A 70,191-nucleotide genomic window follows, 5' to 3' on the forward strand; every position below is an offset into this window, starting at 1 on the left:
TGCAAACGTGCTGAAGGCCTCGCTCTGCAGTCCAGAGCCAGCCGGGGGAACCAAGAGGGTAGGTAAGAGATGTGGAACCGGGCACCTGGTCCCCCTCTCCCTCCCCTTTCTGCTCCCTCTTATTTTTTTTAATATATCTCTTTTTTTTTTTTTCTTTTTTCCCACTTTTTTTTTTGCCTAACTCCCTGCATAGTAAATCTCATGGGGTTTGGGTTCTGGCGTGCAAAGCCAAGAAAGGGAGTGAAGCCTTCCCTTGGGACACGTTCCAGTGCAGACCCTCGTGCGGAGGGAGGGGCCGCCAGGGCTGGAGGAGAGGAGTGATTGTCTGGGGCCAATGGCCCCGGCCCTGTCGCCGGCTCAGCCTCCCCCAGCTGCTTCCACATGGGGACCAGAGATAGGGAAGGCTTCGGACGTGTCTGACGGACTCAGCGGACGGGTCAACAGTCTGTGGCCTCAGGGAGGGAAGTGAGGACTTCAGGGGGAAAACGGGGGTGAAAAGAAATCCAAGAAGCAGAACAACTCTTCAAACTGATGAGCACCGAGACAGGGCGGGAAGCGGGATGTGCCGTCTCTGTCTCATAATCCATCTTCAATATGAAGACACGTTGCTGCCTCGCCGCTCCATGACGTGGGACGAAAAGCTGGGCTCCCTCTCGGCGCGAGTGCCTCCGATTCGGGGAAGGGTGGCCCGTCCCGTCCCAGGCGACCGTCCGAGGCAGAGGAGCGCCGCGTGAAGGGGGAAACGGGAAGCCGGGCTGCACCGCAAACTGAACCTGGGTGGCAGGTTCCATCGGTCCGTTCCAATGCAGAGTCCCCTGCGGTCAAACCTGCACTGGGAGCGTCTGGTTCATCTGCAGCCTCATGTCCTGAATGCTGCTCAGGATCTTCTTCTGGTGCCCTGCTAGTGTCACCCCTATCCTCAGCAGGTCTCTGCAAGGAGAAGGTGAAGACTCAGCCCCCTGCCAGCAGCAACTGCGCCTCTGTCCCATCTAGCTGCTGCCAAGGAACCCGTCGTCTTGATGGCCCTTGGCAAGCTCTGGGTCCCTCTAACACCTCAGGGGACCGGACGCTGAATCCCAAACCTAAGCTCACTTGGGAAAACCCCACGCACAGCTCAGCCCTCCACACACTCATGCAGGTGGAACTGGCTGATGGAGAGGTGAGGGATGACGTGCCGCAGCCCCAGCCCCCTCCCTCCTCTGCAAGCAGGGACTTACTCTGCAGTCATCTGTGCCACCAGGTCAAAGGAGGCAAAGCCGGCGTTGACAAAGTTCTCCTTGTACCGTCCCATTTTGATGGCGTCCAGCCAGTCTCCCACAGTGGTGAAGGTGGTGTAATCCGGGACGGTGCGGTCTAGGAGCGGCTGGGAGATGCTAAAAAAGGGCAAGAGAGCCACAGGTCACAGGGAGCAGTGGACAGAAAGGTGTGAATTGAGGGAGATAGCTTGTCGCTGCCCTCCCACATCCCTAGTTGCCAGCACCCCAGTGTTCCCACAGCTTGGGGTAAGTCCTGGCTGGAGGTGGGGGTGCCACTGACCCAGACTGGACGCTGGCGATGACTTTCAGGCTGGCGGCGTTGCGGATGAGCTTGTCCAGCGTGTTGACGATCTGTGCAAACTTGGGCCGCAGGTTGCGGTCCCGCACCCAGCAGTCCAGCATCAGCTGGTGCAGCGCCGTGGGGCAGTCCATGGGGGGTGGCAGGCGATAGTCCTGCTCCACTGCATTGATCACCTGTGGAGACATGCCAAGGCAGGCTGTGAGACACCCAGGCCCTCACGGGTGGCCCACAGCTCCCCGCTCCCCAGGCAGCACTTACATCCTGGTTGGACATGTCCCAGTAGGGTCGCTCCCCATAGGACATCACTTCCCACATAACGATACCGTAGCTCCACACATCGCTGGCCGAAGTGAATTTGCGGTAGGCAATGGCCTCAGGAGCTGTCCACCTGATTGGGATCTTGCCTCCCTGCGGGGACACACAGCGCTGTTATCTAACACAGACCTGGGGTGTCTTCCCCCCACCCCCAGATCCATGGATCCCTGCAAGTGTCCCATACCAGGGAGCTGGTGTAGGTGGGGTCGGCTGGATCATCCTCCAGAAAGCGGGAGAGCCCAAAGTCAGACACTTTGCAGACCAGGTTGCTGTTGACCAGGATGTTGCGGGCAGCCAGATCCCGGTGCACGTAGTTCATCTCTGAAAGGTACTTCATGCCGGCAGCGATGCCTCGCAGCATTCCCACCAGCTGGATGACTGTGAACTGCCCATCGTTCAGCTGCCAGAGGAGAGATCAGGGGGTTTGCAACACCCCAAATGGATTGTGGAAGGACCACCTTCACCCTCCCTAGAGACACCCCTCTTCCCCCACCCTGCCACGTCCATGCACAGCTTGGCCCATGGGACGTCAGCATGACTGTGCAGAGGAATGGAGAAGGGAGGCTTGGAGCTGCTGTAGCCCATATGCTGCAGCCCCCAGCCCAGGGCAGGAGGGGATGGATGCTTACCCGGAGGAAGGAGTCGAGCGCGCAGTTTTCCATGAACTCCGTGATGATCATGACAGGGCGGCTCTTTGTCACCACACCCTCCAGGTGGATGATGTTGGGGTGGTCGAACTGGCCCATGATGCTGGCCTCGCTCAGGAAGTCCCGCCGCTGCCGCTCCGTGTAACCCACCTTCAGTGTCTTGATGGCCACAAAGATCTCGCGGCGGCCGGGCAGCTTCAGGCGCCCGCGGCACACCTCGCCAAACTCTCCTGTGGAAGGGGAGAAAGGGCCGGTACGCTGAGTCAACGTGGCACAGTGGGAGGCAGTGCTGGCAGCAGCTGCTGTGCCCAGCCCTGGGACTTACCTGCCCCAATGACCTCCTCGATTTTCACACAGGAGATGTCAATCTCTTTGGCGAATTCCCGGACGGCTTCGTTGGGGTCCTCATAGGTGAAGGGGTCAATGTAGACCTTCATCCCAGGGGTGACTGCAAGGGCAGAGGAACCGTCACCAGGAGGGACACAACACAGTTGACAGATGCCAAGCCAGCCTGGCCGGCTGTCAGCCTCCTACTCCCAGTTGCTGGCCAGGGAAGGCCGGTCTTTTGCTTGTGCACAGGGCAGGAATTGGGAGAGGGAGGCAGAGCCCATTACTGGGATCTCGCACTCACCGTATTGCTGCAGCTTCTCCGTGTACTCAGGGTCTGTGCTGTTGCGTTGCTTCCTGCCCAAAGGAGACGAGAGGAGGTGTTCAGTAACCATCCCTTTCCTGATGGGGCAAAGACATTCACTGCCAGCTTCCAAATCCCAGCACAGTCAGCCTATGCCAGAGAGTTTCCCCTCTGGCAGCTGGCAGGCAGAGCCATCCCTCCGCCCACAGTGCGATGGGAGAAGATGGCCTAGTTGTGCTGAGAGAGGAAGGATGGCTGGAGCCTGGGCAGAGCCCCAGCTGGGGCTGGGGAAGCAGAGATGCACACTGCTCCCTCAGGACCTGCACTGAGGTCACATACAGCAGGTCCAGCCCTTTGCTCTCAGACCGGAGCTGCCAGAGCTCTGCCCACAGGCTAGGAAAAGCTACGGACACAAGCAACCCCCAAATCCAGTTCTGAAACACGACCCCCCCTCTCCTTGTAAAGCCAGTACCTGAAGCAGACAATGGCGATGATCACCACAACGATGACGAACAGCAGCCCCGCAGTGGCTGAACCCACAATCAGAGGCAGCTCCTGGAAAGTCTTGCCGGTGGAGCCTGATGGAGGGAGAGGCAGGAATCAAGAGTCAAGCTGATGAAGGAACAGGCCTAAGAGGGCTGGGGCCAGAGGCAGCCCAGTCCTGGTACTTACCATCCTCTGAGGTTGTCTGAAACTCTGTGGGGAGGCTGTAGCGGCCGTATCCAGCCACTGTGCGCGCCCGGACCTGCACCATGTACCGAGCATTGGCCTTCAGCCCGTCCAGCCGCACCGAGTTCTTCTGGCTGGTGACTGTGTTGGCGATGCCATCACTCTGGCCTTGCTGTAGGGGAGACACGTGGGTGTCACCTCTGTGAAGCGATCCCCTCTTTGCTGCCCCTTCATCCCCCTGGCAATCTCCGCAGGGACCCGCTTTGCCAGAAGGGTTGGAGAAGGGCAAAAGCCGCTCTGCCTCCTGCTTTACCTTCTCCGAGTACTTGATCTCGTAGTCAAGAATGATGCCATTGGGTCTCTCTGGGGGAGTCCATGACAGCGTCATGCTGTTTCCAGTGCTGCTGTGCAGGTGCATCGTGGGCACGGCAGATGGGGCTGGGAAGGAAGGCAAGGAGGAATGAGCTGTGTGTGCCAGGATACCCCTCCACCATCCCGCATCAGCTTGGGGGGCTCTGCCTGGGACCTGCTCAGATAATCCTGGTGTGAAGGGATGGAAAAGCTTTGAGACTGCCCTCCCACAAGTCTCTGTAGGGAGATGTGATCTCAGCTAGGGTGATAAGAGACCAAGGGGACCCTTGGAAATAGCATCAAGGTAACACTGCTCCAGGCTGAGCTGCAAACTGGTCTGGGGAAGGGCCCTGCCAGCCCCAACTGGGGCTCCTTCCCCTCCTCCATTTGCCAGGAGCTCCACATTCCACCCCACCAATGAGACCCGTGAAATCAGATCAGAGCGCAGCGGCTGGAGATTACCAGCACGCTGGAGCTGGGCCAGAGCAGGAGGAAGGAGGAAATGGCAGAGCACTCGGCTGGCTGTGAAGGTTTGGGCTGATGCTGAGCCTTCCTAGGCCCACAGGGAAGAAATCTCATTTCCTCCTTCCTCCTCCCTTCGCAGCAGGCACAACATCTCTGGGGTAGGTCTAGGAGATCCACAGCTCTCCGGAGCATCTGCCAACCCTGCCCTTCTCCGCTTGCACGTGTTCTGATCTCATCTCCTCTGGGGAGATGCGTTAAACGGAGAGAAGAATTTACCCAGGGGATTAGATGCAGGCGCAGAGAGCCAGTAACGCGGCAGCACAAAAGGACTGCAGCCTCCAAAGCTGTCAGCGAGAGATCCCCCGCTCCGCTCTGAGGCAGAGAGCCAGCCCCTCGCTCTCCAGCAGCTCCACTGACCTGCCTGGTTGGTGGTGATGTTGACAGAGGCGAAGTGGGGAGCGTAGGGGCTCTTGTTGGAGATGCCGTTCACAGCCTGGATCTCGAAGGTGTACTGGGTGTGGGCCATCAGGTTGCTGATGTAGATGCGACGCTCGGTGAGGCCGAGCTGGCGCGGCACGAACTCCACGTTGTCATCGCAGCGGGTGCAGAGGCGCCGCTCCACGCTGCACTTCTTGCAGATGACGTTGTACAGCAGGTCGTCACGCCCGCCCGTGTCCTGCGGCTCGCTCCACTCCAGCACCAGCGACGTCTCGTTCACGTTGGAGATGACGCTGCGAGGGGCGGAGGGGACACCTGCGGGGGGAACGTGGGGGTCAGGGATAGCAGGGATAGGTCACCACTGGCATGGGCAGCGCACACTCCCCCCCACCTCCCATACTACCCTCACTGCCTCCACACCTCCCTGCCTTGCCCAGGGCAGGACTCACTGGTGCAGGCGCTGTCTGCGGGGTCTGTGTCTGCCCGGAAAAAGCCATTTCGACACGTGCAGACCGTTGCTGCTCCGGAGGTGGTCCGGCTGTTGGGAGGGCAGGGAGAGCAGGGACCTTCCCCCTGCTTAGACTTGAAGGTTCCTGGGCCACATGCTGGAGGAAAGGAAAACAGACCAGAGTTACAAAGAGCACCTGGAAAACGTCCACTGTCCTGTCCCACCCCACCCGCTGCCCTGCCAAATCTCCAACAAGGGGCTTGAGGACCTATGAGTCTTTCCACCACCATCAGCTGTGCCCAGGGACTCAGTGCCCCTGCCTAGGCAGGGTGGGTGAGAGCAGGCTGCTGGTGAGATACTGTGGTCTGGCAGCAGATATGGGGCACTCAGAGATGGGAAGAGCTGGTGACCGCCAGCAGCACAGGGATCAGGGCAGGACCAGCCAGGAGAGCACATCTCCGGTTTTGTTTCTTCACTGCACTTCCCAATGGCTTTTCCATGTTTCCTTCCTCAGCTGGTTTCCAGGCCCAGCACCCTCCATGGGGTCAGTGATCATTTCACTGGGGGAATAAGGCCGAGAAGTAAAGGAACCCTCAGCCCTGCCCACAGCAGCCCCTGTGAGAGGCCCCTGCAGCCCAAAATGTAGCCACTGGGCCCCAAACTTTCCACTTCGGGGTCTTCAGCCACTTCTCAGCCCCCAGGCTGTGGCACCTCCTGAGGCTGGCTCAAGTGGAGTGCAAGCAAGATTAAAACATTCCTGCAGGTCCTTGACTAAAGAGCTGCTTCAGCATCGCTGTGCCACCTCCCACTCGCGCTTCCGATCAGGGTCCTTCAAGGAGCCACAAGTCCTGGGATCTGGCCTGGCACTGAGGCACGTTTAGTCATAACGAGGGGCATGTGATGGGATTATCAGCACCCGAGCCAAGGAGGAGCAGAGCAGCCAAGGAGCAGAGCAGCCTCAGAAACCCAACCTAGCCCTCTAACCAGCCTGATTTATCACAGTGCTGCCCCAAGGAAGCAGGTCCCGCACGCTGTGCTTGCAGCCAGACGAAGCAGCATGTCACCTGCTGGCACCAGCTCTGCTCTGGTATCACCCTGTGGCCGGGGTGGCATCAGCATGGACCGGGACGAAGGAGGAGGGCACATCCTCCTCACTCCACTGGGCTTAGGGCAGCTCCCAAGGGTGCGTAACCCTCCCGGCAGCCCCATCCCACGGCTGCCGCACATCACCCGTAAACAGGAGGCGGTTTCCTGGTGCTTCACCCGGATGGTCCAAGTGGAAGTTTCCTGCTATGAGGCATCTCTTGACACCCTCTGTGGAAGTCTTCCGGCTGGTTGTAGCTCCACGTGTGGGGTGTGGAGCACTGTTGAGTCACAGGCTGTCGGACTGGCCCTGCAGGGACCACCCCCCAGCTCTGGGGTGCTGTCCTGTCCACCCCCATTTGCCCAGGCACGGAGCAGCAGCAGCCCCAGGGGAGCTGGGTTATGGTGGTGTTGGGCAGGGGAACATGTGAGCAGCCCTGTCATGGAGTGAGGGACACCACGGCCAAAAAGGGGACCTACAGACCACACACTCTCCAGCCCCCCTACCCCATGGGTGGCCTGCACTGCTTCCTGTTCCCAGGGCACGAGCCCTCCAGCAAGGAGACTCTTTGGTCAAAACAGGACAGGCCACATGGCTCGACTCGCTCCAGCTCCTTGACCTGAGTTCACCCAGCCTCTGGGCCTTCCCTTTGGAAATGAGAGCTTAGCCCATCCCGGCTGCACAGGCTGAAGGGCAGAGGAGTGAGCAGACCTGCTCCTCTGCAAGCAACAGAAGACACCCATACACCTTTCCCCCTGCAACAAGCAGGTCCAGTGCTCCCGTTCCCCACCCCAGCCCGGGCCACCCTCACCACCAAGAAATGCAAAGACGTGGAAAAGCAGATGTCCAGAGGCAGCAGAGCAGCCTCAGCACAGGCAGACCCACCCCAAGCTGGAGTCCCGGGCGGTTCAAACTGGGTGGATGCAGATTCACACATAAGGAACCAGATTGCTGAGGAATGAGAGATGACTGAAAACCTCTTGGACAGGAACGCTCTGGGCTCAGAGTGCTGCCAAACATGCTTTGGTTATGGACAGGAGCCCAGATTCATCAGGGACAAACCCCCCTGAAATAACAGGCGTGCAGGGGGGAGAGTGAAGCTAGAGCAACTAGAGCGTTGAGAAGCCGACAGCCCAAGCATGGCTTGGGGACACCAAGCTGCTCCGGAAAGGATGCAGGAGGGATGATGGTGCTTGGCTTCCCGCATGCTCAGCACCACTCGGTGCAGGTTAAGGCACAGAGGGGATACAGGAGGAAGGGACAGGCAGAGCTGTCCTTGGGTAGCTACCAGCCGCCCCACAGGAGCACTCAGCACAGGCACAAGGGATGAAGGTCACTCTTCTTCACCCTCCCTGCTACCCTGGCAGTAGAGGGATAAGCCATGTCCCACCCCTGGTAAGCAGGGGAGGGGCAGGAGAGAGATTGAGGCCCAGATGCACTCCAGTGTTTAAGTTTCCAACTCTCCTTAATAAATCAGAGCATAAAGACCTCGGTGGCACTGTGACAGCTCTCAGCCGCCACATTTGAAGGCTGTAACCGAGCTGAAAGCTGATCCCAGGTCCCTGGTGGATAAGCCGCTGTGTCACCTCTTCTCTGCAAGAAACTGCCTGTACAACAACCACTGTCTTGGCCGGCACGCTGGGGAACCAACCCAGGAGCTCTGGAGCGGGAACGTGACTCCATCCAGCCGGAGCCAGGGAGCTGGGCTCCCCTCTCCCCACCCAGAGGTTTGCATAAGCACTTTTCCTGCTGAAGTGTCCGCAAATAAAATAACAAGCCTGAACCTCCGCACACAAGATCACATCTCCTGGTGCCGGGCTGCGGTCACCTCTGGGGACAACATGACAGCCACTGACAGCCACAGGATAACAGGTCAGGGAACCGAAGCGGAGCTCCCCAGCCTGAATAGGAGCTGCTGGTTTGATGGGAGGGAGATGAAGCCTGGTGTGACAGCAGGGCTTGGCTGCGGAGGGGATTTATTTGGGATGCGGGAGGGAGCAGGGCAGTAATACAGCCCTGGGGCTGCCGCAGAACTGCCCCTACACCTTCTGTGGGGCATGGCACACCTGGCACGGCACCCACCCACACCAGCCATCCGTCTCCTTCCAGCAGCCCCTCTGGGATTTTCATCAGCTGCCCACCTCTGGGACCCGATCCTACCTTGCAGAACCACTGCACAGGGCTGGGGGAAGGGGAGGGCACTCTTCCCAAATACAATCCCCACCCTGGTGAATAAGGTCCAAGGGAGGGAGCCCAGAAAAACACCGAATAAAACCCTCCTGGCAGCAGCCTAGAGCCGTGACTCATCCCGCAGGCAGCCTCCATTACTGCATGGGATGCGGGCAAGCAGCAACGAACCCCGCGAACATCCCCAAAACTTCAGGGTCCCCTCCCTTGGGAAAGAGAGGGAGGGAAAGCCTACGACACATTGGGAAATACCATCCCCAAACTACACCGTTTCACATCTTGACCGCTTTCTCATCCATGTGATGCTATTCCAGTCTGGGCAGCATCATTCCAGCTATTTCTCTCCCCATAGGATTGAAGCAGAATGCCTCGCTTGAGCCCAGATAAATTAAACCGATCACATCCCTTTGTCCAGCAACCCTGTAATTTCTTTAAAGGCAGCAATCGAGTTTGCCTGGGACAATCTGTGCTTTATGAACCTGCACGGCTCGCTCCCTTCCCGCTTTCGTAAGCGGCTGCAGATGGATTAGAGCTGTGGAAGCAACAGCCCGGCTACAGCTGAGGCAGTAACTCTCTTTTTAAGTCTCTCTTAAAAGGGTATTTTTTCTCCTTTTTAAATAATCACCCTTCGGGTGGGAATATTTCACGCGAGCACAGTCCAGAGTTGAATGGAGTAAATTTGACGGGGAGAGAAGGGAAAGAACCCTCGGGGGTTTGAACAGCAGCATCGAAAGAACAGGTGGGAAACCACTTCTCTCTTAAAAAAAGGGATTAAAAAAATTTTTTTTATATTTTTTTCCCAATAAGCAAAGCTGCTTCTGGAGCCACAGCGGGTCACAGGCAGGACGGCAAGGGCGGATATCCACGAGCGTGGTACAAGTAACCCATTGTGAAGGTGCCTGTGCTGGAAAGCGGCAGCGCTCTCCCCTGCCCGTGCTGCTGAGCTGCCTTTGATCTGGCAGCCCGGGCAATTAATAGCAGGCAGTTTCACTTCCCGGGTTTCATGCAGCAAGCCCGTGTTGCAATGCAAAGCTGCAAACAGTTGGCAAGCAGGATGCTTGCTTGGCATTTTTAGGGGTTTGTTTTAATTCAGGGTGATGTTTCCATTAGTCACCGATGGCGAGGAAGAATTGGTTTGGTTAAAAAAAAATAAAAATATATCTCCATGTTTTGGTCCCAGCCTGACCTATGTGTTAGGGACTGCACCCAAACAGACAGCACCCATGCCAGCAGGAAGGGGCATCAAGAAGGGTGATAAATGGGTGTGAGGAGGGCACGGGGTCACACCGAACATGCTGACTGTCTCACCGGGTGTTTTTATCGTTTCAGTGTTCATGGGGTTTTAAAAAATATTTTATATAATAAAATATATAAATACTACTATATAAAAATATTTTAAAAATTAGACATATATCGTTTGGGTGTCCATGAGCTCAGTCGCCCTCCTGAGTGGGGTACAGGCTCAGGGGGCACTGTGATCCCTCTTCAGGACCCCCCATGGGTATCAAGGAGGAAGGTCCCTGCTAGCCCTGGCACAGAGGCCAGCCAGAACCCAAACCTTTCTGTCTTTAGGTGAAACCCACAACATGAGGGGTTCAAACCCTGCTGAATCCCTGCATGGGGAGCACGTACCCAGCAGCGTTTTTGGGGAGGTGCCGCAGATCGAGCTGCTCTATGCTAGGAGCTCTGCTCTGCTCAAAGGAAACTCCCACCTGTGCAACACAGGGAGCGCCCTCACACCGAATTCCACAAAGGTTTGTGTGCTTACAAGCCAAAATGAGAAGACAGGGGCTGGGAGGAAAGGCTGCACCCCAGGGGTGCAGGGCTCGGGGTGCAAGGGGGCAAAGGCAGCACAGCCCTGCCTGTGGAGGCATGCGGGAGCCTTCATCCCCCTCCCCGACCAGGTCCTCTTCGTCCTGCAAAAGCTGCCTCTGCAGCTCTGCATGGCAGGGAGCGTGTGGGAAGCGGCACAACCCCCAGAAGGGCCGTGTGCTAATTAAATAAAGATAATGAGGCTGAGAATGAGATGCCAAATCAATGCTGTGGCAACTCAGGACTACAGCGCCAGATACCAGCCTGGCGTATCGCATTACAAAGCATGCCAAAGAAACTGCCTTCAGCAGGGCGGGATGAGCCCTCGGCTCCCGAGGGACCGGGATACAAGCTGCATTGTAACAGGTCTGAATGCAAGGTCTAATCCTGGCTCTGGATGGAGATAAAGAGGAGGAGGAGGAGGAGGAGATCTTCAAAGGCCACTGAAAGTCTGGGGAAAGGGGGAGATTTACAACAGGGCTTATCCCATCTAAGCAGTAACTGGGTATTGTTATTTATTAAAATGCCATCTGGCACGCCGGAGCGCTCCTCGCCCGCGCGGCGAAGCCTCGGCAGCTCCCCAAGGGCAGGAGAGCTGATACCCCGGCTCTGCGGGGCTGCATCCGCGCTGCTCCCCATGCCATGGGGACCAAGAGCCTTCTTGGCAGTGCCGGGCTGCCGAAACAGGGTAAGGGAACATCCAGCTGAGAGCAGAAAAGGAAGCTGTGGCTCCAGCTTCTCCCAGCCCTTCTTCAGCTGTTTCCACTTAAAACACACGATCATATGGCGGAAAATCTGATCGCACAGGCGCAGCACAACTTTCCCAGAGAAACGTGAGGATATCACCACTTCTGCCCAGCAAGAGGGCAGGCTGCTGGATGGAGACGTACCCATGGCTCAGTGCGGCTTCCCTGGGATTGAGGGTGGAAACTCAGAGAGCTGCTGTGTGGGTCTCTGCCTGACTGGGGGAGAAGGGACTTTGCTCTGGGCTGCAGCAGTGCCCCTAACCTGATCTTAGGAGCCCTTGGTTCTGCCTCAGGATGCCCCTACTTGGCACGGCCTGGATGCTGGCTGGAAACAGTGTCACCTTGTGCCCAAACCCCATTCCATGCTTGGAGACAGTAAACAGCCTGTACAGTCAAAGGTCTCCCAGCCCAAGCAAGAAGGAAATCAGCTCCCCAGGAGTGGGGACGCCACCACATGCTTGTAAGCAACGGGTGCCTGGCATGGGTGCTCATCTGCCCTAGAAGGAGCCAGATCAGCTGCTTGTAACACTGATGCAGGGGGGCCAGGGCACTGAATTTGGGGTTATGCTGGCACTGATGGTGCTGGAGGCTCCCCAGATGAGCTGCAGCCCTGTGGAGCCGGAGCTTCAACGGCACAGCCAACAGCTACACTGCTCCCAAAGCCAGTGGAGAGGCTGTGGACGTCATGGGCCATCCCAAATTGCATCACCCCTGCCAAGAGCATAGGGCCAGAGCCAAGCATCCCATCATCACCAAGCGTGAGGCATCCAGTGCTGGGGACCCAGCTGGTGTTCTGCTCCATGCACAATGCCTCCAGCCAAGGAGAGCAGCGACCTTTCTGCCTTAAACCCAAGCCACACCAGGACAGGGTCCTGCAAGCTGGAGACAGCTCCCAAGGACAAAAGCACCCCATGGTAAAACAATAGCCATCTACAAGGAAAATAATAGTTGTTCCTTAACAACAGGCCCAACCTGGGGTGAAACAGCAATGCCAAAGCAACAATGCACAGCAGCTGCAGAAGCCTGGGGTGGCTCTCCATCCCCATTATCTCCGGCTGCAGGATGCTCTTCCCTCCCCTCTGAGCAGGGATGGGGAGCTCTGGCTCCCCTGTCTTCATGCGGCTCTCCACCCTCCCCGCTGGCAGGGGGAGCATACATCCAGGCATCCACACGGCTCCTCCCGCCGCCAGCACAGCAGGGCCCCGCTCACCACCCGGCTTTCCAGCGCCTCCGCTAAAGCAGCATGAAATCAGGCTTGCCAGGAACAGCCACTCGCGCCGCAGGAGGGAGAGAGGAGAGACGCTGGACACGGCAGCGGGGGTGAGGGGGAGGTTTTGGTAATGCTCGGGGGGGTTTAAACGTGCTGGGTCTCTGCTGAGGACCATACCATGAGCCAGGGCTCCTGGTGAGAAGGCGCATCCTGCAGTGGGTAGCACCGGCTCAAGCTAACCAATGTGGCACAGCGGACATCGCACCAGTTTAGTCCATGAAGGCTTTAAGATGCCAAGTCAAACTGCAGACCAGCCCTCCAGGACAGTACCCAGCTCCCTCCTCAGGGATCCCACCCAGCTCCCAGGCCTCTGCAAACAGACAGACCTCAACGCTAAACCACCTCCTCCGCATCAGCGCGCCCGCAGGAACAAGAGCCACAGTCGCTCCACCACACACATACCTTGGCACTGGGTGTCCTTCATGGTGGGCTCGTATCCAGCGGCACATGTGCACGCTCCCACGGGTACCATCCACTCGCCGTCGCCGTTGCAGTACAGCTTGAGGGGTACAGACACCTCCACTGCATTGGGGATGCAGGTGCCCGGCGCGATGACCAGAGAAGTGGGCTCAGCACCCGTTAAAGTCTCCGGGAAGACTGCAAAGCCAGCAATGGTGTTGGAGCATTTCTTGTAGAAAGCCCGGACGGAGATGAGAGACATGCAGGCTCCTAGGTCCTGAAAGGCCAGGTAAAAACCATTCTTGGAGAGAGGGCCAAAGCTGCGCACCTTGGTGTTGACGCGGCCAGACTCCAGCTTGGAGAAGCTCTCATCCGGGGCAATTGTATCCACTTTGATATAGGGGTTCTCCATCCAAAAAGGGCTATTGGCAGAGGCAGAATCAGTATCCGACTCGTAATAGAAGAGGTTAAAGGTCTCTTTGCAGGAGCCGGGAATGTTTGGGATGCTGTTACAGTCCCGCACAGTGAACTTCAGCTCCACATAGACGCGCTGGACATCCTGGCGCTGGATGAATTTGGTGCGAAGCCAGTTGTTCTGGCTGGCCTCCCGCACGTTGCACACCTGGTACGTGCGGATGGGGTTCATGGCCTCATCATAACCGCTGACTTCTTCCCACTGCAAGTGAGAGGGGAGCGGGTCAGACCCCCAGCTGGGGAGATCAGAGCCACGGATGCATCACGGATGGCATAGCTTGGGGGGACCAGGCAACAGTCAACAGGGAAGAGCAGCAGCTGCACCTCCACCCACCCCAACCCTCCTGGTCATCAAGGTGACTAAGAGCAGCCTGGCCCAGGGAACGTGGCCCTCCTGCTCCGCCAGCATGGAGTCAGGAGGAGATGGTTTCATGAGGTGAGAGGATAAGTGCGGGAGGGGAGGGGGAAGACACAGCCAGCCCTGCAAAGGCGTTGGCGAGCAGCCCCGATTCCTGTGGGGCTGAGGCCAGCCATGCCCTTTGGAGGTCAGGAACCAGGGCTGGCTCTAGACTTACCCCTGTCTCTGGATGAGTTGTCCATGCCAGCTCAGAGGTCACCCACTTCGTGTCCATCAGGGTCTCTGGAGAGAGAGGGAGGAGAGAAAAAAGTAATTGGAGACGAAGGCCAAGATTAGAGAGAAAAAAACCCGGGAGGAGTGGGGGAGAGGAGAGTCGAGACTGACATTTCTGCAGAAAACAGCAACTTGGGGGGTGAGATGTGGTGGGAGGAGGGGGGAGCAGTGCAGACAGACTCCAGATTTCTCTTCTCCCTTCAGGAGAACAGGAAGAGTGAGGCGTCCCTGGAGAGCCATGACAGAGCAGCAGGACAAGGAGCGGGCCAGGTGGCGAGAGTGGGGGGACGAGCTGCCACCCCTGGCCACTGGCTCAGCCCACCGTGCCTCTCGGCCAGCGCGGGGGGTGCCAGAGGAGGGAGATCAGGGGCCCCTCATCTAAGCCCTCCCCCTCCACTTTGGCAGGGCGCATATTTACTGTGGCTGGGGTTGAAAGGGCCCGTTCCCATGACAGGGCGGTGCGGGCCAGGCAGGTTTATCCAGAGGAGGAGGGACTGGCAGGCTGCTCTCCCAGAGACGCCCCACATCACTCATTTTACAAGAGGGGAGAAGAATTTGACCGTCTGGCCAACATTCCTGGAGCAGACTACAAGACGAACCACCCCGGCAGCATTCCCCAAACAGCCCCAGCCCCAGCCTTGGGGGAGCGAGACGCTTGTCTGGGAAGAGCTGCAATTGCAGGCAGCTGTCGCTAATCCCGGGCAGAGCCACACAGCTCCGCGCAAGCACCACACACGAAAACCAGGAGCGAAGTGAAAGGATGGAGAACAACGATGCGCTCCGGGGTCAGTGGGCTGCCAGCTCTGCGACCCCCTGCTCCATGGATGGCCCCGAAGGCTGGCTGAAGGCGAGCAGGGACCTCTGAGTACCTCTGTCCCCCCTACTGCCCTAGTGGGTTTGGGGACAAAGTGTGCGTGTGTGTGCAAACACCAGAGCTAAGCTACAGCCCCCAGTGTGCTCAGAGCAGGGGCCAGAACCAGCTCCAAAATCCCTCCCTGCTGAGGGCATCCCCCATCCGCAGCTTCAAGCATGGCCCCATCCCAGACCCCACACAGTTTCTCAAGGGCTGGCTGTCCGTCCATCTCTCTGCCCACCCAATCCTGAGATACAGGGACAAGAGGCACAGCCCACCAGCCCCCAGAGCTGGCAGCAGGCTGGGAGCTGCTCACTCTCAACAGCCGGGGCATAGGATCCACTGGGGCAGCTTGGCCATGCCAGGCACCATGGCTCAGCCCCAGAAGCATGAGGCAGTTTCAGCTTCTTTCCTTCCACCCCAGGAAAACTACAGGCTGACCCAGCCAGGGAGGAAGTGTGGAGGAGGAAGGAAATGTTCCCGCATCGCAAGGTTCAGGATGAGGCTCATCTGAAGGTAAACACCTTCCTTGCGCGTCCCACCCCGGGGAGACCCGCCAGCAGCTCCCAAGTCAGCACCCACGGATGAGCCGGGAGCACTGGCCACAAGTGCCGCTGCAGCACAGATAAACAAGCACATTTGGGGACACGTGGGCTCTCCAAGCTGACTCGCTGTTTCCCAAGATCCCAGCTCGGCCAGCGAGTCTGCCTCTCACCCAGGCTGTTTGCATGGAGCAAACACGGTCCCACCGGGAGCTGGCAACACCGGGAGCAGACATGGCACAGGGAGCCGTGAGAAAACCCCTCGTGGTGCCCAATCCTCCCCTTGGGAAGCAGCATCCACAACAAGGAGGAATGGACACTAGCTCTTGTTTGCAAACAGGAGGAGTTGCAGAGGTGGCTATTTGGCAGCAGCTATTTGCCATTTCTCAAAATCACAAACTAAGGGGCACCCAGCACAAACCAAGGGAGGGAGGGAAGGAACCAGCAGGTAACAAGGGAGGATGTGGGACAAAGACGCCAGGAGGACTGAGGCATGAGATGCACAGGACAGGGCTGGGCAGCCATGGGGCAGCCTCTGCCCCAACCCAAGGCACTGCTTGCCCACGGGATGCAGCAAGCTGCACTCCCTCTTCCTCCCTTCGCCACAGCATCAGCTATTGACCACAGGCAGTGGCCAGAGCAGCTCCACAGAGCCACGAGACCTCCCCAAGAGGCTGCTATGCTCCCCATCCCTCTGTGCTGGCATGGGCTCCCAGGGGAAGACAGGCGGTGTGGGATCATGGGGGAGCAGGTTGTGGAGCAGGGCTGCCGGCATCTCTCTGAGGGACAGGCCCCAAGCACCAGCTGCCCTAATAAGGGCAGATCGGTGCCGCATGACGGCCCAGGCACGCTGCGCTGGCGGCAGAGCAGAGCCAAGCACACGCTCAGCGCTGACAGCGTGCTGGGCTGCCAAGTCCCGGTGCAGGGACCCTGCGTGGGTCCAGCCAGCGAAGGGCCCTGCTCCTGTTGTGGGCAGCTGGGTGGGTGTTTCTGCAGGAGGGCTGGATGGGGGGGGGGGGGGGGGGCGGGAGGGAGCGGGACAAGGGTGCCCTGCGTGCTCAGGGGTGGTTCAGATGAGCAGCCATGGCGGTGATCAAGCCAGGGAGATGAAGATCTGGGTGAGAGGGTGTGTCCGGCGCAAGGATCCTATGGCTAGATGTGGCAGAGCTGGGCTGGATCTGACTGTGAGGGCATCCCTACTCCCAGAGCAAGAGAGGAACTTTGCTCCCAAAACCTGCCTAGGGTGTGCAGGAGCTCCCCTACACACCTCCACACAGACAGCCTTTGCCATGGTGAGCCAGCCCCAGCACAGGGCACCCTTCCCTGTGAGTGCCAGCCGGGGCAGGGACATGGCTGGGACAGGAGGCTCATGGCCTGCGTCTGCCATATGACCAACAGAGGAGGGGAAAATCTGACAGCGCCAAGCCGGCTGCTGCTGCAAGAGCCATGTAAACCACACTGAGAGAGTGGGGAGGGGAAATAAAACCAGAGCAACCCAGCTAAAGGAAACAGGCCAAGCACGGAGGGCAGCGTGGGTTTCCTGCAGCTGCGGGGCCAGGTTGGGTGAGCAGAGCCCCTCACACCCCACCACGGTGAAGGTCACGGGTAGACAGTGACATGCTGAGTCAAGCTGGCCACAGCTGAGCCACACAAACTGCTCTCTGCCCTTAAAGCTGCCGCAGAGATCTCACAACACCCCAGCACCTAACCTGTGTCCCTGCTCCAGCAAAAATCAGGGCACGCCAAGTGCTGCCCTGCTCCACAAAGGGACACACGCTGGCATCCAGCGCTATGGGGTTTTAGTGGTTTGGGAGTAGTTTGCTGCTCTCTCCCTCTGGCCTATGGTGCCAGAGGTGGGCTCAGAAGCCGCACAGGCAGCACCCCAGCTCTGCTGGGGTTTGCAGGTGCTTTGAAAGGACGTGAATGGCACTAGGGCTGGCCGAGCAGTGAGTCACAGCCACCTCAATCCCGCGCACCACAGCGAAAGCCTGGTCCCATTAGTCAAGGGGGAAATTGACTCCCAATTTCGCCAGTTGGGACAAGTCAGCCTAGGGCTTGCTTTATCACTGTCTGCAGCAAAGGGGAGTTGTCCTCTTACATTCAGCCAGGCAAAGGCAAGGGATGCACCAGGAGCCTCGCTACGCTCAGTGAGTGCAGCAGGCCACACTCAAGTCCACATAAAAGCGGGATTTTCTCACCAGAGCGGGATGCCGGGGCATGGAGCCTCACTTCTTGAATGAGCCTGTTTCGCCCTTGCCCTGCAAAGACCTCCTCCGAGGTGCACCCCAACCTGCACAGAACAGGGTTCCCCCCGCTAGCAGTCATCCTGTAGCCTCTACAGAGTCCCCAGCAGTTCGCTGGGTGTTCAAAGCCCTGGCGAGGACCCATCTGGAGCCAGGGACCTCTTCCTCCCTGTGCAGGGGCTCAGGAATGCGGTGTGCACAGTCTGAGGCCAGCGAAAACGTTTGAACTCCCCCCCTAAGAGGCCCAGAGAGCCTGTCTCGCGCTGCTGAGCGGCAGACGCGCGCGGCAGCGATGGCTGAGCCAGAAAGAGTGTGGGGGGAAAAAAAATCAAAATTCTTTCAAGATGAAGCTGCTGGGGAAGACTCAATCGTCTCCACCAACCGGCTCCAGTTTGAACGCTCTTGCCTTTGAACATGGGGACCGACGGCTTTTATCAGGATGCGCTGGCAAGGTAGGACGCCAGCTCCTCGCCCTGATGAGGAGAAGGCAGCTCGCGCAAGACCAGAGAATCCTGGAAGAAGGCAAGGGAGGAAAGTTAGTAAAGACGCCCACACAGCCTCACCACAGAGGAACCTGTTCTGCAATGTGCCTGTGCTGCCCGGGAACCATGCACACACCACGGCACCATGTCTGCAAGAGCCTGGTGCGAGGCGAGCGGCCTGGTCGCTCACCCCACACTGGCGTCCTGTAGACAGCACTGAGGGCTGAGCTGTTTGCCCCAGGACATGGCCTTCCACCACGGTGGCTGCTTGCGGTGGTGCTAGATGCCCCTCTCCCTCGCCACGCTCTTCCGGAAGGAAAAGCAGTTTGTTTAGGGATGCACTTTCAGCCTGGGCGATTGCCTGCCAGTCAAAAAGCCACCAAAGGGGGCATTTCCCAGCACATTTTTAATTTCCTCCTCGGTTTTTCAGACAATTACGGCAGGAGCGAGTGGCCTTGCGTGCTCCCCATTCAAGCACCTATCGGTACAATTAATCCCGGCACCGTTCTGAGCAGCGGCACAAAGGGCCTTTGGTGTAAGGTCCTTTATCTGGGAACAAAGAGCTGCCTGTGGGAGAGAACCTGAGGTTGCACTTTTCCCGCTGACGAGCGTTTCGTGTACACAAAAGCCGAGCGAAACAGAGCGCCCTAAGCGTGCATCAGGTCCGTGAGACCCCGCAATGCATTTTCCCGGAGCTTGCTGCCCACCCAGATGCCACCTCCTCCTCCTCTGGGACAGTCCTCCTCCCTCTGACCCCAGCAAAATGCTGTGGCTGTCCTCTTCCTGGGCAGGTGATGGCCCCACTCTGAGGTCAAGGGGCTCACATCCCACTCAGCCCAAGGCAAAGCACACAAGGAACCCCATGGGTGGTGGCTTTGGCGTAGTGCTGGGAGGTTTTGGCACTTGGCAGTCCCTCGTGCCTGAGCTGTGCTGCAAGGAGGCTCTTGCCGATGCAGCTGAGTGAGAGCAGCGAGGAAGAATGCAGCCAGGGAGGGAGGGAGGCAGGCAGACAACAAGGTACCCACAGGGCTGGCAGCAGCACTCAAGAGTGCACTGGGGTACCCCCAGCGCAGAGATGTCAGGCATGGGGCTTGGGAGCCAGGCAAAGGTGCCGGCAGATGCTGTCTGCCAGCTCCCTCTGCAGGGACGGGGCTGGCAGCACTGCTGGCATGCTGCACAGCCCAGGCCTCCTCAGGAATCCTGGCTCCCCCCCGGGACCCCTCCTGCATGCCCGGCTGCCTGAGCACCCAGCACAAGGCTGGGGGGCCGTGCAGGGTCCCACCCTTGTTCTCCCCGGTTGTCAGGCTGGGCAGGCCAGGGGCGGTGCGGTTCAGCCCAAGGGAAGGGCTGGAGCACTCCCTATCGCCGCCCACGCTGGGAACCTGTCCTTATGCCGAGTAGGGCGCCTGCTGCTCCCAAGCGCAGAGCAGGGAGATGCAGGGCCAGCCCTCCACCCTGTCCCTCTCCAGGGGGACGTAAGGGCTCCGACTGCCCATGCCCACCAACACACACTCGCCCCGGGACCGGGGCGAACCGTCGACTTGCCAATGAACTGGGAACAAAGGGAAGAGAGGAGGGGAAAAAAAAAAATGGGGCCTGTATCACAGCTGTGGCCCTTTGTGCCAAGGGCGTTTGGCCCATCATCAAAGGGATCGGATTTGCTGAGGCAAATGATGACACATCCACTTCAAGCGGGGCAGGTTCTGCCTGCTGCTGGAGGCGAGCCACCGGAGTGAAGAAGTACTGTGGGCACTTAATAATAGACTCATTATTTCTGCATTATGGCAGGGCCCAGAGGCCCCAACTGAGATTAAGGCCCCTTTGTACACACCACACACGCACGCACAAGGGCAAGCAGTCCCTGTCCTGGAGAGCCTGTCCAAGGATGGGCAGCATCACCAGTCCCAGCCCTGATGGCACCACGGCTGATCCCGGTCCTATTGTAGGCCTGTGGTAGAGCCCAAGATGCCAGTTCCAAAGCTGCATCCTCCATTTCCCGATCCTGCACCTGCACTGGGGTGTAACAACCTCACAGGGAAGACAGCTCCGTGTCTCCAGGCCATCGGCTGGCTGCAGCTCCCTCACAGTCCCCCCGCTGCACCTCCTAGATAGGCCAGATCCAGCTCTCGATGACCGGGAGCTGTCTGGCACGCAGGACGGAGGGGGTCGGCAGCGCTCCCTCCCTCCAGCCCTGCCCGATCGCCCACCCGCCAGTCGCTAACTGGCTGAAGAGGGTTTTCCGGCCGCGTGCTGTCCGCCAGGAGCTGTTTCCTGATGGCTGTGAGACAGACTGAAGCATGTGAGAGAGGACGGGTGCCAGCTCTGCAAAAAGCCGATGAAGCAGCAGCGCCCAGGATGTGAGGCGGGACGGGTGTTCGCTTCCTCCCAGGCAGGCACCAGGTCGCGCCAGGGAAGATTTCTGACACTGGGTGAGTAGGACTGTGCCAAGCCAGACGCCGGTGTCCGCTGGCACCCACGCTGCACCCCCCCTCCAGAGCACAGTACTTTCGCAGGATGGCAGGTTCCTGCCCTGCAATCGCACGCCAAGGACACGTGCGGATTGCTGCCCGAGCTCTGCCAGGTCCCGCTGCCAGACCCTGGTCCCGCAGAAAGGCCATACTGACGCCGGGAGAGGACGCGAGCCAGCTGCCCGAGTCCAGCCCTGCACTGCAATTACTGTTCTATTAATACCACGGGGATTTCGGATGTCAGAGCCCGGTGTGCCACGCTGGGGTCAACTCTGCTGGGGAAGAGCTGACATCCCTGCTCATGTGGTGGATGCACCCCAGCACTCACAGCTTTGGCTCACCCATGGGGAAACGCAGGCTGTGGGCAAGGGGAACGGACAGATGCCCCCCAGCCCTGCCTGCTGCTAGAGACATTACCAGCCTTAAAACAACTGCTGCCCGCTCCGGATGAGCATGTCCCTGCCTGGTCCAGGGGACAAGCTGCCTGCTGCAGCTCCTTGCATGGGCTCCCGTGGGACAATGTGACTCGCCACACCAGGCAAGCACGAGCTCTGCAGGCCAGCAGACAGGAGAGATTTATAGGTCATCCTCCCCAGCAGGAATGGCCGTGCAGCCACCCTCTGCTGCCACGGAAATAACTCATCCGATCGGGAGATGCCAGACCTGTTAGAGCTGCGAACACCACCGACCGGGACGTAGGCAGTAAATCGTCCCACAAAGCCACCTTCATTTCCAGGTCCTGCTATGACAGGGATGCTTCTGCCACCTCCCTCCGTTGCCCCATCACCCTATGACTTCATGGGGCAGGTCGCCCCATTGGGCCACCAAGTTAGGCTGGGGTGGGTAGATGGAGAGCCCCAAAGTCCCTGGGGAAAGGAAGGGAACGCGGTCAGTGCTGCAGGCCTGCCTCCGCAGGGCAACCATTTGCAGCAGGCTGAGATCCAAACGGCCCTTTCCCCCCCCTCCAGCTCCATTTTTTCCAGGTTGTATTTTTGGAAAGAAGCCAGAGAAGGAGTAATGATATTTAAAAAAATCCCCAAAACAAACCCAAAAAACAATCCACAAACCACCCCCTCCCAAAAAAGGTTACTTGCTGCACATCCAAAGGCTCACCCCACAGACAGGCGGCTCGGCTGTCAAGCTCCATCCCAGCAGAGTGGAGCGGGAGTTTCTGCCAAGATCTCCCTCCTGCCTGGGGCAGTTACCCAAATCTCCGTGCTGCTCTCTGCTCGCTTCCTCGGCTCTCCTCGAGCACTGAGCCCATCTGGAACTGCTTAAACCCAAATATCCTCCCCCCCTTCCCTGCCTCCCCCACCCCCAAAAGTCAGATTCTTCCAGAGTTAAAACAAGCACAGAGTCAGGAGGGGGTGCCGGGCCGGGCTGACTCGCTCCTTCATTTCAGTTTAATTTCTGGGGAACTAGAATAAATCTGTTCCTGGCGATCGTTCAAGCCCTGCACATTTTTCTCATTAATAAAAAAAGGCCTTGGATCGCACGCCGCGTGTGCGTGCATGCCCACTGAGCCCCCCTTTCCCCGCTCACCCCGCGGGGTCCCTCCTGTGCCCCAGCCCTCGCCGGGCAGGCGGCTGAACACCCAAGGGACAAGAAGGACCGGCTCGGCGTGGGGGTGAAAGCAGAAATGTTCCCTCACTGGGATGGGTTTTGGCAGCCGCCTGCAGCCCTGTGCGACGGCCACACCTCGGAGAGGAACAGGGAGGCCCAAATCCCCTCCGCAGCTGCCGCTGGGCAGGAAAGCCCTGGGGAGGGCTCCCCTGGGAGGGGACATCCCTGCTGTCCTGTCCCCCCCGCTCCAGCATGGCAGCCCCCACGGGGCCCAGGGCATTCCTGGGGAGGGGGCCGGGAAACAGGTGTTTGTCAACAGCTCCTGCCACATGCGTGAGAAACACCAGGCCCGGACAGCGCAGAGCTTAGCGACGGGCAAAAATAAAATAAAGATCACCCCCCACATGCCCCTCCAGCCAGGGACCCCTGGCCGGCACGCGCTGGCACGCGCACGGAGAGCAGCCATGGGGCCTGTGCTCAGCCCTGCTGCCGTACTCCTGCCTCTTCCCAAGATGGCTCCCTCTCCTCTTCACGAGGGGCGGCCATGCGAAGCCAGCACTGGGCTTGCTCCCTCCCGCCTCAAGGAGTGTGGGCTGGCGGGCTTGGCTGCGCTGAGGGGAAAGCGGGCGCCAGCGGAGGGCTGCAACCCCTCTGGAAATAGCAGCCGTGTAGGAAGGGAGTGCAGCCCCTCTCCCAAGCTCAGCCCCACAAAGCCTTGATGGCCACACCGGGGTCAGCCATGCCAAAGCCCCAGTGAGGGCAAGGAAGGGCTCGCCAGAAAAGGCAGGTGCCGGGCATGGCTCTTCACGGGCAGCCTGCCTGCCTGCCCTACAAAATGGCTCCCCATAGAGCCAGCATGGGGCTCAGCTATGAGAAGGGATAGCCCTGTCATCAGCCCCGCCCCAGCCTGAGCACCGGAATGGGTATTGAGCAACAACAGAAAAACAAACAAAAAAACCAAAACACGAATTCAAATGGGACTGTCCCAGCCAGGCAGGAGTACCACTGCAAAAGGCTGCTGGCCTTCATGAGGGCAGCCTGTGCCAAGGGGCACCAGGCTCAGCCTGGCTTTTCATGAAGGGCTTCACAGTGCTGGAGGGACACCCCCACCACCCCCGTGCCCCAAAAGCTTTCTTTGGGAACATGGCTGCTCCAGAAGTGATGCCAGTTTATTGTGGCTTCAACCCGAGGGAAGCACAGCATTGTGGCAGCCACTAGCTCCACCAGAGCCCTTGGGGACAGTGCCCCTTTCCTGGGGGGGCGTTCCTCAGTGTGGGAGTCTGGCACCCACCCTACCACCCTGGGAACAGGGGATCCCGACCCCGGGGCTGCCTCGGCACCCTTCCCCCAGCACGGCTCCCAGGCAGAGACGCTTAATCCTGACAAACCAGTTTGACTCAGCACAACAGGAACAGCTACAATTTTAAAAACATGCAAGTCTGTGATTCAGATTGCTGGGGCTGTTTTAATTAAACGCCAAGCTCCCCTGCTCCAGTGGCAGCAGCGAACGGCTCACGGAAAGAAAATGCAACAAACTGGTTTCCCCAAATATCTCCCGCAGTAAGTCATCACAACAAAACAAGGAGTTTCGGTTCATTCCTTAAAAACCAGAGGCCGCTATTCCCACTCGTGATGGCCAGGCAGGCACGGCCCTGCAGCCGCAGCCTGGCCAGGAAGGGGGATACACGGGGCTGAAAACAGACCCCCACGCTGCAAGTTTTCCCTCCCCCTGGCTCTCCGCATGCTCCGCTTGACACAAAGGAAACCCCTTCTCCTCCCTGCCTCCGGAGTCTGGATGGGGCGGGCTTCCTCAAACCAAGTTTTAGCGAGGAAAGGGAGATTTAATGAATCCAGTGATCGCCACAGAGACCCACGACCCTCTTTCCCTCCCAGCCCTACCCCAAGCATCAATAAAACAGCAGGGCTAAAACTTCTCCCCCATCACCCTGCCGAGAAACATGCCGTTTCGGTGAAAAGTAATTAAATGGAAAGCAAATCTCCCTGCCAAGAAAATACCTGGCAGCTCCAGTACTGGGGGTCAATTAAGCAGGGGTTTGCTGTGTGGAGAGCAGCGCGGTCAGCCTGTGCAACACCCAGCAGGGATTGGGAGCTGTGAAGGGGCAGAGCCCAGGGGAGGAAACCCCCCCTGGAAATCTTTCTGCTTCAGGGGAGTTCGGGTATTTCACCAGAGCCCAACTCGGCTTGGGGCTACACACAGCTACACCGATGCCTGCGTGTGGTGGTTCGTGGGGGAGCACGTGGGAAACCCCAACTTTAAACGGAGTCCCGTGCCCAGAGAGGCTGCTCGGGGCAGGAGCTGCCTGGCAGAGTGGCTCACTTGAAGAGCAGGCCCTGGTCCCAGCCCACCTGCACCCTGGGGCAACTGGGAGAGAGAACCTGCGGCCATCCATGCTCCCTCCAGCCAGGGTGTTTTGAAGCCTGGGATTTTATCCCTGGATGGTCGGTGAGAGCCTTGAACACAGCGCTTTCCCCGCACAATTTCACCGCGTTCACTCCCTGCCGGGCCTCTGCTCCCACAGCCCCGCTGGGACAAACTCCTCGGCTCCAACATCTGTGCCGGAGAAAGGATCTGCTGTTGCCCCCAGATAGAGCATTCCTACTGCAGCCGGCCGGGGGACTGCTGAACCGGAGAAGAAAAACACATTGTGACTTCAAACAGACCCAGCGCACTTACAGGATCTGGAGAGAAACCATTTTCTCCTCGGCAGCACAAAGCCCTCACTGAGCTGCTGCTGAGCGCCGCTTTCCCCCCTCCACCCCCGTGGGGCCTTGTAAAGAAACTCAACTCCCCACCATCCCAGTCACCCACCCCCGGGAACAAGCAGTCACAGAGCCTCCTGCCCTCCCAGCCGGGCACTGGCCACAAGCGCAGCCCGTGGTCCCCATGGAAGGGACTGAGAGGTGGCTGGGTTCAAAGACCGCTCGCTGCTGTTGTCTGAACACGCGTGCTTAGATTTATGGCCACGCCAGATTTATGATCAGCACTAAAATACCCAAATGAACGTGCACACTAGATGTAACCGCCTGAACGCGCTGGTCCCCTTCAGGAAGCAGCCTCACGAGCAGCCAGAAATGCCCAGAGAGGCAGAAGCGCAGGAGCTGGCTGACCCCGATGTGAGGAACAGCTTCCTAATGACGGGCAAGGCAGGAACCTCTCCCGGCCCAGCTGAAACTTTCCCTTGGGCTCACACAAGAGCGAAGGGGAAAGAAGGGAAAAAACAAGAAAAGAAAAGAATAATCCCAGGGGAATCAGGACTAACCCCAAAAATGCTGGGTGGCTGCCAGCCAGCCCCAAAGCAGTCCTATCGGGCTGGCAACCAGACGGGCCCTGACCCCCTCGGGCAGCGCGTTCAGCTCCTGACCCCTCTGTACACTGGGGAAACTGAGAAAACCCAGCGACTCCTTCGCACGAGTTGTTTATTTGCTCTCCATCCGCCTCTTCACACCGCTCCATCCCCGGGTGGCGGCAGAGAGGCCGGGGCCCTCAGCCTCTCCGGGGACTGGCGGGACAGTCCCTGGGTGATGCACGTCGGTGCCACCAGCCTCCACACCGCCTTTCCTTACCCGTCTCCCAGCCCGCTGATGGGAAGCGGGTTGCGAGGGGCTGCCCGGAGGCACCGAGTCCTGCCGGGCTCCCTGCCCACAGCTTCACGCTCCTGCACCTATTCAGCAGCCGGGCTCCCTGCAGCTCGGCCCGGCAGTGCCCGGGTGGGTGCTCGGGAGCCTCCATCCCGAGGGGGCTGGGTGCAGGCAGGCTGCTCCCTTTCCCTCCGGCCGCCGAGCTCTTGCTCAGCCCGGAGCTCACGGAGGGAGCAGGCCCGCAGCTCGCATTCCTACAGCGCACAAAGAAGGATGGGTTTGCTATTTTTTTTCCCACCCTTTAAAGAAAAAAAATATAAATCTCTGGGAGAGAGGAAAGAAACACGGGCAACAATCACCCCAAAAACTTTCTACAGAGCCAGAGGAAACATGTCCCCCCACCAAACCGCAGCGGGAAAGGGCTCCTGCCCACGGTCACCCCCCGGTGCCGAAGCCCAAACCCAGCACCGCGGGGCGACGGCAGCGGAAGCCCGAGTACAGAACTGCCTCCGAGCAGACAAAAGACCCCGCCGACCCCCGGCCGGGCGGGGGCACGTACGGCTCCTCTCCGCCCGGGGTTTCTCCTTTCCCTCCCTCCCCAGCCCCCTCCCGCCGCGGGTTCGGTTACCGGACACCGGAGCGTCGCCGCCCCCGGCACTCCCGGTCGAAGCCGCGCTTACTTTGTGCCGAGACAAAAACCCGCCCGGGCTCCCTCCTCCTCCTCCTCCCCGGTACTACCCGTCTCTCCCGCCCCGGGACCCCACAATCCCCCAGCGGGGCTAAAAGTCGCTTTTCTCGCTCAAAACCGGGGGAACGACAGCGCTGCGCGGCGGACCGGGATTCACCCTCCGAGAAGAGGGGGGGGAGAGGCAACAATCAACCCTCCTTTCACCCCCAACTCCACCGGAGCTTGGGGGGCTGCCCCCCTCCCCGCTTCCTCTTCGCCCACCCGCGGGGGCGGGCAAGCCAGGGAGAGCAGCCCGGCTCGGGGATGGATGCGGCACGCGTGGCCACTCGCCCCGGCGGTCCCACGCTGGAACCTCGGGGGTTAAGGCGGCGGGCGCGGCGAGCCCTGGCCGGGGAAGGGACGGGGCCGGACACGGCGCACGGACACTCCTCCGGCGGCCCCACCAGTTCTGGCACGCCGCGAGCTTCCACTGCAAGCAATATTAATTTTCCAGCCCTCTCGGTCGCGGCGAAAAGCCTCGGAACGTGAAGCGAGTATCCAACGAGGCGCCGCTGCCTGCCAGCGGCCGCCAACCGCGGTCGCCGCACCTCGGCCGCGCCGGGCTCGGTTCCACGGGGCGTTGACTCTGAAACCTACTGAGGGCGGCTGAGCGCCGGGAGCGGGGCTGGGGCGCGCTGCGGCGGCGGCGAGCTCCTCGCGGGGACAACTCAGCGCCCGCGGCTCGACGAGCAGAGCCGGCAGCGGACACCGGCGAGGCCCGGTGGGCCAGAGGCACCCCGGCGGGAGGGTGGGTGCGTGTGTGTGTGTGTGTGTGTGTGAGTGTGTGCGCGGTCGCACGGGCCCCGGTGTGGCGGGTGGGTACGCCCGCCCGTCCGCCCGGTACTCACCTTCCAGAGCGCGACGGCCGCCGGGGAGCACCAGGAGGAGCAGGAGGGGGAGCAACGGCGGCGGCGGCGGGGGGGCCCCCGGGCGGGCCGCAGCCATGGCGGGGGGGGCGGTGCGGGCGGCCCCGCCGGGCAGTCCCGAGCTCGGCGCCACGCGCGGCTCCTCTCGCCGCCGCGCCACGCTCGCGCTCTGGCGCCGGCGCCGCCGCTGCCGCCGCTGAGCCGAGCGGGGCGGGGCCAGCCCGCCAATCAGCCCGCCCCTGGCAACCCGGCGGCCCTGGCGACGGCGAGCGAGGCGCTCATTGGGCGGTGGCGGGACGGAGGCGGAGCCTCTGCGGAAAGATGAATTGGAGGGGGCGGGCGCGGCGCGGCGCGCCCCCGGTGGCCCCGCCCCGAGGCGCGGGGAGGCACAGGGCGGAGAGCGCGCCCCACCCAGCGGCCGCCCGCGGAACTGGGCTCTTAAAGGGGCCGCGCTCCCGGCCTGCCCCGCATCTCCCGGGCCCGCCCCGCCCCGGCCCGCCCCTCGCCGGGTGCGGGTGAGCGCGTTATGCCTCTAAGTGAGCGTGTGTTGACGGGCCCGTGGACCGCCCTAGCCCTGGCAGCCCGCTTTATCTCTGCCACCTATTGACTCTACAGTCCTATCCCGCCCAACCCCAGCATCTCGTGCATCCCACCCTGTTCCATCCCGTCCCGTGCCATCCCATCCCGCCCCACACACACATTCCATCCATCCCACCCCATGCCCACCACACCATGAGTCCCACCATGGGGACAGGGCTGAGTGCTGGCATCTTGACCACAGTGACACCATGCAGAGAGCACCCTGCAGTGACCCAGCCACCAGCACCCCCTTTCCCCACCCCAGGGTTCCTTCCCCACTGCACTTCTTGTGGGAGACAGTCCGTCTACAGCACACACAACTACAGCCACTGGCCCATGAGCACCTCCATGCTCTCCCTTTTCCCTCCCCACCATTGCCATGGGGCTGTTTTGGGGCATTCTATGTGACAGACTCTGCTCCCTCAGCATGGTGCACACACTCTGTCCCCATAACTGGAGGCAGCACTGCCACATCCTTCAGGACAGCCTCATCCACACAGTGCTGAGCACTGGACACAGACTGTGACCTGTCCTGGCCCTCTGTGCCACACATGCATCTCATGCTTGGATGCCTGGGGAGGATTGGCCTTGGCTGTAGGCTGATTTTGGGGCATACTGATGCCCCTGGTCCCCAGGGTGGTTGGGATGCCCTGAATAGGGGGGTACCTAGCTGGGTGCATTACCCCCATGCAGCCTTGCCCTGCACAGCTATCTGGGCTGCCCCTGCTGCAGCTGCCTGCTATCTGCAAGTGGCACCTCGCTGCAGCACTCCCCGCCCCAGAAACCTTCCTCAGAAACCTTCCCCAGAAACTCCCTCGCCCTGCAGCCGTGGCCCCGGCCCTGCAGCAGCCGTGGGCCCTCTCTCCTGGCCTCCTTCCCCATGGCTTCTGGTAGCAGTCATGAAGGTGACCAGGAGAGAAGGCCCATGGCTGCTCGTAGGAGCAGGATTTGGGGAGGTTATCGGGGCTGGCTGTGGTTGGCCTCTCTGCTGTGTGGACGGATGCAGAGTGTGTCCATGTCTCCACCTCCTCCTGCTGCACAAGCCCATCAGGGTCACGGATGGGCACTTTCCTTCTTTGTCCCAGAAGGATTCAGCTTCCTAAGCCCTGGCTGGAAAGATTGGCACACATCTGGTTGCTGAAAATTTGGAGAAAGCCGATTCCTGTTGCAAGAGTGCTGGCATCCCCTGCGAGCTGCAGGGAGTCTCGCCAGGACGCCATGCCCTGAGGGCCACCGCAGCGCCCCAGCACCTCTGGGCACAGTTCCCAAAGAGAAAAGCTGCACTTGAGAGACCCAGCTTTTTAATTTAAGGTGGGACATGACATGTGAACGTGATATATTTCTGAAAGGGGCAAGGAAAAGTAGCAAGTGGGGCATCCTGCTCTCCAGGTAAAAGGAAGCGGTCAGGGAGCAAAGCAGCAGAAAGCAGGTTACCCCAGTGAAAACACCAAAGTTTGAGCAAAGAAGAAAAAGCTGTTGGTTTGGACACATCATCACTTAAGGAGACAAGCAATGGAGAGATGGGTGGGGAAGCTGGCACCGTTAACATGTGCACCAGGGCACAATGCTACATCAGTGGGGAAGGAGAGCAAGGGGTGCTGATGGAGATGCCCAGAAACTTCAGCGTGAGCCAGGCTCAGGGTAGGAAGATTTGCCACCTCCCTGGGAAATCCTCTGCGCCGGAGACACCGTACCAACCCCTGCAGCCTCAGCAAGACGCAGGAACCTCGTTTACTCTGCGATTCCAGAGGTCTGAGTTACCCAAGCACAAAATTTCTGAACGGAGCACATGGGGAAATTGCTTATTCACACTTGAATAACTTAAAAATGGCTGAACCAATTTTACTTAAACTTTCCCCAAGAATTCCCCTTGGAGCCGAGCCATGCCTGGCAAATTTCATCCCGAAAGGAATTTATTTCCGAAAAGGACAAGAAACTGGAGCAGGGAGCGGAAGGGAGGGGGAAGGGGGGGGCATGGGTAGGGGGAAGATGCTCCATATAATCCCCTCCATCCCTGCACACTGTAATTAATGAGCCCTCGCTTGCTCCCTGCTGGGCTGGTGCTGCCAGTCGGCTTCTCCCCAGGGGTCCCGCTGCCCCATTGTAGGCAGGCGCAAGCGCTGCGGCCTTGGCTGGGGGCTGAGGATTTGGGGGGACCCTGCCAGCAGTGGTGCAGGTAGCCATCTAGGGAGCCCAGTCACACTGCCTGGGCATGGCAGCCGGCGGGCGGCCTGGGGAGCCATGCTGGCAGGACTCTGGCGCCTGCACAATAGGAAACAACTGTGGTGGCTGCGTGGTATTTGCTGGCAGGGGCTGGCTCAGTGACACCAACCCGCCTGCTTGTGCAAGCACTCGGCACTGAGCACTGCGGTGCTGTGGCCCCGGGGGACAGGGTGATGTGGTGGCCGGGGGATACGTGTGCCCCTAAAACACAGGCATCTCCCATCTGCGCCATGTCCCTGCACACCCGTGTCCGGCCGCGGTCCCCTCTGCACACTCCGCCCTGGCACCTTGGGGCACTGGCTGGAGCTGGACGGGGCTGCAGCAGGCATGCTGTGGGCAGGGATGGGCTGAGGGGTGAAACGCGGGGCCGTGGGGTACGCCGGCAGCGCTGGCTTGAGTTGGTGATGCTCTGCCTTAAAACAGCCCTCCAGCCTGCACAGCAACGCTGCGACACCCACAGCATCCCCGTGGGGCATTCCCACGCAGACCGGGGAGGGCAGGACAGCTGAAAAGAGATGAAAGGAACGTCCCAGAAAGTGGCAATGCCCCTGGACACCCAGAGGACAAATCTCCCAGCCCATCCCTCTCTCCCTGTGAGAAATTTCCCACCCAGACACCCTGTCCCGCTGGAGCAAGCCCGACTCTCACGCCCTGCTTCCAAAGGCAGCCCTGCTCCGATGGCTCCACATCACAGCGGGCACACGCGCGCTGCATGTCAGGCCCCGGCTGCACGCAGGGGTGCACCCACGCACCCTGCCCGCTGCACCCAGCCACCGCCCCTCACCTTGTTTGCATGCGGCAGCCTCAGCTGCAACTTAATAAGGAGAAGGTGATTAGGGAACAATTATTCCTGTTTTCTCAGAAGATCTAAGGGGCATCACATGGAATTACCCAGCAGGAGTTTTAAAACAAACAGGAGGGAGCGCGTTCCTTGCCAGCAGCCGGCCCCGTGAGCACATCGCCATGAGACGGAGATGGGGACGTGTGTTTTAAGGGTGTCACCGAGTGGATGGGACAAACAAACCCTGAGCAAGGCCTCTGCTGCCCACTTGCCAGTACCGCGGCTGTGCTGGGGGGTGTGGGAAGCTGGGGTGGGGGTATCCCGCTGTCCCTCCATTTCTGGGCTGGGTACTGTTGCAGCAGGGCTGTTGCAGCGTGAGGTGGCATCTCCGTGTCTCCTGTCTGAAGGGCAGCACTTGGAGGAGCAACACCTGACCCGGCACCTGTGCCAGCTGCTGAGGGGTCCCCTGTGCTACCCCAGTATAAGGGGGGGGCTCTGGGGAGCCCTGTCGCCCTGTTCCCAGGCCTGGGAGCACCGCTGCGATGCAGCTCGCCCAGCCGGCGCATCTCCTGCCAGGTCAGTGCTGGCTCCATCCTGTCTCCTTCCCAGACTCCTCAGGCACTCGCCCCTCCGGGCTCTCCTCCCCATGCTGCTGGGTGCTGGGTGCTGCCAGCAGGATTTGGGAGGCCGGCAGTGCCCATGCCAGCCCAGCTGGGCTCCGGCCAAGCAGCCATCTCCTGCCACTCCCGGTCCCCACTTCAAAACCTTCTCCTGTCCCACCCACATCCACCACCCCTCACCTCTGGCAGCTTCAGGATGCAGTTAAACACTTCAGCACTTAAAATTTCAGGTGCTAATTGCTTAGTAATGAAAACTTTAATCACAGGGCAATTAAAACCTTAAGTAGCTGTGGGAGATCCATTCCATGTCAACAAAAAAATAGTGCCGGCACTGCTCCGGTACCGCCCCAGCATGGCATGGCATGGGATGGCATGGCGTGGCATGGGATGGCTGGGAGGGCGTGCCCTGCAGCCCCACTGCCCCCCACTCTGGGAATCTGGGGATACCCCCTTCCCGAGCTGAGTGGGAGGTGGCCGAGGAATGATCAGCTACCGCCGTAAAACTTAAAACCCAGCTAATTTCGGATTAAGTGCCATATGAAAGGGTTTTGTTATTTTAAATCTCCTACTTTCCAAATTCCCAGGATTAAAATTCCCTGCATTTATTTTAACCACATAACATTTGCAGACAAATCACTTCTCCCAGTGCAAAGTTTGAAGCAGGCTTAGGATATAAAGCCCAGCCACAAGCTTCGGGCTGGAATCACTGCAAGCGCCTGCAGCCCCATTTGTCAGCATGTCCTTCCAGGAGAGCTCAGCCCCCACTTCTGCAGGGGAAAAGGACCCAGCACCCCAGTATCAGCACCCTGGGAGGCAGCATGAGGAGGAAGGGTGGCTGGAAACCTGTTTCCTGGGCTGATTCCTACACTGGGGATGAGCCCTTGGGAAAAATCTGATGAGGTTTGTGTGTTTGCAGAGCTGGCCCTGTCCATCTGCCGCAGGGTGCGTGTTGCAACCGTGCTGATGCTGCCCAGGTGACACCATCCACTTCTGTGTTGGCCCTTTCTCATCCCACACTGACAAATACTACATCAAAACAACAACAACGAAAAAAAATCAGTGTTTGTACCCTTTTCCCCACTGCTCCACAGCCCACTGGGTCTGACAGGGAAAGGAAGCACCCTGCCTGCACGGCTCCTGCTCTACCAGGACAACACCCGTGTGGGGGGTGGGAGGCAGTGGCTCGGAGGCTGGGGGATGAGGCTCAGCCCCAGCTGCCGGGAGGTGTGGGAAACATGGGTGCCTGCGGGCAGCAAGCTGCCCCCACCCCCTTATCAAAAGCAGCATCGGTGTCTGGCAAATGTCACTGTCCTGTGTGCTTCCCGGCTGGGAGGTCTGTTTCCTCCCACCACCTCCCATCACCCCCTTCCCCTTGCTGCCTCCCGGTCCCACAGCAGGACAGGGCGCAGTGGGGATGGGGCACTGTGGGGTGCGCTCACAAGTGGGTGGCCACGGGGCTGGAGGAACCAAGGCAGGGACATCAATCGGTGATGGCCCACGGTGGGGTCCTCCCCCAGCCCACCGCCTGCTCAGATACCTTTGCTGACCAGGCAACTAGCAGCCTGGCCCTGTTAGTGACATTTTAGGGGGCTGCACCTAAGATGTGCAGCCCCCTAAAAAGGAAGCACAGGCACCCTTGGTGTGCCCTGCCCTGGGGAGGAGGCAGCCTGGTGCCCACCTTAGTCATGGGGAGCAGATGCTCTCCAAACACAAAGCAATTTAGGGCTGAATCCCACTCTGTATCCCAATCTGACCCTGCAGAGTCACTCCCAAATGAGAGGCAATGACTCTCAAGTGGGATGAGAAGATATTTGGGGTTCATGCTCTTATCTGAAACATGTAGAGATGCTCCACAGGCCCTCCTGGCTGCAGAAAGCCAAGAGACCATGCTTGACCTCACACATGCTGCAATATTGGTCACTCCCCTGGACTGAGCACACAGGCACTGTCACTGCACCCCACTGGCGCAGACAGAGGTGATGGTAATGGTGGGCACAGCAGGGCCACAGCAGGGCCAAGGGCAGGGCCTGGACCCCACTGGCCCCTGCCTGCCCATCCCCTCCAGGCACTACAGGTCAGGGGCAGCCCTCGGAGCAGGGGGGCTTTCCTAGAGCCTGAGCTGAGGTTTTGGTATCCACCAGCCCCAGGGGTACCCTGGTCCTTCCTCCCACCCCACTTGGAGCATCCCTTGCCCAAAGCCGGCTCCGGATGCTGCGCCTCCTGTCACCATGGCAACCCCCGTCCTTGCCGGGTTGCCATGGCTCCCCGGCCCCCAGCTGCAGCCGCATCCTCAGCATTGAGAGGGCCCAGGATTTTGGGTCCTCAGGGGTTGCTACCACAGGGGATGCAGCGCAGGGCCTGGGAATGGAGGGACAAGTAGGGGCTGTGAGGAGGGATGATGGCATTCAGGCATCTCCACATCACCCTGGTACCACAGAGGGATGGGGATGGTCCCTCAGGAGCATCACTGACAGCAAGGGGGTGGCATCACTTTGTGGGCCACCCTCATGTTTTCCAAACTTGCTCCCTTCCTGCCCAGGATTTCTCTGCTTGGCTCAGCTGCCCTGGCCCCACGGGGCTGTGTTGGGCCGGGTTGGGGGGACACACACACAACACAGCTGCCAAAACCCTTCTGATATGGCTATGTGCTGGCCACACCAACAGCAACAAGCACACACAACCACCATTCAGTACCTTGCTGTCCCCTTGAGATGCCACCCTGTCCATTGGAAACACCCTGCCAGGCACCAGGGACACCTCAGCGCACCCCTCCATTGCTGCACTTGCTGCACCGGGGTTATGGCTCTGCTCAGCAGCGGGACGGGAGCCCGGCGGGCTCTGGGCTAGCCCTGCTAAATAAACACAGCCACCGTGAGAAAAAAGGCAGCCAGGAATAAATAGTCCAACAAAATAATAAGCTGAAGGAATAAACAAAGCGGGGATGTGCCCAGGCATGGCACAAGCCTCCGACGTAAGGCTTCCAAGCCAGGCTCCAGCCCAGCCCCAGTGCCCTGCGGGCAGTGGAGCCCAGCCCGCTGGCAGAGCCTGGGCTGGCTGCCCCCCTGCACCCCATTTCCCTCCCGGCGGCAGGGATCCCCTCTCCCCGCCACACCACATTCCTGGGGCGCCCAAGGATTGAGGGCGCAAACGCCCTGGGAGAGGTGCCAGCCAGCACTCAGCCTGCCTGGGATTTGCATCCGCTGCCCCAACGCTGGGCTCAGAAGGGATAAGCCCAGACTTAGCTAGTGCTTCCCCCGGGGCCGGCTCAGGGTTCCTAACCAGTTTTGCCACAGCCCTTTCCCACAGTAACTGGGGTCAAGGGAGCTGTGTGGCCCCCATCCCCCCTCTCCCCTCGGGCACTCTGGAGCTTTCACAGTTATAAGTTTGCTGCAAAGTGGATGGTGCAAGGGTGGGCAAGGGGCAGCCCTGTGGGCAGGACTCCGCAGTTTCGGGGGGAGGACGGGGATGAGGACAGGCAGAAGTTCCCCATTGGACATGGTACTGTGGAGAGACCCATCAGTAGGCTGCAAAGCCAGGGTGCAGCTCCATGGCTGCTTGGGAGCCTGGATGAGGTTTGCATGGTGGCACAAGGGGCCGCTGAGAACCTGCAAACTCAGTGCTTCCCCAGAGAAACCCAAGGCATGAGGTCCTGCTGGCAGCAAGGGAGAGGGCAGCTCCAAGGGCTTGGGCTATGACGCTCTGTCCCTGGGCAAAACCTCCTTTAAAACGCTCCACAGGGCAATGACACTTCACCTCCCTCCATCTCCAGCTGGCATCCAGCAGTTGCTCACCTGGGGAACAAAAGAACACGGGTTAAAGTAGCCGGTTATTTTAGGAGCCTGCACTGGTGGTAGCAGGCAAAAAATAGAAAGAAAACCAGAATAAGCAACAAAGGAACATCCCTGATACATGCTTCCACAGCAGGGCTACTGTGCACTCAGTGTAAAACCTGTCACAGGCAGGAAAATCCTGAAATAAAAGGAAAACTCCTCCAGGTCTCATGCACAAAGTGGCACCTCGGTGTCCCAGTGGGGCAGGACACCGGCGACACGGTGCTGCTGTACACTCAGCCGATGGGATTTTGCATGTAAACTTCTCCTCTGCAGGTTTCCCTTGGCTTTCCCAGCCTGAGAGCAGGAGTGCAAACCAAACCACTGGCACGCTGTGCTCTGCTCCAGCGGCAGGGCAGACAGCTCCCAGGGCCCCGGCGCAGGCCAACTTGCCCCGGGAGCCAGCGATGGCGGAGCTGCAGCTCTGGCTTGGCCCGGGCATCCTTTGTGTCCTCTGGCACAGTTCTGCTGAGATTTCCAGGTGAGCCGTGTTTGATCTTTGCCTCCACACGTCTGGAGGAACAGCCCAGGTTCTCCCTGCCCGCGGTGGGATGCTTTCCCCTGCTGCTGGGTGGTGAGGCTCCAGGCCTCTGTTATGAAGAGATAGGCAATGTGAGACATACTGCCGGGAGAGCTCTGTGTTCCGGAAAGGTCCCATCATGGCATAGGCCTCTCCACTGCACGCCAGCTTGGAGGCTGCACTGGCCATCCTGGCTCCCCTGATGTGGGAAGCATCCACCAAAGCCAAAAGCTGCACAGGCTAAAAGCTTCGTGTGCACTTTTACACTGGGGAAAACCCCATGAGGAGAGGTAGAGGAACGTGGACGCGTTGCTCCAGCAGCCTGTGGGTGCCGAGGCCGGTTTGGCGGGCTTGCGGCTGGGTGACCCCAGCGTGCCCCTGCCCACCACCTCCGCAGGAGCCCAGTGGGATGGGGAGGAGCTGGATGCTGAAGGAGAACCTGCCTGTCCCACACCAGTGCAGAGGAGAGGGCAGGGATCGCAGGCAGGCAGAGACATGCTCCTGGGACTGTGGTAAGTACCTGGGACACCTGAGTCCCAAAACGTCCATGGGCTGGACCTGGTGGTCCTGGTGCAGGAGAGGATCTGCTGTCCTGTGGCAGGCAGCTGGATCTGGTCCCCTCAGTCATGGAGTAGAGCAGGGGAGGTTGCCACAGCTCTGCTGGCCCAAGGCTGGGAGCCATGTGTGGTCTCTAAATCAGCTGTACCTCCTCAGAAAGCAGCAGCTCCTGACCCAGCCAGGCACTGCTTTGTCCCTTGCAATGGCTACCCAGGGTGCTGTGCCACCTCCCTGGAGCCTACAGTCCAGTGTGGTTTTGCCTTCCTAACAGCTTATTCCCCCTTCCCAATCACCCTCGAAAACACCCCCTGCTCAGCTGCTGGGATGCGATCAGGCTGGGCCAGCAGGATCATCCCTGCTCACCCTTTGCTGGGGTCCTGAACTGTCCCCATGCCATCTTTAGCACTGTCCCCACCTGCAGCAGGGATGGCAGCATGTGCAATGGAGCCATGGGGAACAGGGTCTGGTGAGGGGGACTCCATCTCATCCTGCTCCCTTGGCACACACAAAGACCTCTGAATGATGCCCCGAAAACAAAAGTGAGGATGGAGGGGTGCTGGGTGCAGGAGCCAGGCCAAGCAGCACCCACTCACATTGCTTGAGGCAGGAACCCAGGGGTGCCACGACCTCCCCAGCCAGGGTCTCAGCAGGTGCAACCATGGGTGCCCCACATCCCCCACCAGTTCCTGGCCTCCAGCAGAGCATTCTGGGGGGAGGTCAAGCATTTTTAATTTTTTTTTTTCTTTTTCTCCCCCCTCCCTTTCCAAGATGAAGAATTTAATTTTAGTTTTTACAGCTCCTCCTAGGTGGATAAATCCCTTCCTGGCGAGTCCAAGCCCTGGAAAATCTTGTGAATCTAACGCTGGCCCTTCTGGCAGTCACTGCAGCAATTCCTGTTTCTCTCCAGCCGCACTCTGTAAAGTTTTATAGTTTCCTGGTTGTAGCTGCAAGGCCCCAGCCGTGCCGAGGAGGGTGGCGGGGGGAGAGCCCAGCACTCAGGAAACTCGAGGCCAGGGAGGCAAAGCAGGGAACCGTGGCCAGGTGGGACGTGCTGGGGAGCCACCAGGTCCCTCTGCGGGCTCCATCCAGTCAGGGATGTCCCACGTGTGGGGTGGCACAGACCTGCACGTGGGGACTTGGTCCATCATCCCAGCCCAGGGCAGAGCTGGGCCAGCTTGGGCTGTGTGCCTTTGGCTGGTGGTGGGGAGGTGCCCTCCATCCCTGGCACAGGGTACGTACCTGGGGTGTGGGCAGAGTTGCCAGTGCTGCAGCCCCCCTGGGTCCGAGCGGGGCCCCATGGAGAGACCCAGCACTCCTCCGAGACCACTCCCTAATGAAAATCAGGTTTATATCTGCTTTGTATCAGCTCCAGCTGCTCCAGCCCTCAGGAGGATGAGGAATGTGGATAGCGAGCAGTGCCATGGCACTACCCATCCCCATGCTCATCCCCAGCAGGGAAAACACGGCACCTCTGCAGGTGGGAAAGCAAGGCACAGAGATGCTGTGGCTGGGACCAGCTTCATCCTAGAGCAGGACATGGTACTTTGCTTGCCAAGTGAAGGGGCAACCCTCTCCGCTTGCTCCCTGTACCTCTGGCTTTGTGGCAGCAGCAGCGCTCCCTGGGTGATCTGCTCTCCTGGGAGCTGTGGGTAGGGGTGCATGGGGCGAATTGAGCACTGCATGGCCACGCCTCTCTGATTTTCTTTCTGAGACTTACCTGTATTTGGCAGCTCCTGATGGAAAATTTGGACCCCAGTAAGGCAAGGGGTGAGAGGATGGGTCTGGCAGCTGTGGCAAGCGGCAAGAAGCCCCTCTTAAATGCACCATCACGGCTAAAAGTCCTGGCTGATGTTAGGTGGTACTAGGGAGGCTGTGAGAGAGAAGAGTGCTCATATCAGAATGCCATCAGCTCTGTTAATGCTTATGCTCTGCCTCTGAGCTCACCGTGCTTGGCTCTGGCTGCTCTGTGGCCAAAAGGATATGGTAAAAATAGCCCGGAGAAAGGCAGGGACCATGATGGGCAGGAAGGTGATCTGGAGAAAAGGAAAGAGGAGCAAAAGGGATATGACAGTGGTACACAGTCCCCCAGACCAGCTCAGCACCCCACTACCTTGTCTCATGGGGCTGGAGACATCACAGGGCCAGAAGATTGCAACCAAGATGGGGAAGGCTGAGTGAGAAATGACATTGCTGCTGCTGAGCCCACACCAGGGATTTCTCACATCACCCAGCAGCTGGGGACCAGGGAGTGCCTCTGGATGCCAGGCACCCATGGGTGCTGGGGTGGGCTGCAGCACAAGGGGGACCCAGGGATGGGGATGCTCTTGGGTGAGCACCATGTAGGGAGATGTCTCCTTGTCTTCCTGCAGCAGCCAGCCTGGGACATCCCCCGTCCCCTCTGCCAGCGCCGTGTCGCTGGAGGACATCACGGGTCACCGAGCAGCAGAGAGACCTGTCTCACCCTTCGCGCCCTTCCCAGAAACAGGGGATTGGGGGGAGGTGGCGAGGGGGGCAGTAAACTCTGCATTACCACTAATTAAGCACTTGGCTGTCACCGAGGCTTCCCAACACGCCTCTTTCTCTGACACTTTTACTGTTTGGGGAAATGGTGTCTCAGGCCTTTGATGAACTCGCTATGAAGTTGAAAGGCGCTCGTGGCGCGGTGCCAGGGCCTGTCGCAATTGTCTCTCAGGCTGGGGATGGGAAATGACCCATTTATAAAAAGTGAGGTGATAAATTAGACCTGGGAAATGGGGAGCGACTGACTCCACGGATAAAAGGCAGGATGGGCTGGACCGGGCAGCGGGTGCCCCTGCCTGCCCCGAGCCCCAGAGGGTGCAGGTACAGCTGGGCTGGACCAAATCTAAAACTCATCCCTCCAGCATGGCCAGGCCAGCACCCCATCCCTGCCGTGGCGGGGGGCACAAGCTGGTGGGGAAAGCAGCAGGCACTAGGCAGGGCGCTGTGCAGAGAGGTTATTTGCAGGAGGGCGCTTTTGGGGTGAAGCAGATTCACAGGCTGAAAAGCCAGGGCAGGGGTGAGGAGGAGGAAAAACATCCCGCTCCCAGGCTGCCTGGAGGAGCAGACAGGATCCATGTCACAAGGCCAGCTGGCAGTTGGGGCTGCGGTGTGGCACTGCACACTTTGCCTGGGGAAGGAGCCCTCCACACTGCTGTGTGCATTGCTCTGGGTCCCACCAGGATGCAGGGGCTGGCTGGGGTGCAGGTGACAGCCAGCGCAGCCACACATCCCTGCCATGCCCACGCAGGGAACTCATAACCACAGTCGGTACTGACCCCCCTGTTGCAGGGGGCCAAGTCCACGCCTTGGGTCTGGGTGGGCTCAATAGGGGCTCCCTCCTTCTGGGGTGCAGAGGACATACACGCTGTTTCCATGCAATGTCCCGAGCAAGCATAGGTGTGACCACACTGACACCCAAAGTGCAGGAGCCATCGCCCACAGCTACAGCACCCTCAAGGTGCTCCCTGTTCCCCATGTCCACCCCCTCACCCCCTTCCCTTACCTCCATCTGGGCACAGCTCAGCTCCAGGGTGGAAAAGCAGCTGAGGGCTTGCACAGTGGGATCACTCCAGGTTAGCTCAGGGTGGCTCCAGGAAAGACATCAGTTCCCCAGGGCTCCAAGGGCCTGGCCCCAGGGAGCTGGGCTGCTCCTGGCCCACGGAGGCAGGAGGACGGACACTAGCCCTCTTCTTGCAGCAGCCAGTTGCAATGGACTCTCTGGGACAGGGCAGGCTGCAGTGTGAGAGCTCTGCAGGAGGGCTAATTACTGCCAATTAGTGCTTTTAAGGCCTGATGCAGCAGGTGATGGGCTTTGTGGTGCAGCTGGAGGGAGAGTCCCTGGATTTCACACATCCCCACATGACGTGGCCACCTTTTAGTTGACTGTGGGCAGCCCAGCCTTCCCTTCATGTGTGCAAGAGGCTTGACCCTGCGCAGAAGCCCCAGCAGCTGCAGAGGGCTTGGGCTGCTGCAGAGGGGCTGAGGAGAGCAGCTTTGGCAGGGCTGCAAAACCCTGGGGCACAGAGGTGCTGTTCCTCATCCTTCCTTGGGCTTTGCCTCCCACCCCAGCACAGGTATCCATCAGGATCTCACCCCTTACCCAGGGCGATGCAGGAGTGGCCCCCAGCATTTCCCTCTCCTTGGAGGACCCTGGCCCTCTGTATCTTTGGGGAAGGAGCTGAGGGAGATGCCTCTGCCTGTGGTGAGCTCCTGGGGTGGGGATCCTTGCTGCTGGACCCCAAGAACTCTGTAGGACAGCATGCTTCTGCCTTTCCCTCCATAGGCGGCAGAACCTATATCTTGCCTCCTAAATCCTTCAAAAAACCTTCCATCTGCCTTACAGGACTCTCCCCTGTGCCCCTGCTCTCTGCCCCATGTTTTCACAGCTGCTGTACTGCAATATCCCCCATACATTTGAGCCTTAATTCTTTTTAACAGTATAGATATGTGTGTGAGTATACATGTGTGTATATATATATCCATCTTATCCTCCCTGCATTGTGTTTCTTATTAATTATTCACATCTCATGAAATAGGAATGAAAACAGATTGCACGATGCTGGCCGGAGTCTTGCAGGAGGGAAATCAGCCCAGAGACTTCCTGCAGCCACTGCTGGGCTTGAGCACGAAACCCTTTGCCCAGGGGGCACGGGCTGCCTGGTGTCAGGGTCCCCCTGTGAGCATCACAGCTCCTGGGAAAGGGACCCCGATGGGTGGGAGGCTGCAGGGAGCCCCTTGGCTGTGTGGGGTGGGGGACACAGAGCTCTCCCAGCCCCTGGTGAGTTCCTGCCGTGGTGTGAGACCCTCTCCAGCCCCTGGCCGCTGGGTTTCATTACGTGTTTTTGACTGAAAGAAATCCCTTCCCCACGGAGGTACGTGCTGACTGCGATGGCGTCACATCCGACCCTCGCCTGCGATAGACTAAATAGACAGGGCCCTGCCTCAGCCTCCTGTGCAAAGGCAGCTTCCCCTATTCTTGAGCCCTCTCCAATTTTTCCATGTCCTTTCCCCAGCTGGGATGCAGCGCCTTGCCCAGTGTATCCAGCTGCATCCTTCTCCTCTTCCTCACCTCTTCCCCTTGGGCATGCACACCCCGGCCAGTGCACGGGTGCTGTGCCCTGGGGTCACTGCCCCGCATGGATGGGAACCACTGCCTGTGCTCCACACAAATAGCACTTGCACTTTAAAACACCTCTTTTCTTTCCCTCCCTCTTCCTTGCTAGTCAAAATTATGCTGTATATACTCAATCTCTTCCATTTTTCAGAGGTTATCAGGAAGAGAGGGCTGAAGCAGGTCCCTCTTTGCACCCTTTTAGCCTCTCACTGCACCACCCCGCGAGCATCACTTGCTCCCACTGCTCCTCCACGTGCTGGCGTTGATTTAAGCAGTGATACTGCAATATTTCCACCACTTTGCTCCACGCTCTCTGCCCATTGTAATCTTTTCTTTGCTCTTTTGACCATCAGCATATATTGAATAAGAGCTCTTAATTGAGCTGTCTGCATTGACATGTTGGGCTTGTACTTAGTGGCTGTAATTAATTTAGGACAATATATGTGAATTATCTTGATTAGTCTATCCAAGATGCATCATCTTACACAGGCCCATGGTGAATGTCATAAATCTTTGCGCAATCCTTTCCCGCAGCAGCGGAGTCCTTCAGCCTTAACTAACCCAAATATGTCATGTTTTTGCTAACACGCTGCCTTCTCCACATCATTAATGAGCGTAATAAACCACACTGATGCTAATGCTCAGCAGCCTGCCCGGCCCTCTGCTAACCTCCTGCCACTGGGAGCACCGACTGCTCCCGCGGGCAGGGGGTAGGATCCCATGACCTGGATGGAGGAGGTACCCGGATGCCCAGACAGATGCCGGGATGGGGGTGGCTTTGTGTGGTGGATGCCACCCGGGGCGTTCCCACCTCGCTGTTGGGTTGGCCAATGGAGAAACCCACCCATGCCAGGTCTCCTTGTTGGACTGTGCTATGGTCAGCACACAGACTTGGAGATGCATGGCCACATTTGCATTCCTTTAATGTCTTTTACTAGTGGGGGTGTGTCCGTCAGCTTTCCACAACTGAGGACATGTGATGGTGCACCTACTCAGCCTTGCTCCCCCTGCCCCTCCGCAGCGATATTTTGGCAACATGCTCCCAGACCCAGTACTTGCACCCTGCAGAAAGCCCTTCCTGGGGCTTTCCTGGAAGTGCTCAGCGATGTGGGAGGCTGTTTTGAGGCACAGCAGATGATCCCTCGCTCCCTCGGGAATGCTGGCGTGCTTCTGGAGCCATCACCGGTAGGACGGGTTATGCTTATGGGGACGTGTAGTGGCTCGACCTGGAGAAGGGCTGGTGCTGGCTCCGGGGCAGGCCCTTTTTTAGAAGCGGCGTGCATCACCGCCGAGACCTCCTTTGATACTCGTACTACAAACAAACACGCAAACAAACTAACCAGCCTTTCAGATAGCACTCGGGGAGCAAAATACAATTACAGGGCTCGAGTTTCCAGCATCAACTTCACCCTGGCGCTTTGGAGAGCCCCGAAACCTGCAGCTGCTCCACGTCACAGCCATTTGTGGGTGTCTCCAAATTTCCCAAGCACTGCTGAGGTCTTTGCCCAGTGCAACAGCGCACCAAGATGGAGGAAACCCGGCAGCCCTGGCGATGCCTGGTCCCAAGGCAGCGGTGAGATGTGGTACACAAACCTCGGCACGCCAGCAGCCTGACCCTGCCCAACCACCCACCCACTGCAGGGTCCTGCTTGGGACAGGCAGAGCAAAACCAGAGAGATGTTTAGGCTAAGTCCTCGGTATTTAGCTGTCGGAATTTAACCCCGCTGGTTCTGATTATGGCTCAAGAAGTTCAGTTTCCATCCCAGACCACCGGTTTTGCCCACTTAAGAGCAGCCGGTATCACCTCTGACCCCCCAGTGAGCTTTATTGCTGCAGCTCACAAGGAAGCAGCCGCATCGGCTGCCTCGTAAACCCCAGGGCCGCAGAGGGCTGGTCCCGGCAAATAAAACCCTCGCAGATGCCCTCGGTCCCCATGCACTCCCTGGGGTCCCCCAGGGCCACCCAGCATTGCTGGGCCCATTGCAGGACACCCCAGAGCAATGCCGCGGGGTGGCTGGTCTCTGGGGAAGGCTCCTGCGGTGAGGAGGTGTCCCTGCTCCCACAGGGACATCCCTCACCATCACTGGGGTGGCACTTCCTTGCAGCAGCTTTGGTTCAGCTGTGAGCCGGCACAGGGCCACTCCTGCCCCGTGAGCCTTTGAGTGCAGCTACCAGCAAGTGTCCCAGTGATTTCTGGGACACTTAGTTGCACTACTGACACCCAACAGAGAAGGGAGGGGGGCTAAGCCCAGGAGGAGCACACCTCTTCCTTGCTTTGGGGATTGCTCTCCTCCTGTCCCTACTTGTGTCCTTTCTGGGAGCAATGGAGAGGAGCAGCCCCATTGCCCTGGGGCTCTGTTACTGCTGGGCTGGGGTGAAGAAAGTGGCACCAAAGGGTCCCTTTCTCCTCAAGGGTTTCTCCTCCTCATCTTGACACACCTCCCTCACTGCCATCCCAGCTCCTTCTCCCCTTGGAGCCTCACCCAGGCGTATGTGGTTCCAGGGGCTGCCCCTGCTCACTCAAGCCCTGGCTCTTCAGCCTGTCTGGGGGTGCTCAGCCAGGGGATTTCCAGGACTCTCCTGAGGACACCGCAGCCGGCACCTGCCCTGCTCCCAGCACCAGCACAAGTATCCCCAGCATCCCCTCCACCAGCACCCCTTCCTCTGCACACAGACTTTCCCAGCTGCATCCGCTCCTCTTGCCATAGTCCAGGGGTCAGCAACTGGCGCTGGTGGCACCTCAGCTCCCACATCCCTTGCCCTGGCTCCGATAGTGCTGGGGATCCTCCTCCAGACAAGCTGAAAGAAACCTCCATGAGCTTTGCTGTTTCTGTATGGTGAGTCAAGGCTTGGCATTTGTTTTGGAAACTCTCCCATGGAAGAGAATTTTCTTGAATTGTCTTGAATTTTTTATTCCCCCCCTTTAGAAGGATGAGGTGCATGTGATTTGGGCTCCCCAGCCATGCCTGTGTGGCTTTGGGTTCTTCTAGGATGGCAAGCAAAGCAGTGGGGACAAAACCACATGCCCAGGCTGGCTCGCAGGTCCCCTCCATGGTGACATGGTGCCACATGCAGCCAGCATCCTCTGGGAAAGCCAAGGGCCACATTGCTAACCTGCACAGCAAGCAGACACATGGGTGTTTTAGAGAAGTTCTATGTCCAGGTGCCTCACAAAGCACAGCAAACAGGGCACCCACCCACAAATCCACCTTTCCAGGCTGTCCCTAGAGACGGTGCCTGGTGCCCAACCACTGCACACCCTTCAGCACCCAATGCTGCCCTAGATGGAATAGGAGAACCTCAAACTGCTGTGACTGCCATCATTGCCTCACTGAGAGCTGGGGATGGAGGCACCCTGGGGTGCTCAGGGAAGGAGGCAGACCTGGCAGCTGGTGTCCAAAGGCGCTCAGGGTCCCAAAGCGCTCCCAAGTCATTCCCCTCCCCCCCCCCCCCCCCCCCCCCCGATGCTGTTGGTGCCAGGGCTACACCCTCCATCCTCCTCTCATGGCTAGGAGGAAGGCTTTTTAAGCACGAAGAACAGCTTTTCAGGGGGAAAAAGGGACAATTTTGGCTGAGAGGGACTCCCCCCACCCTCCAAACCACTGCGTGCACGCAACAGGGACGTGCGGGGGCACGGCTGGCTTTGGGGACATTCTCCCTGGGGACACAGAGCCAACACTGATACTCGAGACACTTCAAACGGTTCGGGCCAAAGTCCCCGGGAGCAGACTGCCGGCAGGGATGCTGGCGCCGTCCCCAGACCGGCTCCTCGGTCCGAGGAGGGCTGCGAGCGCTCGCCTCTCTATTTACATTACCAGGAATGCACAAAACAGGGGGGCGCAGGCTGAGGGGAGGGGGGTATTGGCTGATTGTTCCCAGGATCCCCTTGTCAGAAACCCTCCCTGCTCCGTTAGTGTCTCCTGATATATGGCTTGCATTAGGGGATGAAAGTGAGGCATAGCTTGGGGTTTTGGCACGACAAACCCCATTAAACTCTCTCTGGGAAAACGAGTCCAAAAAGCATTTCGGGGGGTTGAGTCACTAACGGAGCTGTGAGCGGCATTTACTCGCACCTCCGCCAGCCCAGCCCGAAAATCCAGCCAGGGCAGGCTAGGGGAGGGTGCTGGGTGTTAGCAGACAGCCTCAGCACGCTGCTTCACACCACCCCCCTCGCCCCCACCCAGCACCCAGCATCTGGTGGGGGCCCATGAGTACTGCCAGGGGTAGCACAGCTGGCCCCAGCCCTCTTGGGGGAGGGCGTGGGGGTGGTGTCCCCAAATCCCAGCACCCCTGTGCCACATGGAAATTTGAGTCTGGGTGGGGAAGTTGCAGGGCTGGGGGGGAATCTTCCCTGCTCTTCCAGAGCTGTTTGTGGGATGGGATGGGGACAGGAACATGGCAGACTGACCTGGGGGTCACCCCACACCCCTGGCTACCTTTCATCCCCCAGAAACCTCAGGACAAACTGGGGGGGGACCCCATGCAGCCCCACTCCTTCACAGGGGCCTGACTTGGGAGTGCCAGGGTGTTCAGCCCTCAGCTGCTTGGAGGTCAGGTAGAGCAGAAGGGTGGTGGGAGCTCCTGGCCTGAGCTGCTAGGTAAAGCCTCTTCTCCGTCCCTGGCAGCTACAAGGGGGGGGTCAGCGCAGCCTGAGCCCCCCAGCCCCTCTGCCTGCTGTCCCCAGCCTGGGGCAGGGGGGAGCGGGCAGCACAGACACCTGCCTGCACCTCCCAGTCCTGCAAAGGGCACTCTGCAGGAGATCTGCCTCAGGGCAAGGGGAGGGGGCTGCCCAAAACTTCCCCACACTGGCTGGGGGAACAGGAAAATCCCTGCAGCTGAGACAGGAGTCGGAGCAGCAGTGGGGTGGCTGAGGAGAGAGGAAGGGAAGATCGCCCCCCGCCTGGGGAAGGCAATGCCCCCCCCAAAGTCACCCTGGCTGCTCTGGGGCAAACCCAGCCCCCTTGCCCTCCTCTCCCATCTGCGCTGGGTTTGCTGCTGAGAATCCATGTGAATCCCTAAGTGCTCGCTGCACAGCAGCTAGAACATGTCTGATCCCAGATGCCAAGAGCAACACAGGAGGAAGAGCCTGTCTCCCGCCTCCCCTCGCTGTGCTGCACTCACCCCTGGTTTCCCTGCGAGGGGATCAGGGATTTTCTGGGGACAGCAGGCAAAGGAGCAGGGCAGGGGGCAGAGCACCAGCTCTAGCATCACAAAAGCCTCTGGCTGCTACCTGCATCCAGCTCCCGAGACCCCTTCCCAGGGGAAAGCATGGGGACCTCAGCCCCATTCTGCAGCACCTCCCATGCTCCATGGGGCCAGGAGCAGCATCCCAGGACAGATCAACAAAGACACATGAAGGCTGCAAGTGACACTCTGGTCCCACCATCCGATGGGATGTTAAACCCTGGTATCCCTGCCCTGCCACCCCTGCCTGGTGCCGAGGCACCCTCAGCATCCTGCAGGAGGATGATGCCTGCAGCACGCTCAGCCGGGGCCCTGGAGGGAAGGGGGCAGCCGTCAGAAATGAGAAGTGAGGCCCTGGAAGATGTCCAGCTCTCTTTTAATTAACCTGAACAAGCCAGAGCTTAAGTTTCTGAGCCAAGCTGAAGTCTCCCTGTTAGGAAAAGCCTGCAGTACCTGGCAGTAATTTAATAACTCTCATTTCGAGCTCTCTAATAGCAGCACTGTGGAACGGCTCCAAACCCGCTGGTCTCCCTGCCTTTCCGCAATCAAGTTACCTTTATTGCTTTATAGCAATATTAACAGAGATACCAGTGTTAATGCCTCACCTCAGGCTCAGCTGGCAGGGGCCTGGCACGGCCGAGAGGAAACCCGGCAGCACGTGGTGGGGCCAGGCCAGCCAGGTCCTGGCACACACCCCAGCACCCAGCCCCGTGCCTCTGGACTTCAGCCCCCCCCATGCCAAGCAAACAGTGGGGTGAGCTGTCACCCCCAGGACAGGGACTGGCTCAGCTATACCCTGAGATGCCCATCCTCAGGAACTGGGTGACACACACCATCACCCTGACCTCCAGCCCTTTTTGGGGAAGATGCATGTGCCACTGCAGGGGGGCAGGACCCAGCACATTCCCACCCACCACAGGAGCTGCCAGGGGATGTGGCAGCAGCCCCCCTGGCTCAGCCCTTATGGCATGGCAGGAGCTCAGGGGTTCTGCACAGCAGGGACCACCTGCCCACCCCCCACCCTTCTTGGGGCTGCAATTAGCTCGATTGCACTAACCTAGAGGAAGGCTCCATGGCTCAACATGCTTCAGGAATACTCTTCCCCCAGGGAGGGCAGAATTCTTTACATCCTTCAACCCCACAAGCAGGATCAGGCACCTCTACAAAGAAACACGCCACCACACAGCTGTTTATAGGAGCCCCCACCCCTCCATTGCTTGCAGGTGTCCCTCCATGGGCCTTCCCCTGGCTTGGGCCTTCCCCAGCTGAGCCCTATCAGCTGGCAGGCTGGGGCTGATGATTTTGAGGGTCCCTCTCAGCAGATGTGGCACCTTGGCTCCCCATGCTGTGGGGTGCTGAGAGGAGCATTGGCCCTGCTGCAGCGGTGGCATTGCTGCTGTTACCTGAGACCAAGAGGACAGCCGTGTCCCCAGGGAGAAAAGCAGGACTGTGCCAAAGCCCCAGGTCAGGACCGGCCGCTGGCGCAGGAGCTGACAAAGCCGCACTGTTCCAGCCTGTGGGATTGGAAACAGCTGCCGTGGGACACAGGCAGCCCGGCACGGCAGGACGGGATGGGCTTCCCTGTGGAACACAGAGCAGATTCTGCTGGGGCTCCCCAAGCCCCACTGGTCCTCACTGGTTTCAGCTGGGAGCCGGGCTGTGGTCAGAGAGGCTCCCAGGGGCGGCTGTGCTTTCCTTGCGCATCCATCCCCAGCTTGGGTGGGAGATTTCTCCCCAAGCCGGGGGAGCGCAGCCGAGTGTCAGTCTGAGCGTGGAGCTGCTGCTAATACCTTCTCTGCTATTTTTAGCTCAGCAGCCTCGTGCTGTTGGTTTCACTGTGTTTTTTTCTTTTTTTTCCTCCCAGTAAATTCCAAATCTTTTCCCTTTTGCCTTCTATTCCGGGATGCTGCTTGCACCATTCGGCTTTGATCTGCACTGATGCCAAGTGTGTTTTGAAACTCTAAGTATAGCACATCCCTTGAATTTCTCTTATCTAGCAAAGCAGTAATATCCTCAAAGAGCTCTGGCAGGCTGGTTAAACACCTGACATTGCACGGCTCAGTCCACACTGGCTCCTCTGAAGCCTGGTTCCTGGGCATCCTCCCCTCTGGAGTGCTCCGTGGGCTCATGACCCCGGCTGCGCTTTGCTGCCAGTGTCTCAAAGTTGCTGTCAATCTTATTTTACAGCTCAGAGGCTGAAAAGGGCAGCTGGGAGCAGAGAGGGACAGTATTTCCAGTAGTATTTCCAGTATTTCCTTGATTTACTTCTTTTTTCCCCAAAAGGATGCCTGAATGCAGCCTCTGATTTTGCATCCGTAAAATGATTGTAGATAAAAATAATGGTATTTAGCACTTCAAAATAACCAGGGTTGGGATGTAGGCAGGTAACCAGACAGCTGAACAGCCTTGCTTGCGATCACAGCAGATTGCAAGGGCAAAGGGTCCGAAGGCTGCTCTTAGATCTGTCCCCAAAAAGTCCAGTGCTGTCTACACAAATACCATGACGAATTAATGCCTGGTGCTCCCCTTGGTGTAATTAGACAGGACTGAGAGTGGCAGAGCCAGCAAATTGCTGTGAATCCATGAAGACCCCACCCAGAATTCTGCACCCACTGCTGGTTCATTGACACTGAAAATTCATTCATGGGTTGGAGGCTGCCTGGAGCGAGCAGCCCCCAGATCATCTCAGTCCTTTGGGCCACTTCCCTATGGGAAATCTGGGCACTTTACTGCCTGATCTCAAATTCGGCCATTGGATGGGGTGCTGGTGCCAGCTCCTTGGCTTGCTCTTCAATGGTATGGGGTCTTGGAGGGATACAGCAGTGCAGACACGTACAGCATCCCAAGCTGGAGCGCTTGGAAGCGCCAATCTTGTTAGTAAATCTTTTCCCTCCTTTCCCCAACACGCCGTATGAATTAAAAAAAGAAAAAGAAAAGCCAGCCCTCATTCCCTAGTTCTCATTAAGGGATAAAACCAATCTGGCCTAACTAAGCCAAGCTCTGGCAGCGGCGGGCACGTGAGCGGTGCGGGTCTGCTCCAAAGTGGAACCAGCCCCCAGCCCCATGCTTCAGGAAACGTCTCATCCAGCAAACCTTGTATTTTTCCCACAAACTCCCCTCGAGCTGTAAAGCACATCTGGATAATTTTAGGCAGAAAGGGATTTTCCCAGAAAGTTGGAAGAGGGGGGGGGGTGGGGGAGGCGAGGGGGGGGACGTTTATATTTGGAAACCTCTTTCAAGCACGGAGACCCCGGCATGGCTGCGGCATCGTGGGGAGATGCTCAGTGGTGTGGCGTGGTGGCGAGGGCGGCTGTCGCACTGGCACGGAGAAAGTTCTGCAGGAGCAATTCATGGCCACCGGTGGGATTCGCTCCCTACAGCTGAGTTTTGGGGTGTGCTGTTGCCCATCCTCCCTCAGCCTCCCCTGGGGACTTGATGAATTCCTCTGGAGATTTGGTCCAGCGGCTCCAGGGCAGCTCTGGACACAGCATCGCTCAAAAACAATGCAAAGGCAAAAGAAAAGAGGGAGAGAGAGGAAAAAAAAAAAAGCCATTTTGAAAATACAAAAAGCCCTGAAGGCCTCGGGGCCCTGCCAAATGTTGCTTGGAGGGGCCAGCGCCCAAGGTAAGAGGAGGCAGCTCATCAAGGCCTTATTAGCACAGGAACCGCCGAGTGCAAATTAACGCGCCGGAGCCTGGCTCATCCCAGCCGTACGGCGAGCGCCACGTGCGCAGCCACGCTGAGCGGTTTAATCAACTCAGAAAGCAATTTGTTCTCTCTCTGTTTATAACCTTGACAGGCTGGCGGGTTATTTTTAAGCACACCGGCAAAGGCAAAGGCAATTCCCAGCCGGGAGGCAAAGCACCGCGCCGGGAAGGTGAGCAGCCCCCTGCCCAGCCTGGAAAAAAACCCTTCCCCAAGCCCCAACCCCTTTGCTGCCACACACCCAGATCAGGGACATGCTGTGTCGGGCACAGTCCATCGGCCTGGGGGGATGTGATGCCCTGATGCCATGGCCCTGGGGATAAGCTCTGCCCTGTTAGCTCTATGTTGTGCTCTGGAGATGCCAGAAGAGCTGTGCAGGGTGAGGGAAGGGCTCTGTAGCTGGGTAAGAACAATCAGGCAAAACGTTTCCCCCAAGGGTGGGTGAATAATTGAGGAGAACCCTGCTGCAGTGACATTGCTCGCCCTGCCCAATCCCTTCCCCCTGGAGAGGGTCAGTTGTCCCCAGGAAAGGGAGCATGGAGGAGATGGTGCAGAGCCCCTCTCCGCAGCATCATCTTTCCCCTGTGCCATGCACCCTGCTGCCCATCCCACCCCTTGCCTCTCACGGGCAGATGTTTGCTGGGCACTGTGCCCGCTGTGCAGCGAGGTCACCCAGGTGGCAGTGTCAGGGCACTAGCCCAGCTTTTGGCCAGGGCATCTCCCTCCCTCCCTCCTTGCCACAGCATCCCACCTCTGTGTCACGGCGCTGGCCAGGTTTGCCCTGACGAGCTTCCTTCTTTCCAGAGGCCAACCGGCCCTGCGGTGGGAGAAGGGGGGACCCGGAAATTCGAGAGCCATTGCAGCTGCCTCTGTGCTCCTTGTCCTCAGGGTGCTGGGCTGTGTTTGCTTTGGCCTGCTGCTGCCCCAGCAGCTGCTCAGATGTGCTGGTGATAACACGGTTAGCAGCAAATTGGTTAATGCTTTCCCAGCGAGCGGGACGTGCCGGGCGCCGAGGCCATCTCCCTGCTGCGACCACCCCGGGTACCCTTGTCCCCAGAGGTGCTGGGGTGGTCTCCATGACCATGTTCCCACACAGGTCCCCCTAGTCCGGGAGCAGGAGGGGACCTGGGGAGAGGGACTCCAGTGTGCCCCAGCGATGGTACGGTTCAGCACCTGCACTGCCAGCTGATTTAAAGCAATGCTGGAGTACACAGAGTATTAGCTGGGCGAAGGAACATTATTTTTCTTTATTAGGTCAAAGGGTAAGCAAATACAATCAATCTTGTCATGTATCACAAGATGTCAGCAACTTCCCACCTCAGCCAGAAAATTGCTGGCTCCTAAGTGGGTTGTGGAATTACATTCATAACCGCAGAAAACAAACACATACACATATATTTCCATGCAAAGATTATTTTTCAGGTCACTACATCACATCATCATCATCATCACACATAGGTTCCTTAGCTAATTTAATCACCAGTTGAACCCAGGCCATGGAGGAACCCCCACTTAGCGGAAGATGCAGCCCACGTGGAGGGAAGAAGGTGTTGGCAAATGGATCTGTGAGGGACACGGCTGGCAAGTACGCTACCAAACCTCGGCCGGGGATGGAGCCTGTGGGGAGCAGAGCACCAGCACCCAGCACCCACTGGGGATAGTTGTGGCACTGTGCCTTACCTGTGTTTTAGTGGTGTTGTCCCCGCTCTGGCTCAGTTTGGCTTCTTCATTTAACAGCTTCCTAATTCAATTGCGCTCATCCCCGTCTTTCCCTCGCCGCTGCTGGTGCAGATAACCTCGCTGAGCTCCTCTTGGAGATTTACCAGCGGGAGGGAGCCCTTTATCTGCTCTAAGCTTCATCATCGCTAATCGAAGCTAATGAATTAACCAAGCAGGTGCTGATTTCCAATCTGAACCTTTAGGAGGAGGAGCAGGACCTTGTCTCCCCTCCGTCTCAGCTCCTGCATCCCACCACAGTGCCCTGCCCTGGCAGCACAGGGTGCTCCCAGCTCCCCTCATTCCGTGCTCAGTCCAACCTGGCTTGGGGCCAGCCAGGAGCAAGGCAAGAGGACAGCCCTTTCAAGCCAGGAAAACAAAAATAATCATTGTAATAATGGCTGGTAAGACCCAGAGCTGCCTGCCAATGTCACGAGCTGCTCAGAGAGCCTGAAGAGTGGTGAGGCTGGAAGTCAGCTGGCAAGCACGGGGCTGCCCGTGGCGGTGGTGGGACAGAGGGCAGGGGACACAGGGAGGTGAGGAAGAACATGGGGCCAAAGGCTTTCCTGCCTGGCAGGATGAGGGATGCGGCCCAGCGGGGCTGGTCTCACCGGCACCGGCACGGTGCCACGAAGGAAGCTGTGTGTGCCAACCAGCGCACTGCTGGAGGGCTGCTCCTGCCCGGCGCCTGGCCCAGCTTTAACTCTGCTCTCCCCACAGCCAGTGTCATCAGGGTCTGGCTGGTACCTGGCTGTCTGTGCTTCTTAAATACCAACATGTGTCCCCCTCGCCCAGCAAGGGATGGGACCAAATCCCCCCTTGGCAGCACTGGGCTGGGTATGTGCTGCAGCGCCAGGGCTGGGCTCTGCTGTGCCCACGCGACAGACCCAAACCTGAAAGCAAAACATTAGGTGACACCCAGCGAGTCCCATGGACTGCAGGCAGCAGGGGGAAGGAGCTGGGGTACAGGGTGGGTGCCAACCATGGTGCTGCCCCCTGCCACCATGGCGTTGGGGCTGAGCTGGCTGGTGGAGCAGATGAAGCTGTGTCCCAGAGATGCTGGTGAGCAGGTGGACTTGGGTGCACATCCTTCCTGGGGACGACCCACACACAAAACAGGCGGTGCCTGCTGTTCCCAGTCAGCTCCCTGCAGAGCCACGCTGCACGGTGCCTGTCTCCCATCAGGCAGGGACCATGTTTCCCACCCTCCGATGCATTTCCTCAGTCTCCAAACCTGCCTGGGGTGCTCAGGCACCCTGAGGCCCAGCTGACAGAGCCACTGCCACGCTTCAGATCCCGACTGGTGCCCAGGTACCATACGGCATGGCAGCGCTGTGCTGCCCAGGGCTGCCTTGCCTGCTGGCTGCCTCCTCCGGAGAGAATGTTCCCTGAAAGTAGCCACAGTTGCCCTACCTGTCCCTGCCCAAGGGCCTCTAGCAGAGCTGGGAGCTCTGGTGTAGCCCTGTAAGTTGTGGGGAAGCTGAGGCAGGTTTGGAGCTGCAGGGATGCCACCACATTATTGAGGTCACACAACTTGCTCCTTGCCCAGCTGATGTGGGAGGCAGCTGCCAAGCACACACCGATGCTCACCGGGATGTGCAGAGGGATGCTGCTCATGCTGCCTGCCCCCAGCCCACCTGCACCCCCCCGCCAGACACTAACGGCTCACCCCAGTGAGTGTGCTCACCCCAGGGACAGCTCTTCAAGCTGTGATGTGCCTGGGGAAGCCCAAACACGTGCAGACACAGACACAGGTGGCATGCAGCCCCTTGTGCCATTCAGCATGCACAGACCCCCAGCCTCAAGCTGGTCCCCTCCACCTGAGCCCAGGCCTTTCAGGTGAATCCAAATACCCTTGAAAACACCCAAACAACACAACTCAGGGTGGTATTTTTTTCCCAGCAGGGCACAGGGATGTGCACAAGGGCTGCAGGGAGCTGGTTGCACCCCGTGTTTGTGGCTGCAGCGTGCTGCCTCTGCAGCTTGAGCCCGCCCCGATTTATCTCCCCTCCAAATTGTGAATGAACGAACTTTCTCCCAGAATAAATAACAATCTCTGGGAAGTTATTTTAGGGCTGGTCTTGGTCGCTGGAGTTTCCACGCCTGCCGAGGCCCATCACATTGTTTTCTGCTGCTTTCCTTGGCATCGCCCCAATTCAGGGTTCAGAAGTTATTACTATAAAAGTCAAATTGCTTTGAGGGGGGGAGACTGGGGGAGGCAGGATTGAGGGGGTGGGGGAGAGGGGATGGGATTCCTGGAAAGCCTCCAGCCTGGGATAATTGGAGCTGTGCAGAGTTGGACCTGTCCCTGACGTGCTCAGGGGAACCTTTCACCTGGCCCATGGCCAGCGGTAGCCAGGACGAGGAGGAGGTTTGGGGGGGTGCAGGCACATCCCCCCAGCAAGACGGGTGCTGAAAAGGGCTTGTTGGGCTGGAAGGGTGTCAGAGGGGTCAGTGCCTGCTGCCTCCTGGAGACTCCCTGCCTGTCCTCCTCCTCCTCACAGCCCCTTCGACCCGCCTTTGCCCCGCTTCCATTTAACGCTGGTTATTTCCCCATCTACAGCACTAATTCCTTTCCTGCCTTGGCACTGAGGATCACCATGAGCCCCAAGGCATTAACGTTTTATTTCCCTTCTAAAACTTCCTCTTTCGGTGTTTGCTGCCCCAACTCTTGGTAAATTTTGGCCATCCCTAAAAGCAAATGCCCTGCCCCTTCATACCAGGCACCATGCACTTACTTGCAACAAAGCTGGTGACAAGATGTCACCATCCTGCACAGAGCAGCTTCTCCCTCCACCTTTGGGCCTGTTTTCCACCCCCTCCGCAGCCAGGGCTTGCCCTGGACCTTGCCCAACACACACATGTGGGACTGTGGTGAGGACGGGGACACAGGCCATAGTGGTGGCCTCAGGGACTGTGCCCTGGCTGCTGTCCCCTACATTTTTCAACCTAAACTCGATGGATTTTTTGCCTTTTATAAATGTTTTCCATGAAATGATCATCCTGATGCGTCTGTGTAACCTCATTAGGATTCGGTTTGCTCTCTCATTTCCTCCAGGCTGCCTTATTTATATTATTATTCCCATTATTCAAGGCTGACCTTACAGCAGTGGCCAGCACCCTCCTGGCCCTCCACACACCACCCCCATGACCTGCAGCCTGGAGACCTGCCCTGGGGCTCCCTGCCAAAACCAGCACCTCAAAGGCACTGCAACACGTGGTGCGGAGGAGCTGCTGTGAACATCCCCCAGCCAGGGCTCCCGGGCTGGGAGCAGGCAGGAACACAGCCAGGAGAGGAGATGTGGTTCAGCTTTGATACCTGCAGCTCGTATGCCTGGAGCAAAATCATCAAACATGGGTATCTGCTCAGTGAGACAAGCGCCGGGCGGCCAGGTTCAGGAGGGACAGGGAGCAGCGACTGTAGGTTACCTGACAGCGGGATGTGGCAGCAGGTGTGACCTGTGAGGACACACCGCTGAGGACATCTTGGTGGCATCACCACTGGGAATGGTCAGATCTGCTCCGGGTGCTCCAGCCTGGCTCAGCTGCCCCAGCGTGGCATGAGGTATGTGCCCAGTTCCTGCCAGGGAGATGGGATGCTGGGCTGCCGGCGATGCTCAGCCTGAGCAAATACAAAAATTCTGGCTGAGTATAAAGAAGCAAAAGCGAGGCAAGCAGAGGGAGCAGGTTGGATCTCAGCTGCTGTGGCAGCTGGGAGATGGGCACAGCACCTGCGGCACACATCAGGGACCTCACTGCTTATGGGGTGCAAGAATCCACATCCAGGGCTGTGAGGCTGCTGTTCCACACCAGCCCTTCTGCTTCTTGCAGTGTAAAACCAGCAGAAAGCACCCCAGGGACCACATCCAGCCGGTGGGCGAGGTGGACTCAGGGTTTCTCCAGAACCCTTTTTCCACCAAACCCTTCCTTTTAATCCTGGGGTGCCTGCGAGTCCGTAACACACACGGCAGCCCCTCCACCACCCCTCTCCTGCCACAGCCGCCCACGAGGCATGGCTGGTTCCTTCCCTAATGGATCTGGCAGCTGCTCCCTGTGCCGAGACGGATTTCGGTTTCCCCACGCTGAGGTTTTTCTTGCACAGTCTGCTGCAAAGCGCTGGCCGGGGCCGGCTGGGCCAGGCACCGGCGATACTCCCCTCGCCACGGCACGGCCACCTTGCTGTGGGACACCCCCCCTGGTACCCACACAGGCAGGCAGCCACCAGCACACCGGGGAGGGGAAGGAAGAAACCAGAGTCTCAGGGATGGAATCAGCTTATGAACAGAGTGATATCACACACGGAAGAGCCTGTGGGGAAGGGGCTTCCAGGGCTATTTTTTGCCCAACGAAAGTTGCAATTAATTTGCAAAGGAAGTCGCTCGGCATTAAGAAACCCTGCGGGCAGATCCTGGGCCCAGGGACGCACATCACATTATTTTCTCGTTTAAACACCATCACAGTGGTGAAGTGGGCTGCTCACCCCCCACCCCCTTTCTCCCCCCACCCTGGGCCTGGCGCAAATGAGGAGCTGGAGGTGGGGGCTGGGAAAGGGGGGGGGGGGAGCTGGCTCCGGAGGGGCAGGCATGTTTGGAGAGAGGGAGAGGGAGCAGAAATTAACCTTGGAAAGCATTCAAATTAGGCTGTGTAATAAGAGACCCACTTCTCTGGGTAAATTTGTTAGGATTAGGGCTCACTGAGCTGTTGAGGAGAATTCGGTGTGGCTCAGCGCCAGGGCGAAATGAAGCTCCTGGCTTGGTCGGCTGCGGGAAAGTCCAGGCTAATGGGCTTTGGTTCAAACTTTGATAGGAAAAAAATCCAGGAACAAAGGCACTAATTCTTCCAAAAGCCCCAAAATCTCAGTTTATACATTTCTGTTTATGTTCATTCATAATAGATATACACAGCTGTTCTTATCATTCATATTCAAATTCCATATGCATCTTTAGCAGTTATTGCTCCTGACTCAAAATGAAAAAAAAAAAAGAGAGAAAGAAAAGGCAGCCATGTGAGAGATTAAAAAACCCCAAACAACCTGCCTTGGGGTGTGAAGTCTCCCAGCATCCGTGTCCGAGCTCAGGTCCTTCCGCTGGGGTCTGGCCCTTAGGAGAGGAGATGAGCCCACTGCCAGTTTGGGCTGGACATTTGAGGGACTTGTTTGATGCTCTTTGTCATCTGCCATGGACCTGTCTGTTGAGCTCTCTCTGCTCCTGGGGAGAGCTGTGGCTGGTTGGGGTTCACCCTGTCGCTGATCCCGGTGTCCATGGGTGAGGGCATGGCTGGCCCCGGCGATGCTCTGCCAACTGGAGAGAACATACCTGACCTGGTCCCCAGGACTGGGGTCAGTGCTACTCACACTGCCCTGGGCAAGCAAAGAAAACTTTTCCAAATCCAGTGGTTTTAAAGTAAAAAAAAATTTAAAAAATAAAATAAAATTTTTAAATTAAAAATTTTTAAGAAGGTGTTTTTATTTTATATGGTCTTTAAAAAAGGAAGTTCCTCTGTCTCACATTCTGGAGGACCTTTCCTCAATTCCTTTAAAACTTATCCCTGTACTCCAGGCTAAGAATAAATAAAAAAATAATGACAAAAAAAAAAAGAGAAAAGACCCTTAAATCTGGATATCTCGACGAATATTTGCATATTTAAACCTTACTTCTCTATCCCTGGAGGTTGCTCTTACAGACAAATCTAGTGCTGTTGAGTAAAGCTCATTAATAAAGTGAGCTGCTAGAATGAGCAGCGGGGACACAGATAGTGCAGATGCTTAAAGTGTTGTCACTAGGTTTCAGAGTTAATCCTGCTGCGAAGTTCCCCTCTTGATGCCGAGCTGTTGTTCTGCACATTCAGGGGGGCTACAGACACTGCTATTGATTCTCAGGATTATTAGGGGATGGCTGAGACTCCATCCCTCTGCCAGCAGACGCGTGACCGGGGGTACCTCACTCCAGCAGCCATCCCCGTTGTCCCTGACCCTCCTCTTCCTCACCTCTGCACAGCAGCTGGGCGAGATGGGGCTCTGACACCCCATTGCACAGATGGGGTCTGAGCTGTCGCAGGCGGCTCTCAGCCCTGTCCCAGGGACAGGAAGGGGGTGACGCGCCCCACGGAGCAGCGTGCGGCTGCTGTATTTACATTCCAGTGTAAATTGGCTTCTCCTCTCGTCTCTCACGCGTCCTGTCCCCGTCCCCTCCCGCTGTGTGTTCCCCGGCCGACGCAGCCCCTTGGTCTGGTTGAAATATCCTTTAATCGGGAGCTCATGTCTTCCAGGAGGAGCATCAGCCTGGGGACAGGGGACAATGTCAGCATGCCCAGCCAGCACCCCCCCCAGCTGGTGCCCCATGACCCCCACACTGTACCCCAGCACTGCCCTTAATGCCTGGGAGCAGGGGGTGCGCAGGATGGCAGCAGCACCTGCCCCCAGCTCCTCCTCAGTCCAAAACTGCCTTGTCCTGTCAACCAGGGCACAGCTCGAGCATCCGAGCAGGGCCGTCAGGTCACGTCACACAGGATGTCACCCCCCAGGGATGCATGCCTGGCTCACGCAGCCCTGAGGGGCATTTGGGTGCCTGTGTGACACAAGGGGAGACATCACCCCGAGCCAAAGGACCCCCTCTGGGCTGCAGGAGGGGGCTGGGGGGCTGGAAAGCAGGCTCACCCAGCCGTCTTTCATTTAATGAACAAACACACAAAGACCTGGAAGCAATAAATCCAGAGCTTGGACTACAAAAACCAAACAAGGCTGCAGCTCCCCCTTGGAACACGGGAGCCAGAGGAAAAGGACAGCCACAAAGCCAGACAGGGAGAGCAGGCACCCTGCTTCCTCCTGCTACCACCCCCAGCAGCAGGACTGCCTGCTGAGCAACCAGGGTGCCAGTGGACCCATCAGGGTGCTCTGCCCAAAATAACACAGCTCCAAAAAAGCTGGCTGCTCCGGTTCCTTTGGGCTGTCAGTCCCTGCGCCCGAGGGATGCACAGAGCATCCTCGGAGCAGCCTAGATTGGCAGGTCCCATGGAGAGCAGCCATCCCTCACCTCCTGGGAGCAGAGCCAGGGGTTGGAGGGGGAGGACATGTACCCTTGGGTCTACGGCATTGCCTGCACCCCACATGTGAGGTGCTGGCCCGTGGGGGCAGCCAGAGCCCCCTCGAGGGCTGTGCTGTGCCGGCAGGGTGTCTGGCTGCCCCGAGGTGCTGCTGTGGGCGGGATGGGGCTTCCCCGAGCTGCTCTGCCAGGTAGGGCCCTGCCTGCATGGGGAGCACCCAGCCAGGTGCTCCCCTGGTCTGGGCGCTGCTTGCCCTGGGGTGCAGAGCGGTTTGGGACAGCCAGGGTGACTCCATGCCTCACAGCACTCCGCAGGAAAGCGTTTGGGAGCTGCCAGACCCCACTGCTGCAGGCTCCTCTCAGGTGTCCCCAGCACAACCATCGCTTTCCCGCTGCCGACCCCCCCTTCCTGCTGCTTGCCTTGCTCTGGGAGCTGAGCAGAGCTTCCAAGTTGCTGTGCTGGCCCTGCAGAGACTCTCAGGATCACCCCTGCCTGGCTGCAAGGCCAGGAGTACCCCCCACCATCGGGACTGCCCCCCCCCCCCCCCCCAGCCAACATAGCTCACTTTAGGAAGCCCCAGCCCCTATCCCCACCCCAGAACCTTGGGTAGTCCCCACTCCCACTGGGCTGGAGCGCCAGGAATGGGGAGAAAGATGACAGTGAGATGACAGCACAACCTATGAGCAGTACAAGCCATTAGTAGGACCCCCAACCAAGCACCCACCTCCCAACAGCCACCCTGCAGTAGCACCAGCATTCCCCACATCCCTGCCGGGTGCGAGGGCAAGCCGGGCACCCACCAGCCTCCCTCCCTAGGACCCCGCTCACCTGGCTGCCAGCCTGCCCAGGGGACCTGGGCATCTGCCCTGGGAGCCGCAGCAGCGCTGGAGCCGCCTTCTCCTTCCAGCGCTCGGGCAAACTGCTATTTGTAAAACAAAGGTGAAAACATCAAATCAAGTGGATGAGTCAGAGAAGTTCAAAAAAGGGGAGTGCAGGGAGGGAGAGAAGCAGGATCTCCATCTCCCCTCCCACCTGCCAGCAGGCAGGGAAGCCGGCAGCGAGCTCGGCAGCCCATCACCGCTTCAAAGCGGGCACAGATAGGATCTAGCAGCAGAGACAGCACCAAGGCAGCGCTTAGCGGGAAGGGAGATAGCTCCCGATAAGCCAACGCGTGAACTCCCAGGTTTAAATTAACTAATGACTTCAGATCCTGCCGATAGTCTGCAGGGGATGGGGAGGAGTGATTTATGGGGGGAGATTAAGTAGACTAATTAGGCCAGCCTCACCGTTTAAGAGTTTCCCAGCCAGGCCAGGGGCTGTGCCAGGGAGCACCAGCTGTGCCCCAGCCTGGTGGGGTGGGATGGGGAGCAACCCCAGCCCTCCCACACCAGGCAACCTGCAGCCCCAGAAGCACTGATGCCACACACCTGGGATCCCACCCCCCTACCCCCCCCCCCACCCAGCTGCCCACCATCAGGTTCAAACACGGGATGCTACCAGGCTCTCTGCTGCTGTGTGACCTGCACCGCTCCCCAGACAACACCAGGCGGGTTGGAGGGTGGGAAGCAGACCTCTGCTCAGCCCACACCAGGCTGCTTTATGGCCACTGTAAATTACAGCACCGTTTCCTGCACGAGCCAAGAGTCTCCCAGGCACTCTTCCTATGAGCAGGTCGCTATTATTGTTCCTAGACAGCTGTCTGCTGCTAAAACACAGCCAGGCCAGGCGTGCGTGGCTCTGCCCCATGCTTACCTGCTGTAGGAGCACAGGGAGGGACATGCCCACCACCCACCCACCCCTCACACTCCTCTGCATGCCCACCATACAGCACCTGCACCAAGTAGCTACCGGGTCTGGTGGGGGGAGAGCACAAAGGCCATCACGACTCATAACTGGGATGTAGAAGAGCCTTGGTACATCCACCCAATGAACCAGTGATTTCCAGTGGCTGGGCAAGTGCTGAGCTCAGCCCCATGCCACTCTCACGTGTAACGAGTTGCTGTGGTCTCATCCAGGAGAGCTTTTTATCACGTTATGGGAAAGCACTTGCAGTTCCCCTTTCCAGGAGCCCTGGATATAATAAAAAGGCCTCCTCAGGCTTCAAAGCGGGAGGATTTTCATTGCTTCCCAGGCTGAGAACAAAGCACTATTGAACATGGCCAACAGTTGTTGTCTCTGTCCCTTGATGTGCATCAAGCGTCCCATCCTCAGGGCTCGAGGGGTTCACAAGGAACTGCAAGCTGGTGCAGATGGAGACAGGTTCATCCTGCCCTCAGGCTGAACTGGGGGCACTCCCAGAGGGGTCTGACCCCTTTTGAATCACCCAGCTTTCACACCACAAGCTGCCAGGGTGGCCAAGGGCAAGGCCAGAGGAATGCTAGTGGCCTTACCCAGGGGCTGGCACCACCCGCTCAGTACCTTCGAGACAGAGGGCTGCCGCCACAGTGAGTGATGTGGTTTTCAGCAGGGATTGTGTGCGTGACTGTGTAAATAACACAGTTAGAGGCACCATGAAACCAGCTGTTTTCATGTTAAAATGGAAATTTAATAGAGTGACAAGCAGGAGCTGCGGGGGACGCAGCACGGGCTTCCTCCAGGAGCCCGCACGAGCCGCAGCTTAGCACGGGGGCACGAACTCCCCACCGGGGCTGAAGATCAGCCTGGTATGATGCTCGCCTGGAGCTGCGCAGGGAAGCACAGGGGGGTCCTGCCTCTCACCCCAGGGGAGCTGGAGCCCTGCTTTCCGCCTGCCACTTCCGGCACTGTGACGCACCAGGGACAGACAGGCAGTTGGGAGGTTTTCCAGATCCCTTCAGAGGAACAGAAGCCCCTTGTCACCCCTATCAGGCCCTTCGCTGCCCACAGCCAGGTCTGCGACAGGATGCCTGGAGCCCTTCGCCAGCAGCGTGGGGACACTGGCTGGGGAGGGATCTGTCTGGCACCAGGGCACCAGTACCATCTGCTGGAGATGGGGTTTTGGAGGAAGGAACTGCTGGTATTCCCACAGCCCCTTCTCACCCTCACACAATGCAACCAGCCTGGCCGAGCAGGGCTGCGATGCTCCTGCAACCTCCCACCTGCTTCCTCCATCCCATGCCACCAGCCCACACTCTGGTCCTGCCACCTCACCCCAGCTCCCTGGGAAACAATTGTCCCTCACACCTGCCTGGAGCTGCAGGCAGGAAAATTCACATGGAAAGGAAAGAAAAGAAAGTCCCCATAATCAGAGGAAGCCATCGGCACCGTGTCACACTGCTAACGCTGCGCCGCTGCGGCTGCCTGCGACCCGCTGGAGCAGCGCGCAGCGTCATCACAAGCAGTTACACTCAGCATAACATTATTTCCCCAAACCATTAATGAATTATTTAGGCAGCTCCAGCAGTTACATGGAGGATGATCAACCGCTGCTCATCCCAGGCTGTCGGCACAGGCTGCCTCAGCGCCTGACAAGGAGTAGCTTTTGGGAACAGCATCCCCATCCCCGTGATGCTTCACGTGCCTGAGCACAGCCGCGGCACCGCAGAGCTCACCCCCGCGCTGCCATCAGGGCAAAATGATGCCGTGTCTCCCCGCAAGGCTATCAGAGCAGGGGAAGGAGCCTTTTTTTCCAGAGCTGGAAGAGTGAAGTTCACCTGCTCTGTCTGCACCGCCTCCCCCAGCCATTTCCTTCCCCCTCCTCCACCTCCCCGCAACGTGCTCCAGGCACCTGCCTAGTGCCAAATGGCTGAGAAATTCGGCACTGATTTGTAACGCGCGGAGGTAATCCGTGCTGGAGCAAACCACCCTGTCAAGTCACGGGCTGACCTTGGCTATCTGCTAACGAACACAGGGCTGGGACACCTGAGAGCTGCAGAGAGAACCCCGGGCTGCGGCGGCCAGACCAGGAGCAGGGGAGGGAGAGCTGGGGCTGCTGCCAACCGCAGCCATGAAACTTCACGGGGGTAATGTCAATCCCCCACCAAACAGCCCCTGCCAGCTTGAGGTGCCTCATCGACTCGGCCCCATTTCTGGAAGCGAGGTACCACTCAGCATTCTGAGCCAGGGGTAATGGGCTGAAGGCTCCTGAGCCTGGGCAAATGCAACAGCTCAGAGAAGCATCTGTAATCCTGCACATAAATGCACTGAGCACGGAGCAACATGGGGATAAAAGCACTCAATAAGAACGCTTCAGAAGGACACAGATCCATTCCCAAAATTCACCCTTCCCCTGTTGGAAAGGCACCTCAAGAGGAAAGACTGCTGCCGCTCAGGATCGCTCTGGAGCCAGGCACTGCTTGCTTGGTGCCTAGCTGCCAACGGATGTTGGAGCTGATGAGAGAACCGGAGAGCCGGTGCGGGCTGGCAGCTTGGGAGGCTGCAGGACTCTCTACCCTGGAGCTGAGGGAGTAGGTTATGTTTCAAAGCCAAAATCTCTAGCAGGGGATGGGAAGCCCTGCTCTTGCTCTTCCTTTCCTGTCAGTGCAGCCAGCAGGTTCCTGGTGTAGGGGGAGACACTGGCCCCCTGCAATGACAGAGGAGCCCTCAGGGCTTCCAGCTCATCCACAAAACCTCCTCATCCCTTTCCTTCCCTCCCCTCCCCTGCTCCTCCCTGCGCTCTCACGCCAAGTTCACCACCTCAGCTGCACACCCATCAGTGGGCTCATCCTGGCCAGACCCCAGCCTGTGCAGGGCCCCCGGTGGGGTCAGCCTCACTGCCACTGTGACACCCCCCCCCCTCCCCCCCCCCGCAAGGCTGGCATCCCTCCTGGCAGCCCCCAGCCCACACAGTTGGGGTGCCTCCCAGCACTTTGCCTTCTCTCCCTTCCCCAGCTCAGCCCCCAGAGAAGGCTCCCACTACCCTCAGTGGGATCACAACACCTTTCTCAGACCTGGGGACCATCACCAGCTGCCCCATCCCAAATAACGTCCACATCATCTTGCTCTCAGCTTCACAGCTGCTCAGGACCTCTGCAGTGCCCCCCCCCCCCCGCAACCTGCCCTGTTCGCAGCATCCCCAGCACACCCAGCCAGGTGGCAGTGCCTCCTTCTGTCCCAATCCCTATGGGGGCATGCAGGCTGTTCCAAGACAAAGTCCTTCCTCTTTGAGGGCCTTTTCCCTGCCCCAGGGCAGCCCCTATGACCAGCCCCACAGCAGCAGCATCGGGGGTCAGCCTTATACTCAAGGATGCTCGTGGCCCAGGGCACCCAGTCATATTTTTACCTTCTGAATGACTTTCCCTGTGCTGAGGAACGGCACAGAAAGCACTGAGGGGTGTAGTTAAGGGCCCACGCAAACCCGAGTGTGGGTACTGGTGTCTGGGTGTCAGGGGTCCGTCTCCTCCCTGGGTAAAGCACTCAACTCACTTTGGCCACCACCAAATTCGGCGGAACACCTCGCCTGGGCTCAACAGCTTGGGCAATTAGACCTTCACCACAACGCACAGCTCCCCCCTCGCTGGTGCCTCTGATGTCTCGGCGATGAAAGCCGAGATGAGACCCGGAGGGAGGGACCCCCCGTAAGTGAGAGGGAGTTCGCAGACATCACCGCAGCTCCGGCTCCCCCTCCTTCGTCCCCAGCCCCGCTGTGCATCATGTGGCTCTCGCCTGCAGCGGGGCCTCAAACCAGAGAAACACTCACTTTTTTGTCAGGGCTGCTCTCCTCATGTTTATTTCCCTTTGCCGCGCGAGCAATTTCCCCTTCCCACACAGGGAGCGGCGGCCTGTAGCCGTATCAAATGCGGCCACGGGGATGGGGCCAGCCCTTCGCTGCGCCGGCAGAGCCAGGCAGGGACGAGCGGCCGTATCTCATCCGCCGGCATGCCGCACGCCGCCGCGCCTGCAGGAAACATATGTCACCGGTTAAACAGATCGTGAAAGCTTCAATCACTTCCTTATGGCGGAGCCGGGATGAATTCGTACCAACAGCCAGCATCCCCTGCACCCTTCCCGTGAGCGGGACCAGCCCTCGCCCCTGCGGGGTACTCCCCCCCGCCCCAGCACTCCCATTTCTCCATGGAGATGGGACAATCCCGTGGGGGCTGTGGAACACCATCCAGAAAGGCAAAACAGTTCTTGCCAGCACCTTGCTACCTCCCCAAGATGCTCCCCTCTGCCTGCAGACCTGCCCCGTGGGGAGCTCAGGGAGGGAGCAAGCCTCCCCCAAACACACAGTCCATCCCCAGGGTCCCCTCAGCAAATAGCAGAGACCCCTGTACTCAGCCGCAGCAGTGGGGGCACCCTGTGCCCGCAGCACGCAGCCAGAGCCCAGTAACAGCCTCCTCAGTCCCCAGCCCCTCGCTGTCCCCTGAGGCAGCCGTGCAGGACCTCAGCACGTTTTGTAAGCACGGGCTGTGCATGGAAGAAGGGACCCCCCAAGCTCTGCCCATCCCCGAGGAGCTTCATGAGAAGCTTTCTTGGGGTGTCTCCCAGGGATCAGCAGCATCTCCAAGTGATCTCCTCCGGAGGGATGTTAATCATACACTCTCTTCTGCTTGCAGATGGGGTTATGAGAGCCCTCAGTGCCAGTAAAGCAGGCGGCTGCGCCTGTCTGTCTCACTCCATCCCCCAGCAGCAGGGGTCTGGGGGTGCCTGGCCAGGACGCCTGCCAAAGTGGGTCCCTCCTCCCGCAGACACGGGTAGGTGTCAGTGAGACGATGCATCATCGCAGCGTCTCTGCCATTACGCTCAGTTTTCTCCCGTGGGCTGGAAGTTGCTTTTTTTGGAAGAGAGGCAAGCAGGGAAGCTCACGTGGGCTTTGGTGATGAGACTGGCGGCTGCTGTCATCCGAGACCAGCAGTGGGGAGAAGCTGTAGGCCAGGCTAGGCTGGCCACAGTCTCCTCTGATGGCAGACTGTGTACCAAAGAGCTTGCCCAGCTTCTCTGCTGCCACCCTGCCATGGCCAGGGCTGCCCCAGATCCCCCTGTATCCTCACAGCCTCCGGCCACCTCCGCAGCCCCGCTCTGCTGGGATGAGGGAAGCACTTGACAATAACATCTTCCTTATGTGCCTGAAACACCAGCCAAAATCCCAGCCCTTTCCCAGGATTGCATTTCAGTGAAACCTCTGCACCCTCACGAAAGAACAGAGCAAGACAACAGGGTTACTTCTGCACTACAACCCCCCCCAGAGATCCCTACCCGTTCTGGGCGCTGGAGACAAGGGCAGGTAAGCTGGTGCCATGTCTGCGAGGCTCCCACCTCCCTGAACTCTGCTCACCAAGATGTCACCTCCTGTCACAGCTGGTTCTCACTTGGGAGGGCTGTCCTGCCGTCCTGACTCAGAAGCAGCATCAGTCCCAAAACCACACTGAGACTGGCACCGCTCATCGGCTCCATTGGATCCTCGCTGTGGGATCGTGTTTGTTCCATGATCCGACTGTCTGCTCATCTGGCCTCTGCACAGCCCTTCTCTGCCATGGCATCCAGCTGGGTCATCCCCTCTGCTTGTGAAGGACAAGGACCAAATCTCTGCTCGGTGTCACCGCTCTGATCCACCCAGGTGCCTCTACCCAAGGACCGTGTGCTGCAATAAGAGCCCTGGTTCTGTCAGTATTGGCAAATCCCAGCCCAGCCAGAACGGTGCCTCCTGCCAGCTCATTAACAAAGGGAGTAGACAACAGAAACCTCCCTACCCACCCCTGCAAGTAACCTCTGGGATGCTCTCCTCCCTCGGATCCTAATGCACCTGGCAGCCAGCCTGTCCCCTGCCTGACAGTGGGAGCCACCACAGCTCTCCCAGATCCCAGGTCTGTCCCAGGCAAAAGGCAGGGCCTCTGCAGCCCTCTTCCAGTCTCACACACCCATCGCAGACCCCCAGATCCTTAGGTCTGGTTTGACTCAAACCCACACCTGCTGCTTTGCTGGCCATCAAATGCTGCAGAAGCCAGGGCAGCAGCACGGGTCCCATGGAGCAGCCACCTTCCCCAGCAGGAAGGGTTTTGTGGAAGGTCACACAAAGGCACCATGCTGGTTCCTGATGGATCAGTGTTCCAAGCAACACGTCTTCACTCCGGTTCATTTGCACCCTTTTATTTCCAGCACCCAGGAGCCACCTCTTCTCTACCAGAGTTGAGTGCCCGGCTCTACAGGTAATTTGTGCAAATTAAACCGGTTTTAAGGGGACAGGAGGAACAGACTTCCTACCCATAGACACTTCCTTACATGCTCTGCAACCTCCTTGAACTACATAGCTCCTCATGGCTGAAAACAAGGCCCACTGCTGGTTCCCAGCCTGGGTCTCCAAAAGCCTTTTCAGGCCAGACCCTCCATCCCTCCCCATCCACCCATACCTCCAGTTCCTGGGATTTACCAACACTTAAAAATATTTTACACATTCCTGTAAAATCCCACACGTTTAAAGCCAGTTAAGGCCTGAATTATGTTTTAAGATGTTGTCCAATTTGTAAGCATCGTAAAAACCTGAAATAAGTTATCTAAGGAATAACCACAGGGAAATTACAGCCCTGACTTGCAGCCGAGGAGGCCATGACCCGGCTGCACGAGCAAACAATTCTCCTGCAACTAACGCAGCGAGAAGCGGGAGGGCTGCCAGGGCTTCCAGGGGCTGTATTTTAGCCATTGAGTTTGCTGTAACCCCTGGCAGCTTTAGAGTGATTGTCACGTAACTCCAACCACAGAGCCTGGCTTGCTCCAAGCAGATGGGCAGAGCAGAGTTGTGCTGCACCGGGAGACCCTCAAGGGTGCTGCTGAGCAGCAGCAGAGAGGGATGGGGAGCACAGCAGAAGTATGGCACTGGAGAACCCAAGGAGGTGGGTGCCAGGACCCTCTGCTGCCCAGGACCTGTTTGGGTGCATGGAGGGAAGCAGAGCTTGGACTGACAAGTTTTTTCCCCTAAAATATTATCCTGAGTCAACCACAGGGATGTAGGATTCTGCCTGTGCAGAGCTTTCCTGCCAAGATGTACTGGGGCTCAGACAAGTGCTGTGTTTTACCAGCGTAGACAGGGGCGGTGAAGGGGCTACAGACCCTCAGCAGCACTAAGCACCAGCAAATTGGGTGGCTGCTGCCTCTCAAGCCTCCATGGTTCATCTTTGCAAGGGACCACGGCCCTCTGCCACACAACCCTTTCCCCACCTCATGTGGTTTCAGCAAGCAGAAAGGCCCTGGTGCATTTTCAGTTTTTTCCCTCCAAACTGCCCTTGTTTTCAGGGCCAGTTTCCAGGCAGGAAGCACACGGAGCAGGAGGCACCAGCCTTTCTCAGCACAAGGAGGCTGCCCTGAGGAACTCATGTGGCACATCTGGGCCATCAGCTCTCCACCACCTCAGTGCAGGCTTTGGAGCACAAAAGGTGGGTGATGGAATTAAAGCACCCTGAGAAAGACACAGAGGGGGACTCGTGCCCACGAGCGAGCCGGCCCCCCGGCACGGCAGGAGCAGCCGACCGCCTACCCCGCCTTTCGCACACTCCATCTGTCTCCAATGCAAGGCAGGAGCCCAGCATGGAAACCCGCTGATTCTTTCCAGAGCTGCAAAACTAGACTTTTTCATCCCAAGGACGTGGGCTGCTCTGCACGCTGCCCTCCTGCCTCTCTAAACTCCGACCAGATTTCACACCGAGCCTTCAAAGGGAAGGAACCAGAGCAGCATCCCTGGCAGGCAGCACCCAACAGAGCCCCTCAGGGCTCCTGGGGAGGGACCACAGGGCCACCAGCCCCCCAGGGCAGGGTGGTGGGTTCCCCCGTGGCAGAAAGGTGTTAACAAAGGCTGGCTGAGCAGGCTGCGCCTCAGCCGCTGGCAGGGAATCAGAGAGCCCAGGTCTGTTTTGCTGCCAGGTTATCAGTGGATCCATCAAGGGATGCCTTGAGACGCCAAATCTATCAGCTCTCCCATATGGATGCCATCCACACTGAGCTATTTCCTGCCTAATCGGTATCAGGTCCCTTCCTCCCTGCCTCCCCCTCTCCCCCCAAAATCACTCTTTACAACATACCGCAACTCTACAAATATTTTTACAACAGGTAGGAAAAAAAGAAGACATAGAGTGCATCCCCCAGCCCAAACCTCTCTGCCCCCAGGGTGCTCGCTGTGCGCCATCGCTGCACCGATCGGGATGCCAGGGACATATCTTTGGGATGCATCTGTGCACTTAGTTTTCACAGGGGTTCTGCAAACAGCTGGGTGGGTGCCTGAGGCCCCTGGGAATAGGGATGCAGGAGCCCACCCTCCCCCTCTCCCGGGAATAGGGATGTAGGAGGACGCCCCCCCTCCGGGAATAGGGATGTAAGAGACAGGGGCTGGACCAGACCTCCCTGGGTGCCAGGGCAGAGCCCTGGCCAGGGTGTGTCTTATTTACCTGCAGAGAGTTTACCTTGCGAAGGCTTCTGCGCCTGATAGCCTGGGATTGTTTTGGCTTTCATGTGGTCTCTAATGAAAGGGAGTCTGGAGCAGATGCAGATTTGAAAGAAAAGAGGAGGAGGAGGAAATTTCTTCGCATAGGGTTTCGGTTCCCCTGCCTATAAACAGTGCTGACAGCGGGAGGCGGCGGTGATAAACACCCAGATAAGGGCCCAGCTAGACAGGTAATTTGGCACAAGAGGTTTGTCTGGAGAAGCTCGGGCAGAAGTCGCCACACGCTGTTTAAAACACACAAAACCCCCAGCCCTGGCCAGGGCGGGCGGCTGTGCCAGGGAATTCCCCGGCACAGGGTACCCCAGCAAGAGTGTGGGGGGGTTACCCCGTTATTAGACAGGATTGGTTTCCCTGCCTGGCACCTGCCCAGGACTGCAGCAGGAGCTGCCAGCGAAGGCCCTTGGCATTCCCTCTGCCGCCCCAAATCCATCTCACGTCCCCGCCTGATGAGCTGTCACACATTCTTAGAGTTAAACGTCTTCAC

General features: G+C 58.6%; 1 protein-coding gene across 1 annotated transcript; it reads right to left on the reverse strand.

The window, feature by feature from the left end:
* Positions 1-646: 646 nt before the first annotated feature.
* EPHB3 (EPH receptor B3) lies at positions 647-27,547 on the reverse strand (the record flags this gene model as incomplete). Its single annotated transcript, XM_084267480.1, has 16 exons — positions 647-930; positions 1,218-1,373; positions 1,537-1,730; positions 1,816-1,965; positions 2,057-2,272; positions 2,502-2,749; positions 2,845-2,967; positions 3,151-3,248; positions 3,623-3,728; positions 3,823-3,991; positions 4,133-4,257; positions 5,053-5,388; positions 5,523-5,678; positions 13,023-13,695; positions 14,069-14,133; positions 27,451-27,547. The coding sequence occupies 16 exons, from the start codon at positions 27,545-27,547 to the stop codon at positions 822-824; spliced, it is 3,021 nt and encodes a 1,006-aa protein (XP_084123606.1). The 3' UTR covers positions 647-821.
* Between the last annotated feature and the right edge of the window lie 42,644 nt (positions 27,548-70,191).

Source organism: Gallinula chloropus (assembly GCF_964237585.1).
Source record: "Gallinula chloropus genome assembly, chromosome: 8".
Lineage (NCBI taxonomy): Eukaryota > Metazoa > Chordata > Aves > Gruiformes > Rallidae > Gallinula > Gallinula chloropus.